Below are 72,089 nucleotides of genomic sequence, written 5' to 3' on the forward strand. Positions count from 1 at the left end.
ATTGACAAGCACTTTCCAAGTGATGCTAAAATCGCTTGTAAAGCGCTTGTCAACCCGCATGTGGAAATGCATGTGAAGAACGCTTCACTTCTGCATGTCCCTGGCAGGAAAAACGCATGTACAATCCGCATGTACAATCCGCATGTACAATCCGCATATACAATCCGCATATACAATCCGCATGTACAATCTGCATGTACAATCCGCATGTACAATCCGCATATACAATCCGCATGTACAATCCGCATGTACAATCCGCGTGTACAATCCGCATATACAATCCGCATGCGTTTTTTCTGCCAGGGAGATGCAGAAACGCTCAGGAAAAATCCGGAGCTTTTGTGCATCGTGGGCACATAGCCTATGTCTCTGCATTTGTCTGCTTACACATCAGTACATTTCTGAACACATTCAGGAAAAATTGCAGTACATTTGTTAAAATTGGGCATATAGCATACTACAGGTGCTTCTCACAAAATTAGAATATCATCAAAAAGTTAATTTATTTCAGTTCTTCAATACAAAAAGTAAAACTCATATTATATAGAGTCATTACAGACAGAGTGATCTATTTTAAGTGTTTATTTCTGTTAATGCTATTATCTCAGTAAATTAGAATACTTTATAACACCAGCTTGAAAAATGTTTTTAAAATCTGAAATGTTGTCCTACTGAAATGTATGTTCAGTAAATGCCCTCAATACTTGGCCAGGCTCCTTTTGCATCAATTACTGCATCAATGCGGCAATGTGGCATGGAGGCGATCAGCCTGTGACACTGCTGAGGTGTTATGGGAGCCCAGGTGGCTTTGATAGAAGCCTTCAGCTCGTCTGCATTGTTGGGTCTGGTGTCTCTCATCTTTCTCTTGACAATACCCCATAGATTCTCTATAATAGATTCTCTATGGGGTTAAGGTCAGGTGAGTTTACTGCCAATCAAGCACAGTGATACTGTTGTGTGTAAACCAGGTATTGGTACTTTTGGCCGTGTGGACAGGTGCCAAGTCCTGCTGGAAAATGACATTTCCATCTCCATAAAGCTTGTCGGCAGAGGGAAGCATGAAGTGCTCTACAATGTCCTGGTAGACGGGTGCGCTGACTTTGGTCTTGATAAAACACAGTGGACCTACACCAGCAGATGACATGGCTCCCCAAACCATCACCGATTGTGGAAACTTCACACGAGACCTCAAGCAGCTTGGATTGTGGCCTCTCCACTCTTCCTCCAGACTCTGGGACCTTGATTTCCAAATTAAATGCAAAATTTACTTTCATCGGAAAACAACACCTTGGACCACTGAGTAACAGTCCAGGTGTTTTTCTCCTTGGCCCAGGTAAGATGCTTCTGGCGTTGTCTATTGGTGATGAGTGGCTCGACACAAGGAATGTGACACTTGTAGCCCATGTCCTGGATACGTCTGTGTGTGGTGGCTCTTGAAGCAATGACTCCAGCAGCAGTCCACTCCTTGTGAATCTTCCCCAAATGTTTGAATGTCCTTTCCTTAACAATCTTTTCAAGGCTGCGGTTATCCCGGTTGCTTGTGCACCTCTTCCTACCACACTTTTTCTTTCCACTCAACTTTCCATAAATATGCTTGGATACAGCACTCTGTTAACAGCCAGCTTCTTTAGCAATGACCTTTTGTGGTTTACACTCCTTGTGGAGTGTGTCAATGACTGCCTTCTGGACATCTGTCAAGTCAGCAGTCTTCCCCATGATTGTGGAGCCTACTGAAACAGACAAAGGGACCTTTTTAAATGCGTAAGAAGCCTTTGCAGGTGATTTTTGTTAATTATTCTAATTTACTGAGATAATGACTTTGTGTTTTCATTGGCTGTAAGCCATCATTATCAACATTAACAGAAATAAACACTTGAAATAGATCACTCTGTAATGACTCTGTATAATATATGAGTTTCACTTTTTGGATTGAAGAACTGAAATAAATTAACTTTTTGATGATATTCTAATTTTGTGAGAAGCACCTGTATGTTTGATGCATCTCATTAGCTAAGCTCAACCTCTTCCTTGCTTCACCTCAATTTGAGCCATAAATTGTGATATTTCATTTTGGTGCATTTTATGACTCCTTTTTGTCACACTTTTCTCATAACTATTTTTTGTATAACTGAGGGAAAATAACAAAATCTTATTTGTTGTACTCAAGTTTTCACAGAAACATCTGATAAAGTGTTGACTTATTTTTCTGAGTTAAACTCTTCCTTTTGGCCCTCTATATATTTGAGTTTGACAGCCCTGATGTAGATGGATGATGATGTGGCAAGAAGGGGCAGAGGGGCAGAGCCTCCTGGCTCTCAGCTTCGCTCTCCACTGCTCACAGGAGACAGCAGTTACTTCACAAATGTAACTGATAGAAAAGATGTCACGTAAGAGGGGGTCAGGGGAGCGATGTGCTGCAGGAGGGGGAAGATTAGCCAGGGGAGTGGTGTGCTGCAGGGAGAGGAGGATTATGCAGGGGAGTGATGTAATGCAGGATAGGGAGAATCATGCAGGGAGCGATGTGCTGCAGGAAGAGGAGGATTAGGCAGGGAGCGCTGTGCTGCAGGAAGAGGAGGATTAGGCAGGGGAGTGATGTAATGCAGGAGGGGGAGGCTTAGGCAGGGAAGCGATGTGCTGCAGGAAGAGGTGGCTTATGCAGGGGAGTGATGTAATGCAATAGGAGAGGATTAGGCAGGGAGCGATATGCTGCAGGAAGTGCAGGATTTGGCAGTGGGCGATGTGGTGCAAGAGGGGATTTGGCAGTGGGTGATGTGGTGCAGGAAGGGGGAGATTTAGAAAGGGCACAATGTGCTGCAAGGAGGGGAGGATTAGACGGGAGCAATGTGCCGCAAGAGGGGGAGGTTTAGACAGGGGAGTGATGTGCTGCAGGAGTGGGAGAATTAAGCGGTGAGAAACATGCTGCAGGACGGGGAGGGTTAGGCAGGGGAGCAATGTGCTGCAGGTGGAAGGAGAATCTGTGACTACAGCCCAGTGTTTAAGGTTTATTGGAGCCTGTCTTTTATATATTTTATTGTTTTTTTTCTGACAAAACTGCATAACATCTGACATGAAGTCCGCTTAGCAGTCACTGTCCCTGTAGATTGTTACTGTCCAGGTTCACCGCGGTCTCTTTTTGTTTTTAGTGCCAATCTGACAGCAGTGAAGGTTCCGCTGATAATGGCAGTCGGGTTCCGAATAGAATGTTCATGTCTGTTCTCATTGTAGTAACATCACGGAATATGCTAATTTCTTCTGACCACACCCGATGACTGAATAAAGGCGCCTCACCCACTTGTCTATGTCATCACTTTGTGGTGTCACAATGATCTAAGGGGATAAAAAAACGCTCCTGGCAGCTTTACAGTCATTCGTCCCTTCGTGTTAAAGGAGCAGGATGATAGAGCCGCACCATGCCAGCCAGAAGAAAAGAAAGTGGAGCCCTTCAAGATGATGAAGCAAGAAAGCAGACTGTGGAAGGCCATCCAGGACCAAGAGCATCATGAGGGCCTGGTAACGTATACTACACAACTGTTCTGTATATGCTCATGCCATGTAAACCTATGGTGGCCGATTCATCAAGGCTGGTGGATTTCTATACCAGCATTCATGAAGCGCCTATTGGAGGAACGTGCACCAAATTCATTAAAAAGACTAAACCTCTTAATGAACTTGACTCATCCTTAAAGGGGTTGTTCCCTTTCAATAAATGAATGTCCCTAGCTGCAGGTCATTTAATTAAAAAAAAGAGGTTCCACCATCTCAGAGCTGCAGCAGCTCAGTGCGCTCAGCTGGGCAGTCCGTCTGATTACATTTGTTGGCTGCGGCAGTATTGAGGTGATGGCAGTGCCATACACAATCCCAGGAATGGGTCAGGACAGCACAGTTTGATTCTTTATACCTGCAGCCAGGGTCATTCATTTATTGAAATATCCCCTTAAAGCTGACGTACTACACCTCAAGAAATGTACTCCAGTCAAAAGATGGAGTCAATTTCAGTCCTATTTTACACCACTTTTCCAGCCTAATTTGTAATAAGTTTTCAGGTAAAGCTAAGCCACAAGCGGTCCAGATAAGCTCTGTTCACTATTTAAGAAGTTAAAAGAGTGGGTGTAAAAAGGTCAGAGTATTCAAATGTAAGTTGCGCAGGAATTTACTGAGATTCAAACAGTTGTGCAACACATTTCCGGTGAAAACTGCTTGATGAAAAATGTTCCTTGAATAATATAACATTTCAGGTTAGTGGTAATAGATTTTATTATGGGACGTTGATCCAGGGAACTAGTCTGATTGCCATATGTGGAGTCGGGAAGGAATTTTTCCCCTAAAATGGGGCAATTAGCATCTGCCTCATGGGGTTTTTGCCTTCCTCTGGATCAACACATTAGCTTTTAGGTTGAACTTGATGAACTTGTGTCTTTCAACCTTAAAACTATGAAACTGTCCCTGTATTGAGGTTCAAGGGTGAAGCCCAGGGTTCATTTGGAACCATCAGAAATGGTGTGTTTTGCGCCCAGTCTGTCCAAGGAAGCCTGTTTGAGCCAACGGCCTCAGAAATATCCTAACATTTCAGAAAGTAGCAATAGTTAGGGTGGCTGAACCATTCTAGCCTTAAGTTTGCCCCTCCAGTCAGCATCTACTATGTAGATGCAATCAAGGCCATGTAATAAGTCTTTATCGCTGTACAGGGCTGTAAGAGTGAAGGCCAGAGTTCCTTTGGAACCTGTAGGATAGACTGGCTTTTGCCAAGTCTTTCCAAAGAAGCTTTTTTGAGCCAGAGGCCTCAGACAGGTCCTAACAAGAAAGTGGCATTAGATAGGTTTTTCTTTAGTTAGGATTGATTCAACTACTCAAGCCTCAAGCGCACTCCTCCGGCCAGCAGCTACTCTGTAGATGCAACCCTGGGCCTATGGTAAGTATCTATCCCTGTACAGGGGTGTAATGGTAAAAACCTGGGTTCCCTTGGGATCTGCAGAATGGAGTAGCTTGCGCCAAGTCTGTCCGAGGAAGTCTGTTTGAGCCAACAGCCTTAAACAGATCCCAGTATTTAGGAAAAAAAAAAGCTTCAGTTAGAGTTGAATCAACCACTATAGCCTCAAGCTCGCTCCTCCGGCCAGCAGCTACTCTGTAGATGCAGCCCTGGGCCTATGGTAAGTATCTATCCATGTACAGGCGTGTAATGGTAAAGGCCAGGGTTCCCTTGGGATCTGCAGAATGGAGTAGCTTGCGCCAAGTCTGTCCGAGAAAGCCTTTTTGAGCTGATGGATTTAAACAAATTTCAACATTTAGGAAAAAAGCATTAATCTATTTCAGTTAGAGTTAATTCAATTACTCTAGCATAAAGATCCTAATTCACTTTGTCTAAAGGAAGTTAGTTGGCAAATTTTTATTGTGTGAGCAATGAGGTTATGGAACTCTCTACCACATGAACTTGAAATACTTAATTTTCTAAAAAAATTCAAGGAGGGCATATATGTGCCTTTCTTGAATAATATAAAATTGCAGGTTATCCGTACTAGATTTTGTTATGGGACGTTGATCCAGGGAACTAGTCTGATTGCCATATGTGGAGTCGGGAAGGAATTTTTCCCCTAATATGGGCCAATTAGCATCTGCCTCATGGGGTTTTTGCCTTCCTCTGGATCAACACATTAGCTTTTAGGTTGAACTTGATGGACTTGTGTCTTTCAACCTTAAAACTATGAAACTGTCCATGTATTGAGGTTCAAGGGTGAAGCCCAGGGTTCATTTGGAACCATCAGAAATGGTGTGTTTTGCACCCAGTCTGTCCAAGGAAGCCTGTTTGAGCCAACGGCCTCAGAAATATCCTAACATTTAAGAAAGTAGCAATAGTTAGGGTTGGCTGAAGCATTCTAGCCTTAAGTTTGCCCCTCCAGTCAGTATCTACTATGTAGATGCAATCAAGGCCCTGCAATAAGTCTTTATCGCTGTACAGAGCTGAAAGAGTGAAGGCCAGAGTTCCTTTGGAACCTGTAGGACAGACTGGCTTTTGCCAAGTCTTTCCAAAGAAGCTTTTTTGAGCCATAGGCCTCAGACAGGTCCTAACAAGAAAGTGGCATTAGATAGGTTTTTCTTTAGTTAGGATTGATTCAACTACTCAAGCCTCAAGTGCACTCCTCCGGCCAGCAGCTACTCTGTAGATGCAACCCTGGGCCTATGGTAAGTATCTATCCCTGTACAGGGGTGTAATGGTAAAAACCAGGGTTCCCTTGGGATCTGCAGAATGGAGTAGCTTGCGCCAAGTCTGTCCGAGGAAGTCTGTTTGAGCCAACAGCCTTAAACAGATCCCAGTATTTAGGAAAAAAAAGCTTTAGAGTTGAATCAACCACTATAGCCTCAAACTCGCTCCTCCGGCCAGCAGCTACTCTGTAGATGCAGCCCTGGGCCTATGGTAAGTATCTATCCCTGTACAGGGGTGTAATGGTAAAGGCCAGGGTTCCCTTGGGATCTGCAGAATGGAGTAGCTTGCGCCAAGTCTGTCCGAGAAAGCCTTTTTGAGCTGATGGATTTAAACAAATTTCAACATTTAGGAAAAAAGCATTAATCTATTTCAGTTAGAGTTAATTCAATTACTCTAGCATAAAGATCCTAATTCACTTTGTCTAAAGGAAGTTAGTTGGCAAATTTTTATTGTGTGAGTAATGAGGTTATGAAACTCTCTACCACATGAAATTGAAATACTTAATTTTCTAAAAAAAATTCAAGGAGGGCATGTGTGTGCCTTTCTTGAATAATATAAAATTGCAGGTTATCCGTACTAGATTTTGTTATGGGACGTTGATCCAGGGAACTAGTCTGATTGCCATATGTGGAGTCGGGAAGGAATTTTTCCCCTAATATGGGGCAATTAGCATCTGCCTCATGGGGTTTTTGCCTTCCTCTGGATCAACACATTAGCTTTTAGGTTGAACTTGATGGACTTGTGTCTTTCAACCTTAAAACTATGAAACGGTCCCTGTATAGAGGTTCAAGGGTGAAGCCCAGGGTTCATTTGGAAACATCAGAAATGGTGTGTTTTGCGCCCAGTCTGTCCAAGGAAGCCTGTTTGAGCCAACGGCCTCAGAAATATCTTAATATTTAAGAAAGTAGCAATAGTTAGGGTTGGCTGAACCATTCTAGCCTTAAGTTTGCCCCTCCAGTCAGCATCTACTATGTAGATGCAATCAAGGCCCTGTAATAAGTCTTTATCGCTGTACAGGGCTGTAAGAGTGAAGGCCAGAGTTCCTTTGGAACCTGTAGGATAGACTGGCTTTTGCCAAGTCTTTCCAAAGAAGCTTTTTTGAGCCATAGGCCTCAGACAGGTCCTAACAAGAAAGTGGCATTAGATAGGTTTTTCTTTAGTTAGGATTGATTCAACTACTCAAGCCTCAAGCGCACTCCTCCGGCCAGCAGCTACTCTGTAGATGCAACTCTGGGCCTATGGTAAGTATCTATCCCTGTACAGGGGTGTAATGGTAAAAACCAGGGTTCCCTTGGGATCTGCAGAATGGAGTAGCTTGCGCCAAGTCTGTCCGAGGAAGTCTGTTTGAGCCAACAGCCTTAAACAGATCCCAGTATTTAGGAAAAAAAAGCTTTAGTTAGTGTTGAGTCAACCACTATAGCCTCAAGCTCGCTCCTCCGGCCAGCAGCTACTCTGTAGATGCAGCCCTGGGCCTATGGTAAGTATCTATCCCTGTACAGGGGTGTAATGGTAAAGGCCAGGGTTCCCTTGGGATCTGCAGAATGGAGTAGCTTGCGCCAAGTCTGTCCGAGAAAGCCTTTTTGAGCTGATGGATTTAAACAAATTTCAACATTTAGGAAAAAAGCATTAATCTATTTCAGTTAGAGTTAATTCAATTACTCTAGCATAAAGATCCTAATTCACTTTGTCTAAAGGAAGTTAGTTGGCAAATTTTTATTGTGTGAGCAATGAGGTTATGAAACTCTCTACCACATGAAATTGAAATACTTAATTTTCTAAAAAAAATTCAAGGAGGGAATGTGTGTGCCTTTCTTAAATAATATAAAATTGCAGGTTATCCGTACTAGATTTTGTTATGGGACGTTGATCCAGGGAACTAGTCTGATTGCCATATGTGGAGTCGGGAAGGAATTTTTCCCCTAATATGGGGCAATTAGCATCTGCCTCATGGGGTTTTTGCCTTCCTCTGGATCAACACATTAGCTTTTAGGTTGAACTTGATGGACTTGTGTCTTTCAACCTTAAAACTATGAAACGGTCCCTGTATAGAGGTTCAAGGGTGAAGCCCAGGGTTCATTTGGAAACATCAGAAATGGTGTGTTTTGCGCCCAGTCTGTCCAAGGAAGCCTGTTTGAGCCAACGGCCTCAGAAATATCTTAACATTTAAGAAGTAGCAATAGTTAGGGTTGGCTGAACCATTCTAGCCTTAAGTTTGCCCCTCCAGTCAGCATCTACTATGTAGATGCAATCAAGGCCCTGTAATAAGTCTTTATCGCTGTACAGGGCTGTAAGAGTGAAGGCCAGAGTTCCTTTGGAACCTGTAGGATAGACTGGCTTTTGCCAAGTCTTTCCAAAGAAGCTTTTTTGAGCCATAGGCCTCAGACAGGTCCTAACAAGAAAGTGGCATTAGATAGGTTTTTCTTTAGTTAGGATTGATTCAACTACTCAAGCCTCAAGCGCACTCCTCCGGCCAGCAGCTACTCTGTAGATGCAACTCTGGGCCTATGGTAAGTATCTATCCCTGTACAGGGGTGTAATGGTAAAAACCAGGGTTCCCTTGGGATCTGCAGAATGGAGTAGCTTGCGCCAAGTCTGTCCGAGGAAGTCTGTTTGAGCCAACAGCCTTAAACAGATCCCAGTATTTAGGAAAAAAAAGCTTTAGTTAGTGTTGAGTCAACCACTATAGCCTCAAGCTCGCTCCTCCGGCCAGCAGCTACTCTGTAGATGCAGCCCTGGGCCTATGGTAAGTATCTATCCCTGTACAGGGGTGTAATGGTAAAGGCCAGGGTTCCCTTGGGATCTGCAGAATGGAGTAGCTTGCGCCAAGTCTGTCCGAGAAAGCCTTTTTGAGCTGATGGATTTAAACAAATTTCAACATTTAGGAAAAAAGCATTAATCTATTTCAGTTAGAGTTAATTCAATTACTCTAGCATAAAGATCCTAATTCACTTTGTCTAAAGGAAGTTAGTTGGCAAATTTTTATTGTGTGAGCAATGAGGTTATGAAACTCTCTACCACATGAAATTGAAATACTTAATTTTCTAAAAAAAATTCAAGGAGGGAATGTGTGTGCCTTTCTTAAATAATATAAAATTGCAGGTTATCCGTACTAGATTTTGTTATGGGACGTTGATCCAGGGAACTAGTCTGATTGCCATATGTGGAGTCGGGAAGGAATTTTTCCCCTAATATGGGGCAATTAGCATCTGCCTCATGGGGTTTTTGCCTTCCTCTGGATCAACACATTAGCTTTTAGGTTGAACTTGACAGACTTGTGTCTTTCAACCTTAAAACTATGAAACGGTCCCTGTATAGAGGTTCAAGGGTGAAGCCCAGGGTTCATTTGGAAACATCAGAAATGGTGTGTTTTGCGCCCAGTCTGTCCAAGGAAGCCTGTTTGAGCCAACGGCCTCAGAAATATCTTAACATTTAAGAAAGTAGCAATAGTTAGGGTTGGCTGAACCATTCTAGCCTTAAGTTTGCCCCTCCAGTCAGCATCTACTATGTAGATGCAATCAAGGCCCTGTAATAAGTCTTTATCGCTGTACAGGGCTGTAAGAGTGAAGGCCAGAGTTCCTTTGGAACCTGTAGGATAGACTGGCTTTTGCCAAGTCTTTCCAAAGAAGCTTTTTTGAGCCATAGGCCTCAGACAGGTCCTAACAAGAAAGTGGCATTAGATAGGTTTTTCTTTAGTTAGGATTGATTCAACTACTCAAGCCTCAAGCGCACTCCTCCGGCCAGCAGCTACTCTGTAGATGCAACCCTAGGCCTATGGTAAGTATCTATCCCTGTACAGGGGTGTAATGGTAAAAAACAGGGTTCCCTTGGGATCTGCAGAATGGAGTAGCTTGTGCCAAGTCTGTCTGAGGAAGTCTGTTTGAGCCAACAGCCTTAAACAGATCCCAGTATTTAGGAAAAAAAAGCTTTAGTTAGAGTTGAATCAACCACTATAGCCTCAAGCTCGCTCCTCCGGCCAGCAGCTACTCTGTAGATGCAACCCTGGGCCTATGGTATGTATCTATCTCTGTACAGGGGTGTAATGGTAAAGGCCAGGGTTCCCTTGGGATCTGCAGAATGGAGTAGCTTGCGCCAAGTCTGTCCGAGGAAGCCTTTTTGAGCCAATGGCCTTAGACAGAACCCATCATTTAGTAATAAAAAAGCTTTAGTTAAAGTTATAGCCTCAAGCTCGCTCCTCTGGCCAGCAGCTACTCTGTAGATGCAACCCTGAGCATGTGGTAAGTCTCCATTCCTGTAAAGGGGTGTAATGGTAAAGATCAGGGTTCCTTTTGACCTGCTTATGCCAAGTCTGTCAAAGGAAGCCTTTTTGAGCTGATGGCTCTACACAGATCCTAATGTTTAGGAAAAAAGCTTATGTGTATTTCAGTTAGATTAAAAGTAAAGCCAACAAAAGAGAATTTAACTTTCCTCAAAAAATCAATTATTAATATAGCATTTACCTGCCCAGATCTCAGAACTAATGCACTATTAGGATGTAGCAATCCCATATAATTTTGTGTGCAGTTTTAATACTATGTAATCACCCCCCTCCATTAATTGGTAATATGTGAGTGGTTGTCGCATCAGTATTTTGCACCTGTATTGCTGTCATCGTTATTATATGGTATGATTAGTACTGAGACCTAGGCAGGTAAACACTGTTGCCCTTTTTTCCTGTGTTAATTCTTGAATTTTGGTGGGAATTTAAATTTGTCTTTGCTTTTAATGTTAGTGTAGGGACTCGCAAGTATGAGGACCCTTGACGCGGGTTGCGAGCTTGTGTATTTTGGCCAAAATATTTACTAATACCTCATATATATCATATATATTTTTTGCACGTTATTTTTATTCAGGGTGCAGCCAGACCCATCAATGTTGGCCTTGTAAACTAGGGTGTCTGTCTTCATGGGGTGTACTTAAAAAGTGCTGGGCAGCCCGCCTAATCTAATAGTTTGGGCTTCACTAATAGGCTGTAAGCCAGACATTGTGCACTACCTGTGTGTGACCAGTGCCCTATACAAGGCTTATTTGTGTGCAGTTTTAATACTAAGCAATCACCCCCTCCATGAATTGGTAGGTTGTGAGTGGTTGTCTCATCAATATTTTGCACCTGTGTTGCTGACTTCTTCATTATATGGGTTTGCTGCATCCTTGTAATTATTGTTGCTGTATTTGCGGTGTTAATTCTTGAATTTTGGTGGGAACTTTAATTCCTTGTTTTTGTGACTTTGCTTTTAATGTTAGTGTAGGGACTCGCAAGTATGAGGACCCTTGAGCAGGTTGCGAGCTTGTATATTTTGGCCAAAATATCGACCAATACCTCATATATATCATATATATTTTTTACATGCTATTTTTATTCAGGGTGCAGCCAAGCCCATCTACAGGTGCATCTCACAAAATTAGAATATCACCAGAAAAGTTAATTTAATTCAGTTCTTCAATACAAAAAGTGAAACTCATATATTATATAGAGCCATTACACACAGAGTGATCTATTTCAAGTGTTTATTTCTGTTAATGTTGATGATTATGGCTTACAGCCAATGAAAACTCAAAAGTCATTATTTCAATTAATTAGAATACCTTATAACAACAGCTTGAAAAATGTTTTCAAAATCAAAAATGTTATCCTACTGAAAAGTATGTTCAATAAATGCCCTCAATACTTGGTCGGGGATCCTTTTACATCAATTACTGCATCAATGCGGCAATGTGGCATGGAGGGATCAGCCTGTGGCACTGCTGAGGGGTTATGGAAGCCCAGGTGGCTTTGATAGAAGCCTTCAGCTCGTCTGCATTGTTGGGTCTGGGGTCTCTCATCTTCCTCTTGACAATACCCCATAGATTCTTTATGGGGTTAAGGTCAGGCGAGTTTGCTGCAAATCAAGCACAGTGATACTGTTGTGTGTAAACCAGGTATTAGTACTTTTGTCAGTGTGGACAGGGGCCAAGTCCTGCTGGAGAATGAAATTTCCATCTCCAAAAAGCTTGGCGTAGCTAAGGTTTTGGTTCAGGGGGCCGAAACTTCTGAGTGGGCCTCTAACCAGGTAACCCTGATTACAACTATAGTGGCGCACCCAGATAGTTGATGTAGGAAAACCTCAGCAGATGACCGCGCTGTTACTAAAAATAATCTCTATACAAAGACCAGCACTGATATTACCGCCATATGGTGACATATATTGATAGATGCCAGTCCTGCAGAACATATAAGAGATCACAGCTCAGTTATATATAGTACCTTACAGCTGACGTTCTTTCTGATTAAATTGTTCACTTTTCCCGTCTTTTCCATCTGGCCCAGACCGACACGACAACTTCTCCAGCCAGGGCTCAGAGTCTCAGGTATGCAGAGATCACAACAAAGACACATTTGACTCCTTACATTTCAGGCACTGACCACATCTATCCCCAACCTGCACAAACTTCTCATCCTGCTGATACCCCAATACTGAGCCTCTGCTGCAAAATGTGTCCCTATTACTGCACCTACTGTGTGCCCTCTAGATGGTAAAACAAACCTCTAAAATAAAGTAATGCCGTGTGCAAGTGTCCTAGAAAACAGTGCCCACATTGTGCCCCCTAGAAAGTAATAGTGCCCCTTCGACAGTCACGATAACCTGAGTTCCCCTATAACAATAAGTGCCCACCTAAGATTTAATAATGTCCTGAGTCTCCCCCCATGTAGAGCTCCGCTCTAACCAGTATGATGTTCTCCTATTCACTATATATTCCCCCTCACTGAATAGTCCCCCCACACAGTATACTGACCCCTTAGTAGCCCCCAAGCTGATGGCTCCAACACTGTATGATGGCCTCCACACCATACAAAGATCCCACATTATCTCCCACACTGTATGATGGCCCCCACACTGTTCAAAGAACCCACATTATCTCCCACACTGTATAAATAGCCTACATATAGTATAATGCACCAGATAGTCCTCAATATAGTATAATGCACTCCCCATAGTCCTTCATATAGTATAATGCACCCCCATAGGCAGAGTCTGTAGTATAATGCCCCCCCCATAGTATAATGCACCAGATAGTCCTCAATATAGTATAATGCACTCCCCATAGTCCTTCGTATAGTATAATGCGCCCCTATAGGCAGAGTCTGTAGTAAAATGCTCCCCCCATTGACAGAGTCTGTAGTATAAAGCTCCCCCCCATAGGCAGAGTCTGTAGTATAATGCTCCCCCCCATCATAGGCAGAGTCTGTGGTATAATGCCCCCCCATAGGCAGAGTCTGCAATATAATGCCCCCCCCATAGGCAGAGTCTGTAGTATAATGCTCCCCCCTCCTCATAGGCAGAGTCTGTAGTATAATGCCCCCCCTTCCTCATAGGCAGAATCTGTAGTATAATGCCCCCCCCATCTCATAGGCAGAGTCTGTGGTATAATGCCCCCCCATCTCATAGGCAGCATCTGTAGTATAATGCCCCACCTATAGGCAGAGTCTGTAGTAAAATGCACCCCCCATAGGCAGAGTCTGTAGTATAATGCTCCCCCTCTTATAGGCAGAGTCTGTAGTACAATGTCCCCCCCATAGGCAGAGTCTGTAGTATAATGCCCTCCCCTGCTCATAAACAGAGTCTGTAGTATAATGCCCCCCATAGGCAGAGTCTGTAGTATAATGCACCTCCCCCTTCCCATAGGCAGAGTCTGTAATATAATGCCGCCCCCCACCCGGCAAAAAATAAATAAACGGTACTCACCTCTCCTCCTGGTTCCCTCGCTGCTCAGAGCACCCAGCCCGCACACATCTTCAGCACAGCGGGCCGGGCGCCAAGTGATGATGCCAGGGACGTCAGTCACAGAAGGGACTAATGGGAGAGAGATCCGCGCTCCCTCTCTCATCAGTAAACTTGCGGCGGTGACGGGCGGTGGGGCCCGATGCTGGCACCAGGGGCATGCCAGATACAGTTACACTGGCGTAGCCCTGGATGGGCCCCCTAAGAGCGAGGGGCCCGGGGCCACCGCCCCTTTGCCCCCCTGGTAGCTATGATACTGTGGCGGAGGGAAGCATGAAATGCTCTAAAATTTCCTGGTAGACGGCTGCGCTGACTTTGGTGTTGAAAAAACACAGTGGACCTACACCAGCACATGACATGGCTCCCCAAACCATCACTGATTGTGGAAACTTCACACTAGACCTCAAGCAGCTTGGATCGTGGCCTCTCCACTCTTCTTCCAGACTCTGGGACCTTGATTTCAAATGAAAATTGGAACTCTGGGACCTTGTGGAGTGTGTCAATGACTGCCTTCTGGACATCTGTCAAGTCAGCAGTCTTCACCATGATTGTGGAGCCTACTGAAACAGACTAAGGGACCTTTTTAAATGCTTAGGAAGTCTTTGCAGGTGTTTTTTGTTAATTATTTTAATTTACTGAGTTAATGACTTTTGTGTTTTCATTGGCTGTAAGCCATAATCATCGACATTAACAGAAATAAACACTTGAAATAGATCACTGTGTTTGCAATGACTCTATATAATATATGAGGTTCACTTTTTGCATTGAAGAACTGAAATAAATTAACTTTTTGATGATATTCTAATTTTGTGAGATGCACCTATATATTATGGCCTTGTAAATTAGAGTGTCTATCTTCATGGGTTGCACTTAAATAGTGCTGGGCAGCCCATGTTCTGGCCTCAGCAGCGAATTTAGCTATCCAGGGAATCTAGTCACTTAATGTGTATATCAGTTCTGACATTATGTTGCTTGCATTTGAATCCTGTCTATTTTTTATTGTTTGATAACTGCACTGTCTGCTAGTGATTTAATGTATTTGCTCTCGGGCACTCGGAGCCGGGCAATAGGGAGAAGATGGGGGTAGTGGTGGCAACCCGGTCCGTGGCTCAGGGTGGTCAGGCCAGTGGCAGTCCTTTATAAGTTTTAAGTAATGTCCGACTACGCCACCCGTGGATTGCGGTCAGTGCTAACCGCCGCTGCAGTGCAGACCTCTGGGGCAGATGTAAATGTGCAGCTCTGAATAGTACAACTCCCCACGGGAAGAGTAGGGCCCCAGGGTAGTGTATGATGGATGATGGAGGAGATGATTCCAACCGCATTAGCCAGGAAACGGAGGCCTCTTAAACAGTTCAGGGTCTTTATTAGAACAGGTAAAACGACCCAGAAACAGGCCCGGCTAGGAGGGGGCCTGGATGTCTGAGAGTAAGTGGGAAGCTGGCCCTGGTCAGAGTGAGGATGTCGGCCTACCGTGCTCTCTGTGCTCCTTCTGGCTATTTCCCTTCTGGTAATGTAACAGCCCACATTCCTGAGCTCACCGTGTCCTCTCGCCCTTATGGCTTGCAACTTGGGTCCCTTGCTACTCCCGGCCTGGTACGGCTCTGCTGGTCCCTTCTGCTGTGGCGGAGCCTCCGGGCTTCTTAGGCCAAGGAACATACAGTCCCCTGCGGACTGGTTATCTGCTGTAGGATGTGGAATCCTCACAGCCTCAGACACCAAAGTCTGGAAGATTAGTTTCTTTATCTGCCAGGACAGACTCACTTCGCCTTTTGTCGCTGGCTCATGGCTCTCCTACTGCCACACGTCCTCTTAGGCTGCAACACAACTGTCTGTCCCTGCTCTGGGACACCTCTCAATCCAGAGACAGGTTGTCCAGTTCTCTCTAACCCTGCCCCCAGTTCCAGCTTTTATAGGGGCAGCCTGCTCCCCCTACTGGCCTGTGACAGGAGGTATTGCATGCTAATGGCCCTTGACTAGAGGACCTCCCCCTTGCTCTCAGACACAGCTTTATTATACATTTGTGTTATCCAGGCCAGGGTGACACATTCCCCCCTAGTAAAATTTAGTACTCCGGGACTAAACAATAAACAAAGATCATATGCATGACCATAAAACATTATCAGGCAAGTGACGCACAGATTGAGTTCTTAAGGTCACAGTGTGGTCTGTGACCGGGTGTCCATTTTCACCAACACAACGGGGAGCCTTAACCAGGTGGGGGTCTGTCCTAGCCCCAAGTCCTTTACAGTCTTAGTTCATTCCTTGGTCAGGCTCCGAACGCAGTCCATACAAAGTCCCGGTTATTAAAAGTCCATAACCTTTGAGTCCGTACGGTAACTGTAAGAAACTGAAATACACAATTACTAATCATGCATGTAAATTTGCAAACATTTCAACACTTGGCAACAGGGTTATTTACAGTTTTAGTGCACCCTATATTCTCCAGCAAGCGGGTATCTGCCCCTTTGTGCTTCTGGTTGACCTGCGTAACCCACTGTCTGGTGGTGGACCAACCTGGTTTTCTTCACTAGCGTTAGGGGTAGAGCTACCAGCTTGGTGTACAGGTAGGGCAGGCAGCTGTCTACGGGTCCTTTGGCTCATCGCAGGCATGGCAGGCTCACTGTCAGCAGAGGGTTGATTCTCCTGGGCTGCTGGTACAGGCTCTTCTGCCTCTGGAACTGCTTGCTCTTCTTCACCTTCCGGCTCTGGTGTAGGTTGTTGCTGAGCCGGTTGCAGGAAATGCAGGACGGGTACCACTATGGCATCGTTTATTCGAGTCCAGGACTGAGGGAACTCTCAGAGAACGGTGCTGATCATTTCTTCCTTGTCCTCTGCGGGTTCAAGGTCACTTTGATCCTCTTCTGCACTACGGAGTTGTTCGGGGCACCTTTTTAGGTGGTCTCTGGAGACGGTACTAGTGGTTTCTCCTCCATCCTTGGTGATCACGCACACCTTCGAGTTGTCATGATCAGACTGCAGTATGGTGTAGGGTTCCCTTTCCCACTGGTCGTCCATCTTATGTGGCCTTCTCTTTCGCTTCAGGACCTGCTCACCAGGTTCTAGGGGACCAGCAGGGGCGTGTTGGTTGAAGAGTCTTTCTTGCCTTTCTCTCACCTGGGCCAGGCTCTTCTCCTCACTCTCCTGTACATTCTTGTACTGCAGTCGCCTCTCCGTATCCCAGTCCGCATCCAGGGAGGTGTCCTCAGATGTTAGGACTCCCATCTCCAGATCTAGGGGCAGCTTACCTGGTCTGGCTCGCATCAGGTAAGCCGGGGTGCAGTTTGTAGCGTTCACCGGGATATGGTTGTATAAGTCTATCAGGTCCGGCAGTTTTTCTGGCCACAGGCTGCATTCCTCCAGGGGCAACGTCTTCAGGAGATCAATGACTATATTGTTCATTTAATCACACATCCCGTTGGTTTGTGGGCGGTAAGGCGTTGTCCGAATCTTCTTACAGCCATAGAGGTTGCAGAACTCTTGCAAGATTTCAGCTCCGAACGCTGGACCCTGGTCCGTCAGGACCTGTTCCGGATACCCGTGTGGACGGCAGAAGTATTGCTGGAAGGCTCTGGCCGCCGTTTGGGCTGTCAAGTCTTTTACCGGGACCACCACTAGAAAACGGGAATAGTGGTCCACGATTGTCAGGGCGTAGATGTATCCTGACCGGCTTGGAGCCAATTTGACGTGGTTCAGAGCTACCAGCTCAAGAGGCTGCTGGGTGACGATGGGCTTCAAGGGTGTCTTCTGGCTGGTGCGGTCTTTTCTCCTTAAGTTACAAGGGCCACAGTCCCTGCACCACTTCTCTACAGCCCCTCTCATGCCGACCCAAAAGAGCCGTCCTCTTAGCAGGAACTCCAGTTTCTTCCAACCGAAGTGCCCCGCTCTGTCATGGTAAGCCCCCAGGACCATAGCTGCATCCCGCCTTGGGACCACGACTTGCCAGGTCAGCTCTTGTGTCCGGTGGTTGACAAGTCTTCTGTACAGCTTGCCTTCATAGAGGAACAGCTTGCTCTTCTCTTTCCATAGCTGCTTGGCTTCCTCTGGAGCATCCGGATCTAAGCGGGCATCTTCCTGGGTCAGCAGATCTTTCACCAGGCGGATTGCAGGGTCACTATCTTGGGTCTCGGCCCAGCTGTGGTGAGGTAGGGGATTGATCATAACGGTTGTTAAATCTTCCTCCTTCACGCGGTGGGAGTATTGAGCGGCCCCATACCGGTGAAACGCGGGGAGTTCTACCTCCTCCAGCTCTTCTGGGTCTTCGTCACCTTCAGGTAAGTGAGGCATTCTCGATAGGGCATCAGCGTTGGCATTGGTTTTGCCTGCCTGGTACTTGATCACGAAGTCATAATTGGAGAGACGGGCCATCCACCGCTGTTCCAGGGCACCAAGTCTTGCACTGTCTAGGTGTGTTAACGGGTTGTTGTCCGTGTACACAGTGAACTTTGCGGAGGTCAGGTAATGCTTGAAGCGTTCCGTTAGGGCCCACACCACCGCCAAGAATTCTAGCTTGAAGGAGCTGTAATTCTCCGGGTTCCTCTCGGTGGGCCTCAGCTTCCGACTGGCGTACGCGATCACTCTTTCTCTGCCCTGTTGGTTTTGTGACAGTACGGCTCCCAGTCCCACATTACTGGCGTCTGTGTGGAGAATAAAAGGCTGGCCATAATCAGGGTAGGCCAGGATCTCATCCCCTGTGAGGGCCATCTTCAACTGACGGAAGGACTCCTCTTCCGGTTTATCCCACTTGAAGGGTGGCTTTTGGCTTCTGGACTTAGACTGTCCTATCAGGAGGTCCTGCATAGGAGCTGCCATCTTAGTGAACCCGGGGATGAACCTTCGGTAGTAGCCTACCAACCAGAGGAATTGCCTCACTTCCTTGATGTTCGAAGGGCTTGGCCAGCTCTTGATTGCTGTGACCTTGTCAGGGTCGGGGGCTACTCCTTCCGCACTTACCACGTGCCCTAGGTACTGGACCTTCGGTTTCAACAGGTGACACTTTGATGGTTTCACCTTCAGGCCATAGCCTGCCAGGGCTTCGAACACCTCGGCCAGGTGCTTTAGATGGTGCTCGTAAGTCTTCGAATAGACGATCACGTCGTCCAGGTAAAGGAGGACAGTCTCGAAGTTTCGGTGCCCTAGACAGCATTCCATCAGCCTCTGGAAGGTCCCTGGTGCGTTCCAGAGCCCGAAGGGCATACAGTTGAACTCGCTCAGTCCCATCGGGGTGGTGAAGGCGGTCTTCTCCTTGTCAGCCTCTGCCACAGGAACCTGCCAGTACCCGCTAGTAAGGTCCAAAGTAGAAAAGAAGTTAGCTGATTTTAGTGCGGCTAAAGACTCTTCTATTCTAGGCAGCGGATATGCGTCTTTGTGGGTGATACGGTTGATTTGTCTATAGTCCACGCACATTCTCATGGTGCCGTCTTTCTTTTTTACCAGAACCAGGGGGGCTGCCCAGGGGCTACAGCTATCTCTAATGTCCCCAGCTTCTTTCATTTCCCGCAGCATACCTTTGGCGTTCTGATAATGTGCAGGGGGTACAGGCCTGTGTCTCTCTTTTATTGGTGGGTGGCTCCCTGTGGGGATGTGGTGTTCTATCCCTTTTACTCTGCCGAAGTCTAGCGGGTGCTTACTAAAGACTCTCTCGTACTCCTGTACCACCCGGTAGACTCCTTGTTTTTGGTGCAGGGGAGTGGAGTCAGCACCCACATGGAGTTTCTGGCACCAGTCCTCCTTTTGTTTCTGGGAGCCATTACTCTCCGCCTGTGGAGAGGGAGGCAAAGGTTCCACGGCCCTGATAGCTTTGTGCTCAACAGCAAACAGTTTGGCAAGTGTAGCGTACCTGGGTAAGTGTACCTCCCTCTCCCCAATGTTGAGAATGTGAACGGGCACCCTCCCATGACGGACATCAACCACCCCCCAGGCTGTCAAAATGGTGGGCCTGCTGTCTGAGTACACGGGTTCTACCATGGCTTGGTAGTCTCTACCTCTCAACCCGATTGCAGTCCGACACCAGATCATCATTTCACTTTTGGGAGGCATGGAAATGGGGAATGGGTCACTCAGTCTTACGCTACCGATCTCACCACCAGACAGTTCTACCTGCTGCCGTCTCATCAGGGCTTTTATCTCCTTGTTGAGGACTCTCTGTTGGCTGGAACTAGCATTCACTGCCACCTGTTGTAGAATTACAATTACCTCTGAAAGACAATTTTCAATCACGTTAGTACCCACAGTTATTTTAGGGTGACTTTCACGACGGTCAATGTCCACAATAATCACTCCCTGTGCCGGTAGTTCAACTTTACCAATTTTAATGGTCATTTCCTTGAACCCCATCTGCGGCACGGGCAAGCCATTACTGGCGATGATGCTCAAGTCACTGTCTGGGTACCGTGTTATATCAGCATCAGTCCAATACTGCTTAAAAAGTACATAAGTGATAGTAGTTACTTGCGACCCGGTATCCAGCAAGGCGCTCATGGGGATACCGTTCAGCACCACGGGTAAAACCGGGCGCCCCCCCCCAACGTACTTATCACGCCAATTATAAGGGCCTGGTGATCTTATGCCTGGGGGTTGGCTCTCTGCCCCAGGTTGGACCCGTTTAAATTACAGTACCTGGAAATGTGTCCGGGCTGGTTGCATCGACGGCAAATGGGCTGTCCATCCTCTGCGTAGCGATCTGTGGGCCTTCCTCGGAACGACGGGGTCCTCCTCTGTCGACGCCACGGGACATCCTCCGGACTTGAAGCCAACTCGATGGGTCTTGACGGGTCCACTTGTAACGCCTGGACGGTCCTGGTCAATGCCGCAACGCTCCTGGTCAGCTCCTGGACTTGGTGATGCAGATCTTTCGACGGGGCTTGGTTCAGGGCCTGTGCATCGTCCCCCACAGAGTCCACAGAGGAGGGCGCCGCCTTCTGGTGGTAGGTGAGAGCAGGGCGCCGGGGGTTTATAGCGCCACTTGTTGCGGGTTCACGGAGCACCCTTATGGCCCTGTCCTTGAATTGGGCAAAGGTCAGATCAGGGTTCTGAAAGAACATGAGGCGCAGCTGGGTCCTGTGGGCGCTAGACAGCAGACCTTCTATGAACTGTTCTGTTAGTAGCTTATCCGTATCCTGCACGCTGCCAGGGTCAGCTTGTTTGATGGCTCTCAAGGCTTCCTGCAAATTTAGGGCATAGTCTCTGATGCTGTCCTGTGCCCGCTGCTTACATCCGTAGAACCGCATTTTAATTTCAGCGGAGGTACGTGTATCAAAGGTACCCCACAGCCGGGCCAGAATGTCCTTTACGGTCCTTTTCTCCTCAGCGGGCCATTACTTTACCTCCCGCTGGGCTGTGCCAGTTAACTGCCCTGTCAGTATGCTAATCTTCTGTTCCTCTGTCAGGGGGTAAACTTGGAACAAACTGTACAGCCTTTCCTTAAAGTCAGTTAGGGCATGGGGCTCCCCTGAATACTTAGGCAACCAGGCCGCTCCATTGACGTAGGGCAGGGAAAATGGCATCACCGCTGCTGCAGCTGTGCTGGTGGTAGTGGGCGCCTCAGTGTCCGACATCTTCCTCCCCCCTAGTTAAGCGTGGCCTACCTTCTGACGATCCTCTTCTGTAGGCCGCGACTCCACTGGTGCTGCTCCGGACGAGGACCTGCGTCGCGTCCTGATGACGTCAGCGTCGCTCTCTCTCCCTTCCAGGACCTTGCGCAGCGTCGGTGCGTGGGGCGGAGATTCGGGTCTCGCGCGGTTTGGACGTCCACGCCCCTCCTCTTCCCGCGCAGCGTCCTGAAAATGGCATCCGTTGGCGGGAAAACGGCTGAAGATGGCGGGAACCGACGGAAGATGGCGGGAGACGGTTGAAAATGGCGGGAAACGGCTCCGGGTGGTGGAAAAACTCTTCTTCAGGTACGTGTACAGTCTTTTTCAGGCACGCAATACCCGTTTGTGGCGGGTTGGTTACAATCCTGCCGACTACGCCAAAGCTGACTCGCCCCCTGGGCCGTGGGGCACTCGGAGCCGGGCAATAGGGAGACGATGGGGGTAGTGGTGGCAACCCGGTCCGTGGCTTAGGGTGGTCAGGCCAGTGGCAGTCCTTTATAAGTTTTAAGTAATGTCCGACTACACCACCCGTGGATTGCGGTCAGTGCTAACCGCCGCTGCAGTGCAGACCTCTGGGGCAGATGTAAATGTGCAGCTCCGAATAGTACAACTCCCCACGGGAAGAGTAGGGCCCCAGGGCAGTGTATGATGGATGATGGAGGGGATGATTCCAACCGCGTTAGCCAGGAAACGGAGGCCTCTTAAACAGTTCAGGGTCTTTATTAGAACAGGTAAAACGACCCAGAAACAGGCCCGGCTAGGAGGGGGCCTGGATGTCTGAGAGCAAGTGGGAAGCTGGCCCTGGTCAAGATGAGGGTGTCGGCCTACCGTGCTCTCTGTGCTCCTTCTGGCTATTTCCCTTTTGGTAATGTAACAGCCCACGTTCCTGAGCTCACCGTGTCCTCTCGCCCGTATGGCTTGCAACTTGGGTCCCTTGCTACTCCCGGCCTGGTACGGCTCTGTTGGTCCCTTCTGCTGTGGCGGAGCCTCCGGGCTTCTTAGGCCAAGGAACATACAGTCCCCTGCGGACTGGTTATCTGCTGTAGGATGTGGAATCCTCACAGCCTCAGACACCAAAGTCTGGAAGATTAGTTTCTTTATCTGCCAGGACAGACTCACTTCGCCTTTTGTCCCTGGCTCGTGGCTCTCCTACTGCCACACGTCCTCTTAGGCTGCAACACAACTGTCTGTCCCGGCTCTGGGACACCTCTCAATCCAGAGACAGGTTGTCCAGTTCTCTCTAACCCTGCCCCCAGTTCCAGCTTTTATAGGGGCAGCCTGCTCCCCCTACTGGCCTGTGACAGGAGGTATTGCATGCTAATGGCCCTTGACTAGAGGACCTCCCCTTTGCTCTCAGACACAGCTTTATTATACATTTGTGGCATCCAGGCCAGGGTGACACACATTGTGGTCCTGTTCTTGTCACAGTTTGGGCAGCGACCATTATTTCCTCTTCTCTTCTGATCGAGAAGTTCCCTTATCACTCATCTTGTAAAGTGGCACAGAGCGGTAGTCGTGACTGAACGTCTGTCTGATTTCGCTCTGGCACTTTACAGACAATGGGTGTCCCAGTCCCAGTGTGCTCTAGGGTGTGGGGTGCAGCACATTCTCTTGTAGGCCGCAGGCCTCCACTGCCTTCAGGCTTCTTTCCTCAGAAGCCGCCGCACACAATTTAGGGGACACAAAGTTCTTTGTAACAGTCAAACATATACTTGACAGTTCTAGTTCATCAGGTGGGTACAGACAGGATAAGGCACAGCAATTCACATTATCCTCCTTCTTAGCATAACTCCTCTTCAGCCCTGTTGCTAGCTCATCCTGTATTTCTCGTCCACCTCTGCAGTGCACCCGGGACTGGCCTTCAACTTCCATCCATGCAGGTCCCTGTCCATCTTCCTTTGTACTTCAGAGTACACAAAGTGTCCGGCAGCTCCTATGCCAGACCTTAGGCTCTGGACGTGACTGGAGCGACTGCTCTGGATCCCAGTAATGCCTCCCACTGCCTGGAACAAGTGACACATGCTGCCCCTAGCAGCCCACCGCACCTGAACTTCACCTTCACTATGCACTTCACTAACTCTCACTGAACTCACACTATTCTGACTCCATGACTAAGCTGCAAGCATAGGGCGCTGTGAGACACCGTTTCTAGGCTGTCTCTTTACCGTACTCACACATAGTGATGTCTTCAGATAGTTTAACTCGACTGCAAGAAGCACATTGTTGAAGATTCAGAAGAAGATTTATTTTCTAGCAGAATACTCGATGATGTGCAAATGTACAGCAGGTAAAAAGACTTTTTTAGAAACGGGCTGGAAGCACATAAGCTTCTAACATGGCTGAAGATGGTGAATGAGGAAGAAGAATGGAGAAGAAGGGAGGGGTTACTGACATCACAGCTACATCTGAGAGAGACAGGGAGAGACAAAGGACAAACTTATAAGAAAGGAAAACCTAACTGCATAGCAACAAAACAGCAACTTAATGATAGTGCAATATGGTCTGTAAGATTCCCAAATCATGGGACATGGCGCACACTATCAGGAAGTGCCCCTCTTTTTATTAACACTAGTGCCCATCCACTGCACTAGTTCTATCAATAACTATTTCCTATCTCATATACTAAACCTATTATCCTTATCCTATGTGTTATGCAATTCAAAAATTCTATAAACAAATTAGGAAATCCCAGAATTATAATAGAAACCCTAAAATACAAATGTTATTAAATCTCATTAAAAGCGGGACATATATCACCCTAAGTGAAAACAAATTAGTCACACCCCTAACGATAGACCCTTATTCAGACTGCCGGAAGAGGCACTTCTCAATCAGAGGCAGACCACACCCATTGAGTACTATATACAGTGGGTACGGAAAGCATTCAGACCCCTTTACATTTTTCACTCCTTGTTTCATTGCAGCCATTTGGTAAATTCTAAAAAGTTCATTTTTTTTCTCATTAAAGTACACTGTGCACCCCATCTTGACTGAAAAAAAAAAGAAATGTAGAAATTTTTGCAAATTTATTAAAAAAGGAAAACTGAAATATCACATGGTCATAAGTATTCAGACCCTTTGCTCATATTTAAGTCACATGCTGTCCATTTCCTTGTGATCCTCCTTGAGATGGTTCTACTCTTTCATTGGAGTCCAGCTGTGTGTAATTAAACTGATAGGACTTGATTTGGAAAGGCACACACCTGTCTATATAAGACCTCACAGCTCACAGTGCATGTCAGACCAAATGAGAATCATGAGCTCAAAGGAACTGCCTGTTACGATGTTAGTAGATACCCTGAAGTCCAATGGCGTGGGCCAAAAGCAGAGACTGAGACAAGAGTAGTGTGAAAGTCTATTTTAAACTCAAGTGCAAAAGATCACAGCAAACAGTTTATGAAGGTAAGTTCATTCCAAACAATACTTCTTAGAACCTAATCTGTAAGGCACGGCCTTCATTACTATTAGGGTATGTAAACGTTAACGATAGTCCAAGTTTACTTAGGTACAGTAATATGCAAACAGAAATAAGGATAGTAAGCAGACGTAGGTATTCCTCAGTTGATTGTGGACTCACGTAGTGCAGAAGAGAAGACAAACTGGAATATGGATCTGGATATTGAAGAATGCAGAAGGTGCAGCGGAGGAAACAGCGATGTCTTAAACCAGAATGAGGGAAATTATGCCAGAGAGGGGCCCATGATGGGGGAAAATGTTATAGCATGAGGTCTGACCCAATTCCCAACTCCATTTGCTGAAATGCAGCCCCAAACTTACAGGACCCTTCACCGTGGTTATGCATCACTATTGACCACAGACACTCATTATTGTTCTGCTCTCCAGCCCTTCAGTGAACAAACTCCCTACAGTAACAACCACATTTTTCATATTTTGGCTCAACCGCGTACATCTTGCCAATCCCCCCCCTCCTTCCCCGTTTTCTCTGTTTTAATGCAGTGACTCAGCGTCACTTGGCCTTGTTTTGATGTGGAAGATATGGCTTTTTCACCATAATTCTGCTATGAAGACCACTTCTGGCCAGTCTTCTCTGAACAGTAGATGAGTGAAGCTGAGTCCCACTGGTTGCTGCCAGTTCTGAGCTGATGGCACTGCTGGACATCTTCTGCTTTTGTAGGAAAGTAACCATAATGTGTCATACATCTGCTGCACTAAGTTTCCTTGGCCGACCACTGCATCTATTGACCTCAACCTTGCACATTTTCTTGTGCTTCTTCACTAGTGCTTGAATGACACATCTTGAACCCTCAATCTGCTTTGAAATTTGTGCCTTAGAGACCTTGCTGATGTAGTATAACTTCCTTGTGTATTCTTGCTCAGTCTTGCCATGGTGTATGACCAGACACCTGACTGCATTATTACAAAATCCCTGACTTTGCGCAGGTGTACCTAGAAGAATTGACGCTGTTTTAAAGTGAAAAGTTGGTCACACCAAATATTGATTGGATCTAGATTTTTCGTTTGTTCATTCACTTGTATTTTGTTAATTGATTAAATAGATCATTAACATTTCTATTTTTGAAGCATTCTTACTTTACAGCATTTTTTCTACACATTTCTAAAAATTATTTTTATGCGTCTTTTATTTGCTCATTAATAATCTGATATACCTTTTGGTATTTTGTGTATAGTTGTTTTTTTGCTGTTGGGGTAAATTGTAGGATATTGATTTCAGAGGGGTTTCCTGATCCTTTGATTGTAGGAATGAGTGGTATATATGTGCTAATAAATTAGGACAAACGTAGGAAATTTAGGAAAAAAATTGGACATATCGGCAGTAATAACATGCTGATTGTGATGTCATGAAGATGACTTGAATTTCCACCATTAAGAGAACAGCATTGCTGGTCATTTATATTAAGTAAATTGGATATTCATTCTTCTCGATTGTGATGTCATGAAGATGACTTGAATTTCAACCAATCAGAGATCAGCATGTTTCAGGTCACCCAGATAGAACAGTCCATGAAACATGAGTCACGGCCACTGTGAGGTCATAATGCTGATTAGAATTTCCACCAATCAGAAAACAGAATTGCCCAGAAGAACCACCCAGGAGGTATGAGTCATCGCCACTGTGAGGTCATAATGCTGACCAATCACAGAGCAGCCATGCCCAGATTTTCCACCAATCACAGAGCAGGCACCCCCAGATTTTCCACCAATCAGAGATCAGCAGTGGGTATAAATAGCTGCTGCCGCCTGCCCGGCTTAGCCTTGCACTGGTTGGGTCTCTCTCTTTTTCTCTCTCTTGGTATCTCCCGGTATCTATCCCTCCCCTCTCTCTTCTCTCTCTCTCTCTTTGACCCAACGGCCCTCTTAAGGGCTACCCCAAATGTGTAAAAGATAGAACCAATATTTGTGTTGTTTGTCCGTTTTATGAGCCTTTGATTAACCCCTTCCTACTCTTTGCTATATATATATATATATATATATATATATATATATATTTATTTATTATGTGCAGGTGGGCCTTAAAGGGATTTTCCAGGACAAACATTTTGATGGCTTATCCCCTGGTTAGCTCATTAATATCAGATTTGTGGTGGTCCGGCACACGGCACCTCCACTAATCAGCTGTTTGCAGCTTCGGCCGAGGTCAGATGTAAACAGTGTTGAGGAGCTGAAAAATCACTGATCTGTTCACTCTGTAGTGGCCGCTCCCTGGTGCTGCAGATCAGCTCCTATTACATGAATATTAGCTGATCTGCAGGACCCACAGTACAGTGAATGGAGCTGTGATGTTCAATCTTCACACTATTTACACTTGAGCGCTGCAATCAGCTGATGGGTAGAGCCGGTGCCGCGTGTCGGAGCCCCACCGATCTGATATTGATAACCCATCCCCAGGATAAATCATCATTATTATACTACTCATACATGAAGAAAGCGAGGTGGCACACCGATTTAATAAAATCTTCTTTTATTCCATTTCCATTAAAAATACAGGGAAGCGGCGCCTTATGCAGACGACGGCCGTTTCGCGTGTCTATCACGCTTCTACGGGTCGAGGCATATGATCATGGGGGTGTGCAGGGGTTAAAATACTCCCGACCCCACCCCCTGCACCAAACAGCCATACAAAATGTTACAACAAAAAATACATTAAAAACAACCACCCAGGAGGTATGAGTCATCGCCACTGTGAGGTCATAATGCTGACCAATCACAGAGCAGCCACACCCAGTTTTTCCACCAATCAGAGCAGCCATACCCAGATTTTCCACCAATCAGAGATCAGCAGTGGGTATAAATAGCCGCTGCCGCCTGCCCGGCTTAGCCTTGCACTGGTTGGGTCTCTCTTTTTTCCCTCTCTTGGTATCTCCCGGTATCTCTCCCTTCCCTCTCTCTTCTCTCCCTCCCCTCTCTCTTCTCTCTCTCTCTTTGACCCAATGGCCCTCTTAAGGGCTACCCCAAATGTGTAAAAGATAGAACCAATATTTGTGTTGTTTGTCCGTTTTATGGATGGAGCGAGACATGATGTCCCAGATGTGTCCCGGATTCAGGTCTGGGGAACGGGCGGGCCAGTCCATAGCTTCAATGCCTTCATCTTGCAGGAACTGCTGACACACTCCAGCCACATGAGGTCTGGCATTGTCCGGCATTAGGAGGAACCCAGGGCCAACCGCACCAGCATATGGTCTCACAAGGGGTCTGAGGATCTCATCTCGGTACCTAATGGCAGTCAGGCTACCTCTGCCGAGCACAAGGAGGGCTGTGCGGCCATCCAAAGAAATGCCACAGAACACCAGGATTGGCAAAGTCGCCACTGGCGCCCTGTGCTCTTCACAGATGAAAGCAGGTTCACACTGAGCACATGTAACAGACGTGACAGAGTCTGGAGACGCCATGGAGAGCGATCTGCTGCCTGCAACATCCCTCAGCATGACCGGTTTGGTAGTGGGTCAGTAATGGTGTGGGGTGGCATTTGTTTGGAGGGCCGCACAGTTCCCTTTATTTTTTGAGCAGTGCATATACATATATAAAATGTTCCTCCCCCACCATGTGACATACTGCATACCTCATAGGGACAGCAGTCAGGAAGCACCAGTAGTACCAGCAGCTCCCACAGTACAATGCAAATGTAGCATTCTCAGCGTGTACTGACCAATGCTGTCCACCAGGTGGCATCAGCAGGAAATTACAGGGATGAGACAAGCACTGCATGACAGCCCCGCCCCAATCTGCCCTATACCAGACACGCCCCCTACCAACGCCCCACCCCCGCTGCCATGACAACCGAATTGTTTAATGGCAGAATGAGACCTTATATGAGCAAAGAAGTAGCGGCCGGAGAGCGGGGTCCGCACAGGTGAGCGCCCCCATAACACAGTGTATGTACTGCACGTCAGCTCTATGGCAGACTGTCACCTGTGCTGGATCCAGTACGTGTTACACTTATATCTGTACAGAGACACAGAGGACGCAGCGGGGCCCTGTCGCCAGATATATATATTTCTATATATTTGTGTGTGTGTATATATACAGTATATATATATGTGTGTGTATATACAGTATATATATATATATATATATATATGTGTGTGTCTATATACAATATATATATGTGTGTGTCTATATACAGTATATACTGTATGTGTGTGTGTATATACAGTATATATATATGTGTGTGTCTATATACAGTATATATGTGTGTGTGTCTATATACAGTATATATATATATGTGTGTGTGTGTATATATACACAATATATATATGTGTTGTGTATATATATATATATATATATATATATATATATATGTGTGTGTGTGTATATATATATATATATATATATATATATATATATATGTGTGTATATATATATACAGTATATATATGTGTGTGTATATACAGTACAGAAAAAAGTTTGGACACACCTTCTCATTTAAAGATTTTTCTGGATTTTCATGACTTTGAAAATTGTACATTCACACTGAAGGCATCAAAACTATGAATTAACACATGTGGAATTATATACTTAACAAAAAAGTGTGAAACAACTGAAAATATGTCTTATATTCTAGGTTCTTCAGAGTAGCCACCTTTTGGTTTGATGACTGCTTTGCACACTCTTGGCATTCTCTTGATGAGCTTCAAGAGGTAGTCACCGGAAATGGTCTTCCAACAATCTTGAAGGAGTTCCCAGAGATGCTTAGCACTTGTTGGCCCTTTTGCCTTCACTCTGTGGTCCAGCTCACGCCAAACCATCTCGATTGAGTTCAGGTCTGGTGACTGTGGAGGCCAGGTCAACTGGTGTAGCACCCCATCACTCTCTTTCTTGGTCAAATAGCCCTTACAAAGCCTGGAGGTGTGTTTGGGGTCATTGTCCTGTTAAAAAATAAATGATGGTCCAACTAAACGCAAACCAGATGGAATAGCATGCCACTGCAAGATGCTGTGGTAGCCATGCTGGTTCAGTATGCCTTCCATTTTGAATAAATCCACAACAGTGTCAGCAGCAAAGCACCCCCACACCATCACACCTCCTCCTCCATGCTTCACGGTGGGAACCAGGCATGTAGAGTCCATCCGTTCACCTTATCTGCGTCGCACAAAGACACGGTGGTTGGAACCAAAGATCTAAAATTTGGACTCATCAGACCAAAGCACAGATTTCCACTGGTCTAGTGTCCATTCCTTGTGTTCTTTAGCCCAAACAAGTCTCTTCTTCTTGTTGCCTGTCCTTAGCAGTGGTTTCCTAGCAGCTATTTTACCATGAAGGCCTGCTGCACAAAGTCTCCTCTTAACTGTTGTTGTAGAGATGTGTCTGCTGCTAGAACTCTGTGTGGCATTGACCTGGTCTCTAATCTGAGCTGCTGTTAACCTGCGATTTCTGAGGCTGGTGACTCGGATAAACTTATCCTCAGAAGCAGAGGTGACTCTTGGTCTTCCTTTACTGGGGCGGTCCTCATGTGACCCAGTTACTTTGTAGCGCTTCATGGTTTTTGCAACTGTACTTGGGGACACTTTCAAAGTTTTCCCAATTTTTCGGACTGACTGACCTTCATTTCTTAAAGTAATGATGGCCACTCGTTTTTCTTTACTTAGCTGCTTTTTTCTTGCCATAATACAAATCCTAACAGTCTATTCAGTAGGACTATCAGCTGTGTATTCACCTGACTTCTGCACAACACAACTGATGGTCCCAACCCCATTTATAAGGCAAGAAATCCCACTTATTAAACCTGACAGGGCACACCTGTGAAGTGAAAACCATTTCCGGTGACTACCTCTTGAAGCTCATCAAGAGAATGCCAAGAGTGTGCAAAGCAGTCATCAAAGCAAAAGGTGGCTACTTTGAAGAACCTAGACTATAAGACATATTTTCAGTCGTTTCACACTTTTTTGTTAAGTATATAATTCCACATGTGTTAATTCATAGTTTTGATGCTTTAAGTGTGAATGTACAATTTTCATAGTCATGAAAATACAGAAAAATCTTTAAATGAGAATGTGTGTCCAAACTTTTGGTCTGTACTATATAATCAAAAGATGTCAGCAGAACATCGGATGGAGTCAGTTTATTATCTGCAATGGAGCAGCTTAACATTGTATGTACCTTTGACATTGCTATGTAGTCCAAACCATCAGAGCAGTTAAAGACCACACACTGCACGGCCAGCGCCTTGGCCAAATCTTTGGTGGTCTCAGTTTTTCCTGTGCCGGCCGGACCTTCTGGAGCTCCACCAAGATTTAGATAAAAAGCACCGATCTACCAATGAAACATGAAAGAACTGGTATGAAATATCAATAATAATTGCTAATAAGTTTCATGCATCATACAAAAGTCAAAAACATTTCTGAGCATAACCCATCACATCATAGCAGAGTCCGCTAGCATCGGTCAGTGAGCGGAGTGATGACCAGGCGTGGGGAGCTGCCCAGGTACTCATAGGCGGACTTCACATTGCAGTTGATGATTCGCACTCTCGCATTCTCATTCTCCCAGTAATAGCGGAGTTGGGCAAGCCACCGGAAGTCTATTCATGAGAAACTCCTGAGGAATGTAGGAAAAGATAGTCAACCTCTAAGACACTGCAGAATCACAAGGGAGAGTTTCTAAAGGGAAGGCAAATGCACATACATTATAGGACAAAACTCCTAGTCACCAAATTCTGCTTTTTTCATTTAGTCCCATTGCCCACGGTGTATAATATCCGGACTCTCAGCCCCCAGTTTATAAAATCCGGCCTCTCGCCTCCCCCGGTGTATAACATCCACCCCTCGCCCCTAGTTTAGTATAACATCTCTCCCCTCGCCCCCCCCGCCAGTGTATAAAATCCATCCCCTCAACCCCACTGTATAACATCCAACCCCAAGCGCTCCATTGCATAACATCTGGCCCCCAGGGTATAACATCCGGCCCCCAGCCCCGGTGTATAACATCTGTCCCCTCGCTCCCTCCCCCTGGTGTATAACATCCGGCCTCTCGCCCCCCCGGTGTATAATATCCGTCCCCTCGCCCCCCCCCGCCAGTGTATAAAATCCATCCCCTCAACCCCACTGTATAACATCCAACCCCAAGCCCTTCTTTGCATAATATCCGGCCCCCAGCCCCGGTGTATAACATCTGTCCCCTCGCTCCCTCCCCCTTGTGTATAACATCTGGCCTCTCGCCCCCCCGGTGTATAATATCCGTCCCCTCGCCCCGGTGTATAATATCCGTCCCCCCGCCCCTGGTGTATAATATCCGTCCCCTCGCCCCTGGTGTATAATATCCGTCCCCTCGCCCCTGGTGAATAATATCCGTCCCCTCGCACCTGGTGTATAATATCCGTCCCCTCGCCCCTGGTGTATAATATCCGTCCCCTCGCCCCTGGTGTATAATATCCGTCCCCTCGCACCTGGTGTATAATATCCGTCCCCTCGCACCTGGTGTATAATATCCGTCCCCTCACCCCTGGTGAATAATATCCGTCCCCTCGCCCCTGGTGTATAATATCCGTCCCCTCGCCCCTGGTGTATAATATCCGTCCCCTCGCCCCTGGTGTATAATATCCGTCCCCTCGCACCTGGTGTATAATATCCGTCCCCTCGCACCTGGTGTATAATATCCGTCCCCACGCCCCCCGGTGTATAATATCCGTCCCCTCGCCCCTGGTGTATAATATCCGTCCCCTCACCCCTGGTGTATAATATCCGTCCCCTCGCACCTGGTGTATAATATCCGTTCCCTCGCCCCTGGTGTATAATATCCGTCCCCACGCCCCCCGGTGTATAATATCCGTCCCCTCACCCCGGTATATAATATCCGTCCCCTTGCTCCTCAGTGTATAACATCCAGCCCTCGGACAGTATAACATCTAGCCCCTCGTACCCCTAGGGTATAACATCTGGCCCCTCGGCCTTGTATAACATTAAGACTCTCGCCCCCCACCAGTGTATAACATCAATCCCCACGCCCCCGGTGTATAACATCCGCCCTCCCATGCTGTGTGCTGTTACTAACATATGACAGAACGGCTGGTGGTGCAGAGCTCTCTGATACCAGCGCGGTCCTGTAATAGGAGCCACCGGGGTAACAAGTCTGGATATTACATTTCTTCCCTCCTAAATCTTCCCCCATCACATGTGAGTGATATTATTAAGGAGTGGAAGGAACTGCAGCAACTCAGGAGACCCCAGAACATTACAGAGCGGGGTCACTGAGTGCTGAGGAGCAGAGGGCAGAACGCTCTCCTGACTCCATAACTGCAGAGTCCAGATCTACTTTGGTAACAACATCACCACAAACACTGCGCCCCCACCTGGAGCTTTATGGCCGAGCAGCTGCATGCAGCCTTACATCACCAAGCACGATGCCGAGCGTCGGATGGAGTGGTGTGAAGCCGCCACCACAGGACTCTGGAGGAGACCTGTTCTGTGCAGTGACGGATCACACTTCTCTATCTGGCATCTGATGGACGAGTCTGGATTTGGTGAATGCCAGGAGAACGTTACCCTATTAACTGCATTGTGCCCGCTGGGCAGTTTGGTGGTGGAGGTATGGCCTTGTTTTTAGGGGGTGGTCTAGGCCCCTTAGTTCCAGTGAAAAGATATCTTAATGCTTCAGCACAAGACATTTTAAACAATTGTAGCTTCCAACCCTAAGGGAATAGAAGAGCAGAACTGTTTCCCACACGTTCTCAACCTCAACCCCACTAAACACCTTTAGGATGATTAATTAGAACAAATACTGGAGAATGGCAGCATAAATATGTCACCGCCACATAGGGAAGAGCAATGTCAGGCACACATCAATTACATTGCCATATGTCTGCTCAGGCTTAGAATGGCTGACCACTCGGAGAATGACATAATACCTACAAAGAAACCGAACAAAAGGTCATTAAAGGAATTGACATAAAACCCCTTTATTAGTCCATCCATGGTTATAGAACGACACTGCACAGAGGAGAGCACACACACCATTGATAGAAAATATTACAAACCGCACCTAGGCCATCCAAACCACTGACTATAAAGAAGATCAATTGTGGCAATGAGTCATATACAGGGGATGCCGACACCTACAGATGCCAAAACATTCCTATATAGGGACCACCATCTCAATATGCAGAAATGACTACTGCCCCATAGACGTCATTGTAAGTACACCCCAAGATTGCTTTACTGTGACAAGATCAATTGTGTCCTATGAAAACTCAAAGAAAAGAGGGGGGAACATAACATAGATATGGAAAGAACATAGGAATATGGTGAAATGTATGAAGGTGCTCTGCATACTGAGCTGTGATATCTGTAGAGGGACGGACTCCATATTAACATCCTGGATATGGATTAGAATAGGAGGCCATAAAAGCCCCTGTAGGTGTAATGTGGAGGGGGCACAATACCTTTCTCCATGTAGTGTATAATAAATAGAACATGGTATTGGAAAGTTTGCTGCCAGCCATGATGTTTGCACAAACCTGTTTCGATCATTTCCCTGACCACGTCACGAGCGTGCCCCTCTATGGTGACGAGAGCCCCCAATGTGCTGCGAGTCTGCTGGGACAATTTGCCTCCTCGCAAATTGCTCCAAATACCCAGATGTACCTCTATAAAACCCTGCTACAAACAGCATGGAAAACTCAATGCAGATGGATTAATTTTATGCTGGTATTATGGGAAATCCCATACAATGTCTTCCCTTATTGGTAGATATGACGAGAGTAGAGATGAGCGAATGGATTTGCAGGACTCTGGTCCAACAGTCCGGTCAGTATTCCACGGCCGCAGGACCGGAGCCCCGTGAACCGGCATCTCCGGCTCCTCTTTTGATGTCGATGTCATAGTTGTGGTGTGAGGCACAAATGACATCACGCCTGGCCGGCTAATCAAAAGAGGAGCCAGGGATGCCGGCATGTAAGAGGCGGTTAGCAAGGCTCCCATCCAACAGCCACAGACTACTAACCTGCTCTCTTAGACCAAGGTCCTGCAAATTTAGTTGCGCATCTCTAGACAAGATGCATGAATCAATGCAAAATCCCAACAATACTATGGAGCCTTTTGGGTACCTTCAAGATATTGAGCCGCTGTACAACTGCAACCCCCAGGAGAAGACCCCTGGGCAAGAACACTACATGGGCTCTTTGCAGTCTAATAACGTACTGTGAAATAAGCTGCTTGCATCTTTGGATGTGAATGTGGGTCCCCTTACCTCTGTTGCACCAATGGTATATCCCCCCCTGGAAACTCCTATAAGCTGCGTCTCTGGGTATGACAGTCTATTAGCAGGAGAACTCATGAAGTCTGTCTATGAATGTATATATATGTATTTCTCCCAGAAAATTATTACAATTACACGTTTTGTTGTTCACATGTTTATTTCATTTGTGTATATTGGAACAACACAAAAAGAAGATATTAGTCAACAATTTTGGTTCTCAAGTCCTCAGACAGTTCTCTTCTCCTCTTTCTGTTCTCCCTGCTTAGTGTGGCACGTAACAACGCAAAGACTGAGTCAACTTTTCCCCTTTGTATCAGGTTTCAGGTGTGATTTTCATATTGCCCGCACCTTTTACTTGCCACAGGTGAGTTTGAACGAGCATCACATGCTTGAAACAAAATTGTTTACCCACAATTTTGGAAAGATGCCAACAATTTTGTCCGACCCATTTATGGGGTTTTGTGTGAAATTATATCCAATTTGCCTTTTTTTGTGTTGTTCCAATACATACAAAGGAAATAAACATGTGTATAACAGAAAATACACATGCAATTTTTTATGGAAAAATACTTCATTTTCTGGAACAACTTCAAGGGTGCCAACACTTCCGGCCATGACTGTTTATAGTGAAGCAACCTTGATCAGTAAAGGAGCTTATGCCGTACCTCCGGGCCACTGCCGATAGCTTCATGCACTTCACTTGTCCAGAACATGAGACACACAGAGCACGACCTGTCCCGGCCATTCCCTCACCCAGTCTTTTCTTGCAGTCGCAGGGTATGCCTTTTAAAAAAGAAAGTTAAATTACGTTGACAGAAGCATTTAAGAGAGGGACAACCTTACTAGTATTATCTAGCAAATTCATTTCTACCGATTGCAGGTAGAAGATCTGCTACCTGGCTCTATAGCAAGAGATACATCATCCACAAATCATTCACTGCCGCCAAATAATCTTATACAAATATAAAAGAACTAGATGGTGGCCCGATTCTAATGCATCGGGTATTCTAGAATAGGTATGCGGCCGACCGGGTGCAATCAGCAGAGCTGTGTTTAAATTTGGCGCCAAAATCGCTGATTGGTCGCGTTCGGCAACCGCGACCAATCAGCAAAGCGGTGTTTAAATTTGGCGGCAATATCGATGATTGGTCGCGGGCGGCGGCCGCGACCAATCAGCGAACCGTGTTAGTGAGGACTGGAGAGCGTGTTTAAATTTGGCACCAAAATCGCTGATTAGTCGCGACCAATCAGCCGAGCGGTGTTTAAATTTGGCGCCAATACTGCTGACTGGTCATGGCCGCCGACCGCGACCAATCAGCAGAGCGATGCAGAGTGGGGTTTAAATTCGGCGCCAAAATCACAGATTGGTCGCCGGCCGTGACCAAACAGCAGAGCATTCTTTAAATTTGGCGCCAAAATCGCTGATTGGTCGAGGCCGGCGACAGCGAACAATCAGCAGAGCGTTGTTTAAATTTGGCGCCAATCTTGCTGATTGGTCGCGGATGGCGGCCGCGACCAATCAGCAGAGCGGCGTTTAAATTTGGCGCCAATCTCGCTGATTGGTCGCGGCTGGCGGCCGCGACCAATCAGCAGTGCGGTGTTTAAATTTGGCACCAAAATCGCTGATTAGTCGCGGCTGGCGGCTGCGACCAATCAGTAGAGCAGGGTTTAAATTTGGCACCAATAATGCTGATGGGTCTTTGCCGGCGACCGCGACCAATCAGCACAGCGGGGTTTACATTTGGCCCCAATGCTGCTGATTGGTCTCGGCCGGCGACCGTGACCAATCAGCAGAGCGTTGTTTAAATTTGGCACCAAAAACGCAGATTGGTCGCGGCCGGTGGTTGCGACCAATCAGCAGAGTGAGGTTTAAATTTGGCGCCAATACTGCTGACTGGTCACGGCCGACAACCGCGACCAATCAGCAGAGCGTTGTTTAAATTTTGCGCCAATACTGCTGATTGATCTCGGCCAGCGACCGCGATCAATCAGCAGAGCGTTGCTTAAATTTGGCGCCAATCTCGTTGATTGGACGCGTCCGGCGTCCGCGTCCAATCAGCACAGCAGTGTTTAAATGTGGCGGCAAGATCGGTGAATGGTCGCGGCCGCTATTTAAATGTGGCGCCCAAATCGGTGATTGGTTGCGGGCAGCGGACGCGAACAATCAGCAGAGCGGTGTTTAACTTTAGCGCCAAGATCACTGATTGGTCGGGTGTGGAGAGCGCGACCAATCAGCGAATCGTATTGGTGAGGAGCGGGGAGCGGAATCGTATTAGAGAGGACAGGGGAGCGCCCCTGCCTGTGCGGCTACTTCCGCTGCGAGAACCCGGGACATGAGCGGGCGCTCGGAGCAGAAGTATCCGGACCCGCAGCGCCGCTCCCCGGTCCCCCCTTCACACCCTAGCCGCTGATGTCCCCACAGTATCCGCAGGGTGTTACAAAGGTCCGGACATTTGTGTTCAAAATCGCTGATTGGTCGCTGGCGCTGCCCGCGACCAATCACCGATTTGGGCGCCAATTTTAAATATCGGCCGCGACCAATCACCGATCTTGGCTCCACATTTAAACACCGCTGTGCTGATTGGTCGCCGACGCTGGGCGCGACCAATCACCGATTTTGGCGCCACATTTAAATTTAAATAGCGGCCGCGACCAATTGGATGTCAGCGCCGCTCTCCGGTCCTCCCTTCACACCCTAGCCGCATGGATGTCAGCGCCGCTGCCTGTGCGGATAGTTCCGCTGCAAGAACCCGGGACATGAGTGGGCGCTCGCAGCAGAAGTATCCGGACTCGCAGCGCCGCTCCCCGGTCCTCCCTTCACACCCTAGCCACTGATGTCCCCACAGTATCCGCATGGTGTTACAAAGGTCAGGACATCTGTGTTAAAAATCGCTGATTGGTCGCTGGCGCTGGCCGCGACCAATCACCGATCTTGGCGGCAAATTCAAACACCGCTGTGCTGATTGGTCGCCGACGCTGTGCGCGACCAATCACCAATTTTGGCGGCACATTTAAATAGCGTCCGCGACCAATCAGTACAGCGGTGTTTAAATGTTGAGCCAAGATCGGTGATTGGTCGCGGCCGATATTTAAATTTGGCGCCTAAATCGGTGATTGGTCGGCGGCAGCGTCAGCGACCAATCAGCGATTTTTAACACAAATGTCCGGACCTTTGTAACACCATGCGGATACTGTGGGGACATCAGCGGCTAGGGTGTGAAGGGAGGACCGGGGAGCGGCGCTGCGGGTCGGGATACTTCTGCTGAGAGCGCCCGCACCGATCTTGGCTCCACATTTAAACACCGCTGTGCTGATTGGTCGCCGACGCTGGGCGCGACCAATCACCGATTTTGGTGCCACATTTAAATAGCGTCCGCGACCAATCCGCACAGCGGTGTTTAAATGTGGAGCCAAGATCGGTGATTGGTCGCGGCCGATATTTGAATGTGGCGCCAAAATCGGTGATTGGTCGCTGTCAGCGTCCGCGACCAATCAGCACCGTAGTGTTTAACTTTTGCGGCAAGATCCGTGATTGGTTGTGGGCCAAGACCGCGACCAATCACCGATTTGTGCGGCACTTTTAAATAGCGTCCGCGACCAATTGGATGTCAGCGCCGCTCCCCGTTCCTCCCTTCACACCCTAGCCGCATGGATGTCAGCGGCGCTGCCTGTGCGGATACTTCCGCTCCGAGAACCCGGGACATGAGCGGGCGTTCGGAGCAGAAGTATCACGACCCGCAGCGCCGCTCCCTGGTCCTCCCTTCACACCCTAGCCGCTGATGTCCCCACAGTATCCGCATGGTGTTACAAAGGTCCGGACATTTGTGTTAAAAATCGCTGATTGGTCGCTGGCGCTGCCCGCGACCAATCACCGATTTGGGCGCCAAATTTAAATATCGGCCGCGACCAATCACCGATCTTGGCTCCACATTTAAACACCGCTGTGCTGATTGGTCGCGGCTGATATTTAAATTTGGCGCCCAAATCGGTGATTGGTCGCGGGCAGCGCCAGCGACCAATCAGCGATTTTTAACACAAATGTCCGGACCTTTGTAAGACCATGCGGATACAGTGGGGACATCAGCGGCTAGGGTGTTAAGGGAGGACCGGGGAGCGGCGCTGCGAGTCCAGATACTTCTGCTGCGAGCGCCCGCTCATGTCCCGGGTTCTCGGAGCGGAAGTATCCGCACAGGCAGCGCCGCTGACATCCATGCGGCTAGGGTGTGAAGGGAGGACCGGGGAGCGGCGCTGACATCCATGCGGCTAGGGTGTGAAGGGAGGACCGGGGAGCGGCGCTGACATCCATGCGGCTAGGGTGTGAAGGGAGGACCGGGGAGCGGCGCTGACATCCAATTGGTCACGGACGCTATTTAAAAGTGCCGCACAAATCGGTGATTGGTCGCTGTCTTGGCCCGCGACCAATGACTGATCTTGGCGCCAAAGTTAAACACTATTGTGCTGATTGGTCGCGGACGCTGACCGCGACCAATCACCGATTTGGGCGCCAAATTGAAATATCGGCCGCGACCAATCACCGATTTTGGCGCCAAATTTAAATATCGGCCGCGACCAATCACCACAGCGGTGTTTAAATGTGGAGCCAAGATCGGTGATTGGTCGCGGGCAGCGTCGGCGACCAATCAGCACAGCGGTGTTTAAGTTTTGCGCTAAGATCAGTGATTGGTCGGGTCCGAAGACCGCGATCAATCATCGAATCGTCTTGGTGAGGACCGGGGAGCGGCGCTGCCTGTGCGGCTACTTCCGCTGCGAGAACCCGGGACATAGCGGGCGCTCACAGCAGAAGTATCCCGACCCGCAGCGCCGCTCCCCGGTCCTCCCTTCCGCATGGAGGTCAGCGACGCCGGCGGTCCTTCCGCTGCTACCGGCCGGGAGATGAGCGCCTCGCGGCGCTCATCTTCCGGCTGCATCTCCATCCCGCAGATGGGTCCGTCGGTCGGGTTCCTTCTGCTGTTGCCGGCCGGGAGATGAGCGCCTTGCGCCGGTCATCTCCCGGCTGCATCGCCGCTCAGCTCCGTCCCGCAGATGAGCCGCTAACGGCCGCCATCTTTTTTTAGAAATCCCCCGGCGCTGATTGGCCGCTGCCGGACCAATGAGCGACGCGGGATTTCCTGGACAGACAGACACACAGACAGACAGACGGGATAAGACGATTATATATATAGACTAGATTAGTTTCAATTAATGCTTTTGGTCTGTATGTAGATCCGTACCATTCGTGACCGAGCAATAACATCATGCACGCTCCTTAACATGACATCTTCCCCTTGGATGAGCCACTTCTCCACGGCCCCCCGAGCCTCGGAGGTGGAGATGGTCTGGATGAGCTCTACGCGTTCCCCCTCGGTGCTGTACATGGCTTTGATGTCCAGGTTAGGAAGGAGCTCCAGCTTTGCTATGCCTTCAAAGCCCTTCTTTAGATGTGGTTGGACCCGCAGAGGATCTTTAGTCTCAGAGAGAATTTCTAGCATTTCATTGTTGTACAGGAAGAAAAAGCTAAAGCGAAAATGCACAATATGATAAAGATGTCATTAAAGTATTGGGTCAGGCGCCATTTGTATTAGTGTCTATGTGAGAAAATAGAAAAGCAAAGCTTTAAAGTAAAGATTCAGTCCCCATACACATTGGATTAAAATAGTTTAAACCTGACGATTGCAGCAGGACCGGCCTACCCACTGATGTGTATGGGGGTCTCCTGACTCTCCCCCGATAGAGGATGTCAGGGCCAGAAGGATCGGGCAGATGGGATTTCAATACCCGGTCTTTTGGTTCTCAGGGGAGATAACCCGCTGCCGGAGGTGTCCAGTACCGACTTTCTCCTCTCTCCCCATTAAAACCACATGACTGTTCAGCAGAATAGGTGGGAGTCAGGAGAAATAGCCAAATAACCATTCAGACCACGGGTATCTCATATGTCATGCGTATGGTTAGCTTAAAGGGGCTATCCAGCTTTGGGAACTTTTTTTTATTTAACTGAAATGTGTATTCCCATCTCCAGGATTCTACCCCAATATGTAGTATGCGTAATAATAATAATATTAGCAAATACCTCCAATTAGAAGTTTAGTATAGTTCTTCTGATTTGTTTTGTTGCTTACCCCATGTGCAGGGCATTGCAGTAGCTTAGGTTACGACCACTAGCAAATAACTGTCACTATATGAGTGGTCGTAACCATGGATACCGAAGCTACTGCAATGCCTTGCACATGGGGAAAGCGACATAGTGAATCAGAAGAACTATACTACACTTCTAATTGGAGGTATTTGCTAATATTATTATTATTACTACGCCTACTACATATTGGGATAGGATCTTGGAGATGGGAATACCCATTTAATTGCGAGTATTTGCGACAATTCAGTTTCATTAAAAATGTTGCACCGTTAGGCTTTTTGTTTCCTGCACATTCAGCTTTGATGTGATCTGTGGTCATAAATCGGCTAAGAGGAGCTGAAAAAAGACAGATTAAAAATAAGTCCAATAGCCAGCGCAACACAGAGCCAATAGAAGGCAAACAGTGCAAAATTATTAATGAAATCCAATTACAAAAATGATTTCAATGCGTTTAAATAAGAAAAAAAAATATTTAAGGAATATATACAATCATTGCAACAAGTGAAAGGACTATACCGTGGGAAAAAAGCCTCTTCTTCTCCAGATAGGCATTCAGCCCTTTCATGATTTTATCCAGAAGCACATTGCTGTCCTGAAGTTTCTCCAGAAGTCCGGTCAGAGAAGTGGCGCTTAAAACCTAAAACAAAGTAGATAGCCCATAAGTAAGATTCCATTATATAGTTATAGAGACTGAAAAAAGGTCACATTCATTGACTATTGTGCCAATAGTTTATATTAAAAGAAAAATTAGAACCTATTTGGATAGAAAATAGAAGATGCGGGAGGCTGGAGTCCAGGCAGTGCGGAGCCCCATAACCCGGGATCCTTGTGATGGAAGCATCAGGACACGGACTCTTGGAAAACATCAATCCTGGATGCAAGATGACCGTGCTTTCTTGTATCAGTCCACCATGAAGCATCCATTTACCTTCGGGTCTTTAACGCAATGTTTCATGATCTCTCTCCAGTTTCTGTCCACAGTCTGGAATAAGCGTCCTTCTTCAGGCATTTGCTGCATGATGTCCTCAGAAGAGAAGATTAAAGCCACTGGGTCGGCACCTTCAGCCATTCATCAATGGTTTCCTGGATCCTTATCAGTCGTTCCTCCCATTGCTTAAAGGAGGAGAGCAAAAAGTTAATTACACATAAAATGAAAAGGATAGAAAAAAAATGCTATCATTTTAGAAGATAAATTATCAATGGATATGAATTCTGAATTGTTGGACATTTGTAGGGAAAGTTTGGCGAGACTCCTTGATACCATCCCCTTTACATGTAAGCTGGAGCCGCATGTAACTTTAGCCTCGGAGATCCTAATGAAACCTTAGCTTCTGCTAATAAGCAAGTGAAGATTTTAAGCTGAGTGACAACATTTACTGTGGGTGGGAACTCCTTAATCCCTTCAGGACCGGATAATTTTTTGTTTTGCATTTTTTCCTTCCCTTCTTCAAAAAGCCATACATTTTTTAATTTTTCCATTGATATAGCTGCAAGAGGCTATGTAATGTGCTGTAGCTTAACCCCTTCCCAACATATGACATACTGTTAAGCCATATGCCATGTTCCTGCAGATGTGCAAAATTTGGACCTGGGCCCCCACCAGCATGTTGGTCAGATGTATGGGCCCTTGTAGCATTCTAGATCCGATAATGATGCGCGTGTTCGTCCCTGCCTTGGATGTTTCCCATTGTAGCCCCATCCTATAATAATGTCTCTCATTCTAGGCCCCTTCCTGGTATAATGTTCCCCATCCTGCGCCCCTTCCTGTTATAATATCCCCGATCCTGGGCCTCTTCCTGTTATAATATCCACCTTCTGTGTATAATACCCCCCATCCTGAGCCCCTTTCAGCAATAACGTCCCAATCCTGGGCTCCTTCCTGGTATAATGTCCTTGGTCCTGGGCCTCTTACTGTAATAATGTCCCCCATCCTGGCCCCTTCCTGTAACAATGTCCCCAATCCTGGTACAATGTCCCCCATCCTATAACAATGTCCTCCATCCTGGTATCCTGTCCCCCATCCTAGGCCCCATTCTGGTATAATGACCTCCATCCTTGTGCCCTTCCTGGTGTAATGTCCTTCATCCTGGCCCATGTCATGGTATAATGACCCCCATTCTGGTATAATGCTCCCTATCCTGGGCCCTTTCCTTGTATAATGTTCCCCATCCTGGGCCCCTTCTTTATATAATGCTCCCCATCCTGGGCCCCTTCCTTGTCTAATTCTCCCCACCCTGAGCCCCTTCCTTGTCTAATGCTCCCCATCCTTGGCCCTTTCCTGGTATAATGTTCTGTCGTTCTTTTCTAATACATTAAATAAACAAAAATAAATGATTCTTCTTACCTTCCTGAGCTCCCACGACATGCGGCGTCTTCTTCTGTAGCTGATTTCAGTGTGCCGGTAGAGGCAGCGCATGACGTCACTTCCATGCGTCGCTCGTGACTGGCACGCCGACATCAGCTACTGGCCTTTGATTGGCTGGCGGCATGCATTGCAGCTCAGGGACCCGGCATGTCCCTGCGCAGCAATATACTTCAGCCGAATGTGCGTCCTCAGACTGTGGAAGTGCCATAAATATATGAGATGGGAATACCACTCTGCCACTGTGCGTTCCTTTATGCACTTTACCCTCCTTTTTGGCACTCTTTGTGGTAAGAGACTACCTTAAAAAATGTTTTATATGACATGTATCTGATTATTTGTGGGCAGGAGCATTATTTAGATGGATACCTGATGCATATGGCAAGTGTAAATCCAATGACTATGGAATACTTATGGATTACTTTTTGATATATTATTACACTCCTTGGATTGTCTTGATATACTAACCTTATGCTATATTATCTATATTGCTCATGTCCCACTGTGACCATATGCGTGACCATATATGTATACTTTGTAACATATCTTGCTACATTGGTAATCTAATTAGTGTCTTTATACTATCCGTATTATGTCATTTCTCTTTTTACTATGTACGTTTTTTAACTTGATGGAATAAAAATTTATATTTTTTACGCCAATTAACTCTTTCTTCTCCTATGTACCCATGTGTTTCATGAGTTGGCTCAGTTTGGCAAATCTGGGATATATTTCCCCCCGGATATGCCAACTTTACCCCTATAGGGTCTATTTAGTTGTATCACTCTGAGTCTATGTCTGATCCAGAGATACAATAATGAACATGAATCCTTATATATCACGGATCTTGCAGCCGCCTTTACCTGCTTGGACATAAGTGTTACATAGTTACATAGTTTAAAAGGCCGAAAAAAGACAAGCGTCCATCCAGTTCAGCCTATTTCTTGTGCACTGCAGCTATTCCGCAGCGTTGATCCAGGGGAAGGCAAAAAAAAACCATGCGGTATAGGCCAATTTACATCATTGAGGAAAAATTCACTTCCCGACTCCAATCTGGCAGTCAGATTAAATCCCTGGATTAATTAACTATCACTAAGCATAAGATGTAATTTTATTGTTCTCAAGAAAGGCGTCCAGTCCTCTCTTGAACTCATTAAGTGAGTTGGACATCACCACTTCCTCTCCCAGAGAATTCCAGAGTCTCACAGCTCTGACCGTAAAGAATCCCCTTCTATGCTGGTGCAGGAACCTCCTTTCCTCCAGACGCATAGTGTGCCCCCTCGTCTTTGTCACCATCCTTGGTATAAACAGGTCATGGGAGAGATCTCTGTACAGCCCCCTGATGTATTTATACATGTTTATGAGGTCTCCACTAAGCCTTCTCTTTTCCAACGTAAATAGGCCTAATTTGGACAACCTCTCTGGGTATTTTAGTCCCTCCATTCCCTTTATTACCTTAGTCGCCCTCCTTTGTACCCTCTCTAGCTCCAATATGTCTTTCCTGAGTACCGGAGCCCAGAACTGTGCACAATATTCTAAGTGCGGCCTTACCAGCGCTTTACACAGAGGAAGAACAATGTTCTCATCATATGCCCCTATTCCTCTTCTGATGCATGCCATGACTCTATTTGCCTTCGCAGCTGCTGCCTGACACTGGGCACTCCAATTTAATTTGCTGTTAACCAAGACGCCCAGGTCCTTCTCCATGTCAGATTTCCCCAACGGTTTCCCATTTAATATGTATGGGTGACTGCTGTTTTTCTTTCCCATGTGCATGACCTTACATTTATCGGCATTGAACCCCATTTGCCATTTTTTGGCCCAACTCCCCAATTTATCTAAATCTTCCTGTAGCTGTGCCCTATCCTCATCTGTATTAACTACGTTACAAAGTTTAGTATCATCTGCAAATATTGCTATTTTACTATGCAACCCTTCCACTAGATCATTAATAAATATATTAAATAATATAGGGCCCAAGACAGACCCTTGAGGCACCCCGCTAGTCGAGACGCAGTTATAAAAGGAATCCAATTTGTCCGCATTAATCAACTGCAGGGCATCTTGATTGGCAAATAGATTGATCACTTTGGGGTACCAAGTGTTCAGCAACTTTTCTTCTGTCTTGGCACAAGCCAAGGATCCGCTGTTCCTCAGGGATTCACATTCTACAGGACCCCTGGACCCGACAAAGAATAAAGCACTTTATCATATTAAACCTGACAGGGCACACCTGTGAAGTGAAGACCATTTCCGGTGACTACCTCTAGAAGCTCATCAAGAGAATGCCAAGAGTGTGCAAAGCAGTCATCAAAGCAAAAGGTGGCTACTCTGAAGAACCTAGAATATAAGACATATTTTCAGTTGTTTCACACTTTTTTGTTAAGTATATAATTCCACATGTGTTAATTCATAGTTTTGATGCCTTCAGTGTGAATGTACAATTTTCATAGTCATGAAAATACAGAAAAATCTTTAAATGAGAAGGTGTGTCCAAACTTTTGGTCTGTACTGTATATATCCACCCATATACAGTATACATATACACACATATACAGTATACATATATACACACCCATATACAGTATACATATATATACACACATATACAGTATACATATACACACCCATATACAGTATACATATACACACATATACAGTATACATATATACACACATATACAGTATACATATATACACACCCATATACAGTATACATATATACACACATATACCAGTATACATATATACACACCCATATACAGTATACATATATACACATATACAGTATACATATATATACACACATATACAGTATGCATATATACACACATATACAGTATGCATATATACACCCATATACAGTATACATATATACACACATATACCAGTATACATATATATACACCCATATACAGTATACATATATATACACACTTATACAGTATACATATATACACACCCAGTATACAGTATATATATATATACACACCCATATACTGTATATATATATATATATATACACACCCATATACAGTATACATATATACACACATATACAGTATACATATATACACACATATACAGTATACATATATACACACCCATATACAGTATACATATATACACACATATACCAGTATACATATATACACACCCATATACAGTATACATATATATACACACATATACAGTATACATATATACACACATATACAGTATGCATATATACACCCATATACAGTATACATATATACACACATATACCAGTATACATATATATACACCCATATACAGTATACATATATATACACACTTATACAGTATACATATATACACACCCAGTATACAGTATATATATATATACACACCCATATACTGTATATATATATATATATATACACACCCATATACAGTATACATATATACACACATATACAGTATACATATATACACACATATACAGTATACATATATACACACATATACACACACATACCAGTATACATATATATATACACACGCCCATATACAGTATACAGTGGTGGCCAAAAGTATTGGCACCCCTGCAATTCTGTCAGATAATGCTCAATTTCTTCCTGAAAATGATTGCAATCATAAATTCTTTGGTATTATTCTCTTCATTTAATTTGTCTTCAATGAAAAAAACACAAATAGAATTGTCCTAAAGCCAAATTGGATATAATTCCACACCAAACCTAAAAAAGGGGGTGGACAAAAGTATTGGCACTGTTTGAAAAATCATGTGATGCTTCTCTAATTCGTGTAATTAACAGCACATGTAACTTACCTGTGGCACCTAACAGGTGTTGGCAATAGCTAAATCACACTTGCAGCCAGTTAACATGGATTAAAGTTGACTCAACCTCTGTCCTGTGTCCTTGTGTGTACCACATTGAGCATGGAGAAAAGAAAGAAGACCAAAGAACTGTCTGAGGACTTGAGAAACCAAATTGTGAGGAAGCATGAGCAATCTCAAGGCTACAAGTCCATCTCCAAAGACCTGAATGTTCCTGTGTCTTCCGTGCGCAGTGTCATCAAGAAGTGTAAAGCCCATGGCACTGTGGCTAACCTCCCTAGATGTGGACGGAAAAAAAAATTGACGAGAGATTTCAGCGCAAGATTGTGCGGATGGTGGATAAAGAACCTCGACTAACATCCAAACAAGTTCAAGCTGCCCTGCAGTCCGAGGGTACAGCAGTGTCAACCCATACTATCCGTTGGCGTCTGAATGAAAAGGGACTGTATGGTAGGATACCCAGGAAGACCCCACTTCTTACCCCAAGACATAAAAAAGCCAGGCTGGAGTTTGCCAAAACTTACCTGAGAAAGCCTAAAACGTTTTGGAAGAATGTTCTCTGACCAGATGAGACAAAAGTAGAGCTTTTTGGGAAAAAGCATCAACATAGAGTGTACAGGAAAAAAAAAGAGACATTCAAAGAAAAGAACACGGTCCCTACAGTCAAACATGGCGGAGGTTCCCTGATGTTTTGGGGTTGCTTTGCTGCCTCTGGCACTGGACTGCTTGACCGTGTGCATGGCATTATGAAGTCTGAAGACTACCAACAAATTTTGCAGCATAATGTAGGGCCCAGTGTGAGAAAGCTGGGTTTCCCTCAGAGGTCATGGGTCTTCCAGCAGGACAATGACCCAAAACACACTTCCAAAAGCACTATAAAATGGTTTTAGAGAAAGCACTGGAGACTTCTAAGGTGGCCAGCAATGAGTCCAGACCTGAATCCCATAGAACACCTGTGGAGAGATCGCAAAATGGCAGTTTGGAGAAGGCTCCCTTCAAATATCAGGGACCTGGAGCAGTTTGAAGTGACCGCGGGCAAGGCCGCGCATTGGTATCTATGATCTGGCCCAGCAAGATCCCCACACACAGACTCTATCTTGACAACCGTATCTTTACTCGCATACATTTTTAACACAGCAAAGAAAAAAAAACAATAAATGACAACCGTAAATATGCACAGTAATAACGTGTACTGATAAGCTGACCCTCACTGTCCCTACTCACACGTTACCAGTCCTTTACTCCAGAAGGATGTGTCCCCCGTCGCAGGCCTGTCTGTCTTTGCAGGAAGGCGTCCCAGCCGGAAAAAAAACAGGAACAGCAGAATTCGCGGAAACAAAGGAAGGGATACTTCGGCCTCTCGCCAGAGGTCCCGCTTACAGTCTCTCTGATCCGGATAGAAGCTCTGGTGGGTCCCCTTATGTAGTCCACACTCCAGTAGCAGGGAGTGTAACAGCTGAATCCTTCAGCAGTGCAGGAGCTGGGGAAGGCTCCGAGGATATGGTGTCAGATAGAAGAAATCACGTTGAGAGTCTCTCCTGCGCCACACACGAGGGCCTGCACACCGTCCTGGCTCTTTTCACAGACCACAGCAGACTCTGCGCGCGCTTTTTCCTGCTTCCCACTTTGGTCACGTGACTCTCTAGGGCGGGACACAGGAGGCTCAGTCTTTTTCTCTGTCATCACACCCTGCGCAGGTGCAACCTCTGGCCACAAGGTGGCAACATCATCCTGTGTAATCACTTCTGTAACAGGCTCTATATCAATTATCACAGAACAGCCAGAGACGGCCAGCTCACTACAAGTTTGCCAAAGAAGAATGGTCTACAATTCCAGCAGAGCATTGTAAGAAACTCATTGATGGTTACCGGAAGCGGTTGTTCGCAGTTATTTTGGCTAAAGGTTGTGCAACCAAGTATTAGGCTGAGGGTGCCAATACTTTTGTCCGGCCCATTTTTGGAGTTTTGTGTGAAATGATCAATGATTTTATTTTTGCTTCATTCTCTTTTGTATTTTTTCCTTGCAAGCAAATTAAATGAAGATAATAATACCAAAGAATTTGTGATTGCAATCATTTTCAGGAAGAAACTGAGTATTATCTGACAGAATTGCAGGGGTGCCAATACTTTTGGCCAGCACTGTACATATATATATACACACACATACAGCATACATATATACACCCATATACAGTATACATATACACACATCTACAGTATACATATATATACACCTATATACAGTATACATATATACACCCATATACAGTATACATATACACACATCTACAGTATACATATATATACACCTATATACAGTATACATATATACACACCCATATACAGTATACATATATACACAGTATAGATATACACACACATATACAGTATACATATATATACACACACATACAGTATACATATATACACACCCATATACAGTATACATATACACACCCATATACAGTATACATATATACACACCCATATACAGTATACATATATATATACATACAGTATGCATATACACATATACAGTATACATATATATATATACATACATATAGAGTATCTATAATATAACGCTACAAGCGTCCCTCTGTCTGAAGCCTTTATAGTCTGCGCTAGTGCGACACGCCTGCACAGTCTGGCTCCAGACTGAAGAACGCATGGAGCCGTTACAGGTAAGAGGAGTGTATGGTGCAGGAGATCACGGTATGCTTATACACTGAACACATACCGCGATCTCTGGCGCCATACTTACATACTTACCTGACCGGGATGAGCGCTACCGCGGCGCTTCTGTTCGGTCCGGAGTCCGGGGGAAGAGGGAGGCATTGAAATCGGCACATGCGCATAGCGCTATCCGGCGCCATTTTACTGAAGACACATTTGCAATGTGTCTTCAGCAAAATGGAGCCGGACAGCGTGGTATGAGCACACGCGTACTTCGGCGCCGCACTCCTCCCCCGGCCTCCAGCAGAACGGGAAACAGCGCTGGAGCACAGGGAAGAAAGGTGAGTATAAGTGTTTATTTTCTTGTATTTGTGTGTAGCATGATAGGGATGAGGGGTGCCATACATACCAGGATTGGGGGGTGAGGGGTGCCATACATACCAGGATTGGGGGGTGAGAGGACCATACATACCAGGATTGGCGGGTGAGGGGACTATCCATACCAGGATTGGGGGGTGAGGGGTGCCATGCATACCAGGATTGGGGAGTAAGGGGACCATGCATAACAGGATTGGGGGTGAGGGGACCATGCATAACAGGATTGGGGGTGAGGGGTGCCATGCATAACAGGATTGGGGGTGAGGGGTGCCATGCATATCAGGATAGGGATGAGGGGTACCATGCATACCAGGATTGGGGATGTGAGGGGGTACCATAGATACCAGAATAGGGATGAGGGGGTACCATGCATACCAGGATTGGGGGTGAGGGGTACCATGTATACCAGAATTGGGGGGTGAGGGGACCATGCATACCAGGATTGGGGCTGAGGGGTGCCATGTATACCAGAATTGGGGGGGACCATGCATACCAGGATTGGGGATGAGGGGTGCCATGCATACCAGGATTGGGGAATGAGGGGTGCCATGCATACCAGGATTGGGGAATGAGGGGTGCCATGCATACCAGGATTGGGGGTGAGGGGTGCCATGCATACCAGGATTGGGGAATGAGGGGTGCCAAGTATACCAGGATTGGGGGTGAGGGGTGCCATGCATACCAGGATTGGGGGGTGAGGGGTGCCATGTATACCAGGATTGGGAGGTGAGGTGACCATGCATACCAGGATTGGGGAATGAGGGATACCATGTATACCAGAATTGGGGGGTGAGGGGACCAAACATACCAGGATTGAGGGGTGAGGGGACCATGCATACCAGAATTAGGGGGTGAGGGGTGCCATGTATACCAGGATTGGGGAATGAGGGATGCCATGTATACCAGAATTGAGGGGTGAGGGGACCATGTATACCAGGATTGGGGGATGAGGGGTGCCATGTATACCAGGATTGGGGGTGAGGGGTGCCATGCATACCAGGATTGGAGAATGAGGGGTGCCATGTATACCAGGATTGGGGGGTGAGGGGACCATGCATACCAGGATTGGGGGGTGAGGGGACCATGCATACCAGGATTGGGGGGTGAGGGGACCATGCATACCAGGATTGGGGGGTGAGGGGACCATGCATACCAGGATTGGGGGGTGATGGCTGCCATGTATACCAGGATTGGGGAATGAGGGGTGCCATGCATACCAGGATTGGGGAATGAGGGGTGCCATGCATACCAGGATTGGGGAATGAGGGGTGCCATGTATACCAGGATTGGGGGTGAGGGGTGCCATGCATACCAGGATTGGGGGGTGAGGGGTGCCATGTATACCAGGATTGGGAAGTGAGGGGACCATGCATACCAGGATTGGGGAATGAGGTGTGCCATGCATACTAGGATTGGGGGGTGAGGGGTGCCATACATACCAGGATTGGGGGGTGAGAGGACCATACATACCAGGATTGGCGGGTGAGGGGACTATCCATACCAGGATTGGGGGGTGAGGGGTGCCATGCATACCAGGATTGGGGGGTAAGGGGACCATGCATAACAGGATTGGGGGTGAGGGGACCATGCATAACAGGATTGGGGGTGAGGGGTGCCATGCATAACAGGATTGGGGGTGAGGGGTGCCATGCATATCAGGATAGGGATGAGGGGTACCATGCATACCAGGATTGGGGATGTGAGGGGGTACCATAGATACCAGAATAGGGATGAGGGGGTACCATGCATACCAGGATTGGGGGTGAGGGGTACCATGTATACCAGAATTGGGGGGTGAGGGGACCATGCATACCAGGATTGGGGCTGAGGGGTGCCATGTATACCAGAATTGGGGGGGGACCATGCATACCAGGATTGGGGATGAGGGGTGCCATGCATACCAGGATTGGGGAATGAGGGGTGCCATGCATACCAGGATTGGGGAATGAGGGGTGCCATGCATACCAGGATTGGGGGTGAGGGGTGCCATGCATACCAGGATTGGGGAATGAGGGGTGCCAAGTATACCAGGATTGGGGGTGAGGGGTGCCATGCATACCAGGATTGGGGGGTGAGGGGTGCCATGTATACCAGGATTGGGAGGTGAGGTGACCATGCATACCAGGATTGGGGAATGAGGGATGCCATGTATACCAGAATTGGGGGGTGAGGGGACCAAACATACCAGGATTGGGGGGTGAGGGGACCATGCATACCAGAATTAGGGGGTGAGGGGTGCCATGTATACCAGGATTGGGGAATGAGGGATGCCATGTATACCAGAATTGAGGGGTGAGGGGACCATGTATACCAGGATTGGGGGATGAGGGGTGCCATGTATACCAGGATTGGGGGTGAGGGGTGCCATGCATACCAGGATTGGAGAATGAGGGGTGCCATGTATACCAGGATTGGGGGGTGAGGGGACCATGCATACCAGGATTGGGGGGTGAGGGGACCATGCATACCAGGATTGGGGGGTGAGGGGAAAATGCATACCAGGATTGGGGGGTGAGGGGACCATGCATACCAGGATTGGGGGGTGATGGGTGCCATGTATACCAGGATTGGGGAATGAGGGGTGCCATGCATACCAGGATTGGGGAATGAGGGGTGCCATGCATACCAGGATTGGGGAATGAGGGGTGCCATGTATACCAGGATTGGGGGTGAGGGGTGCCATGCATACCAGGATTGGGGGGTGAGGGGTGCCATGTATACCAGGATTGGGGGGTGAGGGGTGCCATGTATACCAGGATTGGGAGGTGAGGGGACCATGCATACCAGGATTGGGGAATGAGGTGTGCCATGCATACTAGGATTGGGGGGTGAGGGGACCATACATACCATGATTGGGGGGTGAGGTGTGCCATGCATACCAGGGTTGGGGGGTGAGGGGACCATACATACCATGATTGGGGAATGAGGTGTGCCATGTATACCAGGATTGGGGGGTGGAGGGACCATGCATACCACAATAGGATGGGGGCAGCACAAATACCAGGATGGGAGACCATATACCAATAAAAATGCTCGCCACCCGGGCGTAGAACGGGTTCAATAGCTAGTACATATATACACGCATATATACAGTAATACAGCATATACATACACATATATATACTGTATATCCCCCCCCACACACACATATATACAGTAATACAGCATATACATACACATATATACTGTATATACACACACACATATATATATATATCTGGCGACAGGGCCCCGCTGCGTCCTCTGTGTCTCTGTACAGATATAAATAACACGTACTGGATCCAGCACAGGTGACAGTCTGCCATAGAGCTGACGTGCAGTACATACACTGTGTTATGGGGGCGCTCACCTGTGCGGACCCCGCGCTCCGGCCGCTACTTCTCTGCTCATATAAGGTCTCTCTTTCTGCCATTAAATAATTCGGTTGTCATGGCAGTGGAGGCGGGGCGTTGGTAGGGGGCGTGTCTGGTATAGGGCAGATTGGGGCGGGGATGTCATGCAGTGCTTGTCTCATCGCTGTAATTTCCTGCTGATGCCACCTGGTGGACAGCATTGGTCAGTACGCGCTGAGAATGCTCACATGGTGGGGGAGGGGCAGCTTATATATGTATATACACAGTCACAATGCAGTTAGGGTTATGTTCACACAGTGTTTTTTTAAACGTTTTTTTCCACATTATAAAACTCAGTGTTGTCAGGAAAAGCATTGCATGTATTTTTGATGTATGCCTCATACAAAATACATTTTTGAAGATTTTTTTTAATCTTCCATCCTATACTCGGGCACTGGCTGTATATTGTTGAGGCCCCGGGACTTGCTTAGATCCGCTTGGTGGCATTGCCAGCTGCATTGCAGTAAATGGGTGACCTGAAATCCCACATTTATCCTGTGACCAGTTAGGGACTGTTTTTTCTTAAAGAAGGGGCTCGAGTTATTAATCCCAGACAATCCATTAATGGAGTTTCCAGTAGTATAATAATGATGATTTATCCTGGGGATGGGTTATCAATATCAGATCGGTGGGGCTCCGACACGCGGCACCGGCTCTACCCATCAGTTGTTTGCAGCGCTCAGATGTAAATAGTTTGAAGATCTGAACATCACTGCTCCATTCACTGTACTGTGGGTCCTGCAGATCAGCTAATATTCATGTAATAGGAGCTGATCTGCAGCACCAGGGAGCGGCCACTACACAGTGACCAGAGCTGTGATGTTCAGCTCCTCAACAATGTTTACATCTGACCTCGACCGAAGCTGCAAACAGCTGATTAGTGGAGGAGCCACGTGCCGGACCCCCACAAATCTGATATTAATGAGATAACCAGGGGATAGGCCATCAATATGTTTGTCCTGGAAATTCCCTTTAAGGCCCACCTGCACATACTATGTATATATATATATATATATATATATATATGGCAAAGAGTGAGAAGGGGTTAATCAAAGGCTCATAAAACGGACAAACAACACAAATATTGGTTTCTATCTTTTACACATTTGGGGTAGCCCTTAAGAGGGCCGGAGAGAGAGAGAGAGAGAAAGAGAGAGAGAAAGAGAGAGAGAGAGAGAGAGAAGAGAGAGAGAAGAGAGAGAGAGAGAGAAAAGAGAGAGAGAGAAGAGAGAGAGAGAGAGAGAGAGAGAAGAGAGAGAGAAGAGAGAGAGAGAAGAGAGAGAGAAGAGAGAGAGAAGAGAGAAGAGAGAGAGAAAGAGAGAGAAGAGAGAGAGAAGAGAGAGAGAGAAGAGAGAGAGAAGAGAGAGAGAGAGAGAAGAGAGAGAGAGAGAGAGAGAAGAGAGAGAGAGAGACCAAGAGAGAGGAAAAAAAAGAGAGACCCAACCAGTGCAAGGCTAAGCCGGGCAGGCGGCAGCGGCTATTTATACCCACTGCTGATCTCTGATTGGTGGAAGATCTGGGTGTGGCTGCTCTCTGATTGGTGGAAAATCTGGGTGTGGCTGCTCTGTGATTGGTTAGCATTATGACCTCACAGTGGCGATGACTCATACCTCCTGGGTGGTTCTTCTGGGCGGTTCTGTTTTCTGACTGGTGGAAATTCTAATCAGCATTATGACCTCACAGTGGCCGTGACTCATGTTTCATGGACTGTTCTATCTGGGTGACCTGATACATGCTGATCTCTGATTGGTGGAAATTCAAGTCATCTTCATGACATCACAATCAGCATGTTATTACTGCTGAGATGTTCAGTTTTTTCCTAAATTTCCTACGTTTTGTCCTAATTTATTAGCACATATATACCACTCATTCCTACAATCAAAGGATCAGGAAACCACTCTGAAATCAATATCCTACAATTTACCCCAACAGCAAAAAAACAACTATACACAAAATACCAAACGATATATCAGATTATTAATGAGCAAATAAAAGACACTATCACATAAAAAGAATCTTTAGAAAGGTGTAGAAAAAATGCTGTAAAGTAAGAACGCTTCAAAAATAGAAATGTTAATGATTTATTTAATCAATTAACAAAATACAAAGTGAATGAACAAACGAAAAATCTAGATCCAATCAATATTTAGTGTGACCAACTTTTCACTTTAAAACAGCGTCAATTCTTCTAGGTACACCTGCGCAAAGTCAGGGATTTTGTAATAATACAGTCAGGTGTCTGGTCATACACCATGGCAAGACTGAGCAAGAATACACAAGGAAGTTATACTACATCAGCAAGGTCTCTAAGGCACAAATTTCAAAGCAGATTGAGGGTTCAAGATGTGTCATTCAAGCACTTGTGAAGATGCACAAGAAAATGTGCAACATCGAGGTCAGTAGATGCAGTGGTCGGCCAAGGAAACTTAGTGCAGCAGATGTATGACACATTATGGTTACTTTCCTTCAAAAGCAGAAGATGTCCAGCAGTGCCATCAGCTCAGAACTGGCAGCAACCAGTGGGACTCAGCTTCACTCATCTACTGTTCAGAGAAGACTGGCCAGAAGTGGTCTTCATAGCAAAATTGTGGTGAAAAAGCCATATCTTCCACATCAAAACAAGGCCAAGTGACTCAACTATGCATTAAAACAGAGGAACCAGGGTGTGGAAAATTGGCAGGATGTGCTCTGGACGGTTGAGTCAAAATATGAAAAATGTTATTACAGAAGAGATTTTGTTCACTGAAGGGCTGGAGAGCAGTACAATAATGAGCGTCTGTGGGCAATAGTGATGCATAAGCACGGTGGAGGGTCCAGTAAGTTTGGGGCTGCATTTCAGCAAATGGAGGTGGAAATTGGGTCAGAATTATTGGTTCCCTCAATGCTGAGATATAGAGGCAGATACTTATCCATCCTGCAATATCATCAGGGAGGTGTCCGATTGGATCCAAATGTTTTCTTCAGCAGAACAACAACCCCAAACATACAGCCAATGTCATTAAGAATTATCTTCAATGTAAAGAACAAGGAGTCCTGGAAATGATCTGGTCCCACCTAGTGGAGTAACTAGAGTCTGATAGGCCCCCACCGGCATGTTGGTCAGATGTATGGGCCCTTGTAGCGTTCTGGATCCTATAAAGAAATATGTGTTCTCTCCCTATGTAGTAATGTCCCCCATCCTGGCTCCTTCTTGTAATAATCTCCCACATGCTGGGCCTTATGCTATGACATTTTCCCCCACCTGTGCCCCTGTCTGGTAATGTCCCCATTCTGGCATCATTTACTTCATTCTGGTTTAATGTCCCCATCCTGGTATAGTGTCCCCATTCTGATATAATGTCCCCATTTTGGTATAATGTCTCTAACCTGGTATAATATCCCCCATGCTGGTGTAATGCTCCCAATTCTGCTATAATGTCCCCAAAGCTGGTATAATGCCCCACATCCTGGTATGGTATCTCCAGTTCTGGCATAATGTCCCCCATGCTGCTATAATATCCCCCATACTGGTATAATATCATCATTGTGATGTAATGTCCCCATTCTGATATAGTGTCACCCATCCAGGTATGGTGTACCCCATTCTGGTATAGTGTCCCTTATTCTGGTATAATGTCCCCAATTCTGGTATAATGTCCCCAATTCTGATATAATGTCCTCATTCTGATATAATGTCCCCATCCTGGTATAATGACCCCCCATCCTGGTATAATGACCCCCCATCCTGGTTTAATGACCATCATACTGGTTTAATGCCCCCCATCCTGGTACAATGCACTCCATTCTGTTACAGTGTCTCACATTCTGGCATAATGACCTAATTCTGGTATAATGTACCCATTCTGGCATAATGTCCCCCATCCTGGTATGGTATCTACTGAGATGCCATCCTGGGGATGGGTTATCAATATCAGATAGGTGGGCTCCCACACGTGGCACTGGCTCTACCCATCAGTTGTTTGCAACGCTCAGATGTAAATAGTTTGAAGATCTGAACATCACTGCTCCATTCACTGTACTGTGGGTCCTGCAAGTCTGCTAATATTCATGTAATAGGAGCTGATCTGCAGCACCAGGTAGCAGCCACTACACAGTGACCAGAGCTGTGATGTTCAGCTCCTCAACAATGTTTACATCTGACCTCTGCCGGAGTTTCAAACAACTGAGTAGTGGAGGTGCCACGTGCCGGACCCCCACAAATCTGATATTAACTCCTTACTGATGTCAGGCGTAATAATATGTACCTGCGACCTGGGCCTATTGGACCAGGTGCGTATTATTATGCCTTGGCGATCGCACCCATACAGAGGCTGTGCTGGCGCGATCGCTGCCGGGTGTCAGCTGATTCTCACAGCCAACACCCGATGCTTTGTGCCAGGAGTGGGGCCGCACCGCTCCCTCGAAATGTTGCGAACTAAGTCGATCGCAGCATTCCGGGAGCAGGGGGGAGGTAAGCGCGACTCTCTTACCTTGAATCAAAAACTGCACTGTGAGCACGGGGTCCCGATCGTTGCTATGATGACCCGATGTCGTCATGACAACATCCGGGTCACCAGAAAGTTACTTTGATCATGCGCAGTGCACAATCAAAATAACTTGTGTGTGTGCAGCGCTGACAGGCTGCATGCATAGAGATGCTGCTGCTGCATCTCTATGCTGTACAAGCGATCGGCCTGCAAAAAATGAAAGTCCCATAGTGGGACAAAGTGTAAAAGTAAAAAAAAGTGTAAGAAAGTGAAATATATATATATATATATATATATATATACACATAATCAAAATATTTGGGTATATATATATATTGTATATGTGTGTGTATATATATGTATACTGTATATGTGTGTATATATACAGTACAGACCAAAAGTTTGGAAACACCTTCTCATTTAAAGATTTTTCTGTATTTTCATTACTTTGAAAATTGTACATTCACACTGAAGGCATCAAAACTATGAATCAGCTGTGACGCCTCTTACTCGAAAAAGCCCTTTTCTTTACCCTGGGAGATGGGGGACTCGGAGTCAGGTCCTGTGATGGAGAGATGGGGTGTAGCCGTGGCCCGGACCCGACCCGTGCTCAGGGCCGTCACAGTAAAAAAAGAGATGGTGTATGCTTGTCCGGGTTGAGTGGCTGATTAACGACTACGCCACCGGTGGTACCTGGTGAAGGGCCACCAGCGCCGCTTCAGTCCGCTGAGGCATGGTGTTATGGCGGTCAAAGTTATTACTACTCCCCACAGGCGGAGCGTGGCCTCAGGGCAGAGGGACAGGATGGAGGGGGTAGTAGTGAAGGAATGCGGGCTCCGCGTCTCGTGGTGTGGCGCAGAATGAACAGTCCGGAGGCCGTAGGGGTGAACTTCCAAGGCTTTACTCACATAGATGGCATGAGGAAGGTGACTCCCTGCTCCCCGCGGAGTCCTTCGGTCACCAGAGACGGGGGTCCGACAACCTCCGAGTAAGTCCAGCATTCAGTCGGGACACTACACCAGAGTGTTCCTGAACTACGGGCCTAATCCTTTCCTGTCAGTGTGTGTGCAAATAGGCCGGGTCTCCCTCTGAGCTCCTCTCAGAACAAGGGCTCGGGTGGCAGCTCCGCTCCGTCCGGTACCCGGTGGGATCCTCAGGGCCTACCGGGCTTCCCCGACCAGGACATGGAGTAGCAAGGTCGGGTGTCGGGGGTAGGTACCCCTCTTGCAGCCGGACTCCCTCTGAATATATCAGGTTGGCGAGGACAGGTGGCGTACACCGCTCCGTCTGCATCCTGCCTGGGATCCATTTGCTGTGGAGTCACACTCTTAAGCTCCAGGCCTTCTTGGTCATGGTCATTGGCCGGGTTGAGACATTCCCCGTCTGCAACTTGCCTCTCGTCCCAAGACCAGGGTACGAGGGCCGTGTCTCCGACCTCTGCAGGCCCACACAGGGTCCACTATCAGAGTGGGAGAGCACAGTAACACACAGTATTTAACAGCACAAAGACCAAAACCAAAGATGGCTTTTTATTAAATATGAAATTTAAAGTGTAACTAACTTGTAGGTCCTCCACCCACACCCACTAACTGGTTCCCCTCACTCTTGGTTCCCCAGTCTCCCTGTAACATACTAGCCCCCTCTGGTGGAGAAGTGTGGTGTTGGATGCAAAGATTGGGTCACGACTATCACACTGTTCTTACCTCAGAGGAGGAACACTACACTCCATTAAAGAAGTGCAGCATCCCTGTGGCGGTCGAACCCTCAGGGGCGCCACACAACACATGTGGAATTATATACTTAACAAAAAAGTGTGAAACAACTGAAAATATGTCTTATATTCTAGGTTCTTCAAAGTAACCACCTTTTGCTTTGATGACTGCTTTGCACACTCTTGGCATTCTCTTGATGAGCTTCAAGAGGTAGTCACCGGAAATGGTTTTCACTTCACAGGTGTGCCCTGTCAGGTTTAATAAGTGGGATTTCTTGCCTTATAAATGGGGTTGGGACCATCAGTTGTGTTGTGCAGAAGTCAGGTGGCTACACAGCTGATAATCCTACTGAATAGACTGTTAGCTGCTTTTTTCTTGCCATAATACAAATTCTAAGCAAAGAAAAACGAGTGACCATCATTACTTTAAGAAACGAAGGTCAGTCAGTCTGAAAAATTGGGCAAACTTTGAAAGTGTCCCCAAGTGCAGTTGCAAAAACCATCAAGCGCTACAAAGAAACTGGCTCACATGAGGACCCCCCAGGAAAGGAAGACCAAGAGTCACTACTGCTTCTGAGGATAAGTTTATCCGAGTCACCAGCCTCAGAAATCACAGGTTAACTGCAGCTCAGATTAGAGACCAGGTCAATGCCACACAGAGTTCTAGCAGCAGACACATCTCTTCAACAACTGTTAAGAGGAGACTTTGTGCAGCAGGCCTTCATGGTAAAATAGCTGCTAGGAAACCACTGCTAAGGACAGGCAACAAGCAGAAGAGACTTGTTTGGGCTAAAGAACACAAGGAATGGACATTAGACTAGTGGAAATCTGTGCTTTGGTCTGAGGAGTCCAAATTTGAGATCTTTGGTTCAAACCATCGTGTCTTTGTGCAACGCAGAAAAGGTGAACGGATGGACTCTACATGCCTGGTTCCCACCGTGAAGCATGGAGGAGGAGGTGTGATGGTGTGGGGGTGCTTTGCTGGTGACACTGTTGGGGATTTATTCAAAATTGAAGGCATACTGAACCAGCATGGCTACCACAGCATCTTGCAGCGGCATGGTATTCCATCCGGTTTGCGTTTAGTTGGTATCACGGTCTCCACACTTTCCTTGTCTGCTAGGTTACTATTGTGTGGAGGCTGTCAGTCTGTTTTGGGTTTGCTGGGTTGTTTCTGCAATCATCTGTGTTCACTTCCCTTGATTAGTCTTCTACTTAAGCATGCTAGCTCCTTCACCCAGTGTCAATTGTACATTTGGTATTACCTGTGTAGGACTGATCTCTCTGTGCTCTGTGCCTGACCCCGCCTGACTATTTTCCCTTACCTGGATTTTGACCATTTGCTTGTTATCTGACTACTCTTTTGTCTGCTCCCTTTGTACTGCGCCATCTTCCTGGACTTGACTTTGGATTGTTTGACCTCCCTATTTTTATCTAGTAAGTAGCTCTAATATTATATTTCTTTCAGTAATATTAGTCTTTTCTCTCCTCTTCTGAGACTGTTATTTCTGTAGTGACTCGCGTCACAGTTGGACCATCATTTATTTTTCAACAACACAATGACCCCAAACACACCTCCAGGCTGTGTAAGGGCTATTTGACCAAGAAGGAGAGTGATGGGGTGCTACGCCAGATGACCTGGCCTCCACAGTCACCAGAACTGAACCCAATCGAGATGGTTTGGGGTGAGCTGGACCACAGAGTGAAGGCAAAAGGGCCAACAAGTGCTAAGCATCTCTGGGAACTCCTTCAAGATTGTTGGAAGACTATTTCCAGTGACTACCTCTTGAAGCTTATCAAGAGAATGCCAAGAGTGTGCAAAGCAGTCATTAAAGCAAAAGGTGGCTACTTTGAAGAACCTAGAATATAAGACATATTTTCAGTTGTTTCACACTTTTTTGTTAAGTATATAATTCCACATGTGTTAATTCATAGTTTTGATGCCTTCAGTGTGAATGTACAATTTTCATAGTCATGAAAATACAGAAAAATCTTTAAATGAGAAGGTGTGTCCAAACTTTTGGTCTGTTCTGTATATGTATACTGTATGTGTGTGTGTGTGTATATATATATATATATATAATATATGCTCTGTCCTCAGTGGCTAGCGGTACACTGCAGGGCGCGGACCTGCGCACCGCAGTGTGCTGCCAGGACCTGCGGTGAAGTCAGCGTTCACCTGATGGTCACGTGACCATCAGGTGATCAGTGCCGTCAGCGATCACCTGATGGTTACGCGACCATCAGGTGATCAGTGAAGTCAGCGGTCAGCTGATGGTCGCGTGATCATCAGCTGATCAGTGCTGGCAACAATCAGCTGATGACCACGTGACCATTAGCTGATTGCTGACGCCGGTAATCAGCTGATCAGTCTCATGTCCGATCAGCTGATGTTCAACCTGAGAACATTTGCAAGAATGTTCCCATGGTGGTAAACTCACAGGGGCTCATCAGCTGATCTTCAGCTGATGAACCACAGTGACCCCCTGAAGCACTGTATTCTGACTAGGGGTGATTTTACACCCCTGTCAGTATACATTAAAATACTTTATTCTGGCCGTGTTTTTATTGAAAAAGCGCCGTTCACTTTACTACACGGTTAGTATTGGGGATCTTATGCGCCATTTCTGGGACTGCTGAGGGGTGATATTAATAGCCGCGAAGGGGGCTAGTATTCATGACCCCTTCCCTGGCTATTAATATCAGCCCACAGCTGTCTAGTTTAGCCTTTGCTGGTTAGGTTTTATAGGGGGACCCCATGTCAATTTTTTTCTGGGCTGCTCCTGTAATCTAGTCAGTTAAGGCTAAACAAACAGCTGTGGTTTGATATTAATAGCCAGGGAACATTGTTGGCTAATGGAGCCTTCTGCGGCTACTAATATCAGCCCCCACAGGTGGAGGTCCTGGGGAGAGGTCTTACATTTTCTCCAACTAATGCTTTCAACTTCTTCACAGGGATAAAAGATCTACACCTATTTTCTCGCAAATTGGTATTGAAGAAGTTGCATCACAAGAGCCCGGAGGTTATGGATGCAGCAGTGACTGAGAGAGAAGCATTGAGATGTTTGGAAGAACTGGCAGAGGAACACTGCAATCCTTCACGAGGTGGGTTCCCTCAATCTATTATGCCGAAATCTACAAGGTTCCCCCCTTATCTCTATGCCCTGCAGTAGAGATTTTCACCAAACTTGTCACTGAAGATTTCCTTAGATTACCAACAAAACGGAAATTTGATAATCTCACATATAACCATCGCCGAGCTTTACAACAGCTTCAGGAACTCAGTGACGTGGTTATCAAGGGTGTAGATAAGGGGGGCAACATTGTTATTTGGCCTATCAACAAGTATGAGCGGGAGGCTTTCCGCCAATTGAGAGACCCCAATACCTATGTTAGATTGCCCTCTTGTCTTTTGACCCACTTCACTGCTAGGCTGCAGGACATCCTAACCCAGGCTCTGGAGTGCTCAATAATCTCCAAAAAGGTTTATGAGGGCTTGACAGTGGCCTTCCCCAGGATCCCGACCTTTTACCTTCTACCCAAAATCCACAAAGATCCCGTCGACCCTCCAGGGTGTCCGATTGTGTCTGGTATTGGGGGACTATGTGAACCCATATGTAGATTTATTGATCACTATTTAAAACCCTTAGTGACCAATTTACCATCATACATCAAAGACACAACGGACGCCCTTACTAGGGTCGACGGTATCACGGTGGATGAGGGGACTCTCTTGGTCACTGCCGACGTTGAAAGCCTGTATACCAGCATTAACCACACTGATGGTTTGAACGTGGTGCGTCTCTTTCTCGGAGCCTCCGACCTGGATAGTCCCTTGTGTGAACTCATCCTTGAGCTGATGGAATTTGCCCTGACTCATAACTTTTTTGTTTTCAAAGATCAATTTTATCTCCAGAAGCGTGGCACAGCCATGGGGGCGGCCTGTGCCCCCTCATATGCCAACCTCTTCCTAGGGCTGTGGTAAAGGGAAATCTTTGATGGGGATACAATCCCTGCTGCCCACCATGTGCTGTGCTGGCTGAGATATATTGATGACATTTTATTTTTGTGGCGGGGCTCTATACAGCAGCTCGGAGAGTTCATGGACTGTCTTAACATGAATCAATATAACATCAAGCTGACCTATATACATGACACTAAGAGGGTGGACTTTCTGGACATATCCCTGTGTGTCGACATCCATGGGGGCCTGCAGACGGACGTGTTCAGAAAGCCCACCTCGGTCAATGCTTTGATTCATGCGGGATCTGCCCACAGTCCAGCCACAATTGGAGCTGTCCCGGTCGGACAGTTCCTGAGGATGAGGCGCATCTGCTCTACTGAACAGAGCTTTCAGCGTCAGGCACAGGACCTTAAACAGCGCTTCCTGCAACGTGGTTATAGTCGGAGATGTATTAGGAGGGGGTATGATAGAGTATGTAAGACTCCTCGTACTGTCCTCCTGCATCCGAAAATACGATCTTCGGATAGGGAAGAAACCATACGTTTCATCTCCACCTATAACCACGAATGGGATAGCATGAGAGCCATCCTTCAAAAACATTGGAGTATCTTGATGGTGGAGCCCTCCCTGAGGGGACACCCGGGGTCTCTTCCATCAATGACACCAATGAGATGTCGGAATCTTGGCAACATATTGACCAAGAGTCACTACGTTGCACCGGTAACGCGACCCTTTGGCTCTGGGGGCCCTATTAAAGGCAATTATAAATGTGGACACTGTGTGGCCTGTCCAAATGTTTTGCGGTACACCAGCTTTTGTTCAGCTGATGGCCACAGAACATTCGATATCAGACACCATATTTCCTGCGGTACATCCAACATCATTACTATGCCACGTGTAGCTGCCCCATGATCTATGTTGGTTTAACCACAAGGGAACTACGGGTTCGCACACGTGAGCATATTTGTGACATTGCAGCAGCTACCTCGGCGAGCGATCTAGCTCAGCTAAAAACAATACCACGGCACTTTAAATTGAAACATAACTGTAATCCCTGCTCTTTCATGGTGCGTGGTATTGATGCAATACACATGGGGATACGGGGTGGTAATGCCAAAAAGCTATTGGCTCAGAAAGAGTCACAATGGATTGTACGATTAAACACTGTGACACCTTATGGCTTGAACGAATCTCTGAGCTTCTCTCCATTCTTATAGCCACAATCTATGCATTTCTTATTTGGAGCTATATAATCTCCTTACACATGCATATATTGGGTGGTTGTTCATTATTTATATTTTATTTTTTTCATTTTATTTTTCATTCTGGTTTTTATCTGTGGCCTTTCTATTTGTGTTTTCTTTTTGGTTTCAGGAGTGTATAGATTTGGCTGCTTCCCTAACCCAATTTGATTTGGCGAATTCTGTGATCACATCCATTATGGGATATATGTCCTGATGAGAGCATTACAAATTAGAATACACACCTATGCCGGGATGATGCTGCTGAATATGGCTAATCTCTATTACTCTGTAGTGGCATTTGTATTATTACTGTTTCATCCCTGTATTGTTATACTGTTATACTCTCTCGTGGCTGCTCCTAGTCGTTGTCCCCATTCTTCTCCTTTCTTATATCTACAATTGGCAGTGCCATTCACTGACGTGATGTGCGCGTGCGTGTATGATGGGGGAGATTGCGTCGCGCGCTTGCCTGGCTGTCTCCATGCCTCTCTGCGCCTGCGCGAACCTTTTTGGTTCGCGCTTGCGCAGTAGCGGCTTGACGGCCGGGTCGTGCGCGGTGCGCCCCTCTCGCCCGCGCGCATGCGCCGTTACAGCTTTACTTCATGTCATGTGATTTGCGGGACACGCCCCCGGTTTAGCTGGCTACTTCCGGGTGCGCGCCCCGCATCACAGCTGCATGTATTTTCGCTAGTATCAAAGGGATATGGACATATATATATATGCCTTGGGGGCGCCATACATCTATCACCCGCCCTTGAGAAAGCGGTTTTACCGCGAAACGCGCGTCAGGCTCCATGCTACCACCACACTCTCTTCTCTCCCCCTCCTCCCCTCTCTGACTGTGAGAGCTTTCTACAAGTAACATACTTCTCATTATATATTTTGCCCTGGTATTAGGTAGATGTTGGTGCGCCCCCTTGACATATGGCAATGCTTTTCTCTGTTACATTAAGAATACTCCTTTACCCGACACAAGTGACAAGTGGAATGCTTTTATTATATATAGCACATTCATTGCTTCCACTATTTATGATTCATGTTTTGCCTTGGGCTAGTGTGCAATCCTATCTATATCAAAGGGCTAAAACCATTGTCTTATTAGTGCATATATTTGAGTATTAGTATGTTCCTACTCAGTCATCTTTTACCTACAATTTGTCTGGTCTAAATACCTATTTTTCTATATATGTTTAAATAAAGATACTTTTTTGCAATGATATGCTGAGCTTTCCTCCTTTTTTTGATATGATGTTTTCAGCGTGCTTTTGGACGGATGCTCGCCATTTGGCTGGCTATCCGCCCACCTTTTTGTAGCTATTGTGTGGCTTTTTTCTGTATTATTAATATCAGCCCCCAGCGGTCGGCTTTCCCTCTGCTGGTTATAAAAATGATGCGGGAGCCCACACCATTTTTTTTTTCTTAGGCTCTGTGCCCATAATTCAGACATAGCAGCGCTTTGGAAGCAAAGTTTTCCTGCGTCCAAAATGCTGCATTCTATTGAACACAGGTAAATCCACATGTGTTCACTGAACCATGCTGATTTACCGCATTCAATACATTCTGGTGGTCAATTTTCTGTTGCGGAGACTAGCGACTCCGCAAGAGAACTTGACATGCTGCGGTCCTGAAAGACGCACCGCATGTCAGTGTCCACGGGTGATTCGCAGCCTCTGATGCACGCATAGTGGACGTGGGATTTCTAGAGATCCCATCCACTATGCTGTAACATCTGGACGCTGCGGGTTTGACGCTGTATAAACACGCCGCATCAAACCTGCAGCGGCTCCTGATCGTGGCCACGAACCCAAACTCACACGCTAGTCTCTGCTGCAGATTTTGACTGACCTGAAGTGTCATTATATGTGGTGGATTCACATGTACTGACAACAAAAGTGCGGCGTTAGAACATCACGTTTTGGATGCAACATAAATACGTTGTGTCCAAAGCGCTGCTGAGTGCTGATCGGGGGATGTAGCGGCTAACAAACCAGCTGTGAGATGTTATTTAATGGCCAGGGACCATGTTTGCCTAATGGCACCTTCCCAGGCTAAAATTAGCATCTCACACAAGTCGCATAAATTACATGAATAGAAATGCTAATGAAGATTGATTGAATGGGACTAGCTGACACCCAGCTCTTTTGTTTAGTGATGTCAAGGTGTCAATTAGACCTTTTCATGACCAAACTTTAATTTAAAAAAGCATAGACACAGTGTAAACACTTTATCTGAAATACAACAGACCCATTCTTTAATCATTTAAATGAACCAGTATAAACACCCAAGTTCTTATGGTAATCCAAGAGCTTAAGCAATGTCCCACCACCTTTATTTAGCTCCAAAAAGCATTCATTGATGTACAAAAACACTTAAAAAAGCGCATGTAAATCCGCATGCCTTTTACTCTGTCGCCTCTTTGGGGGACACAGGACCTTGGGTGTTATGCTGCTGTCCACTAAGGGAACACTATGCATAATCTGAAAAAGATTAACCGTGGCTCCTCCTCTGCAGTATACACCCCTGGACGGCATCAGCCTTCTCCAGTTTTTGCTTAGTGTCGCATAGGAGGCACACCTAAAACTTTTACTCCGTTTTCTCCGACGGGATTACAGATGAAGAAAAGTGGGTCTACTGCGAGACTCCTGGCATGGCTCCTTCCTCGGCCTCTTATTACGAGGTGCACGGTTGAAGTCGAGATGGCTATTCCCCATGTCGCTCCTTCCCCAGCCCCTCGGGTGCTGGTTCGAAGTCGAGACCCCCCTCCTTCCCCAATTCCTTTTGGTTTCTGGGTTGAGGTCGAGGCGAGGATATAGCCACCTGACGGTGACAGCAGCACCTCCCTAATCCCCACCCTGGGGGTATTAGGTTGAAACGCCTCAGGTAGGGCCTGTACAGGCAGCAGCTCCCAGCAGCCAGCACACTACGGCTCAATCCAGGGACCCCAGTCCTGCTGCGGGCTCCTGTTGGGGCCAGGGGGTGTGCAGGCAGGCATGACACAACAGAGGCACAGGCCTCCCTGCGCCCTGTTTCTGCGGCAGCACCAGCTCTATGGTGCCTCAGGGGGACTCTTCACAGGGCCCCCCCTTCCGCTCATACCCCACCGCTATCCTGCCTTTAAATCCGGAGGGGTCCGGTTCAGATCCGTCCCCCTCCTGGACTTCCGCGCCAGTCTGGAGTCCCTTTGGGCATCAGGCATCTAATTTAGGCCGCGGCTTCGGCCTAGCCGAAGCCACCACCTCCTCTCCCCGGCCCGCCCCCCCGGATGACAAATTTGACACTCTACAGTGTCATAGAGGGGGCAGATCGAGACTGAAAGGGCGCGATTTCACACAGTTCTGCCGCCCTTTTCAGCTCTCAACCCCACTTCTTTCTTAACTTTACTCCGGCGGCCATTATCTGCTGCAGGATAAGGGAAGACCAGCCAGTCTCCGGGGGGCACAGGACTGTGGATCTTCGGCGCTGGAACTACGGACACACTGGTGGGATAAGATCACAGCTTGAGTTCTTCCTCGGCTGTGAATCCATTATTCCTTATAGGCTCCTCTGCATAGCCAACCCTGTAGGGCCCTCTGCATAGCCACCCCAGTGCACTATGCCTGGCTCAAGGTCCAAGAGAACCAGGCAGGACTGCTATTATGCACTCTGTACAGCCTGCAGCAATACTCTCCCCAGTGGCAGCACGTACCCGTGCTGCCAGGACTGCATCCAGACTACTGTGCCAGAGCCCCAAGAAGCCCCTGTCAATGCTTCGGTGTCTAATTCCATGCCGGAATGGGTCACTCAGATGTCGCAATCTATGACGCAGTCTATAGATAACCTAACCTCCACATTGCTTCAGGCTCTGCAGAGTCATGCCTCGGCTATGAACGCTACCCAGCAAAGGGAAGGCTCGACTCAGGGACATGACGACCCGGGCACATCCACGTCTAGGTCACGACGCAAGCGGACCCACAGGTCACGTTCATCTGCGTCATCCTATAGCACACGGTCATCCCCTTCTAGAGAGAGACACCGTAGTTCCAGGTCATCTAGACCGTCCCCTACCAGGGACAGACAATGCAGTTTTCCACAGCGATCCCCGACCAGACCTCCACCCCGGTTCACCCAGCAGGAGATGCCTTAGCGATACACAGGATTCGGAAGGCATCTGTAATTCCGACTCAGACAAGGAAACTGAAGGGTCCCTGATCCCAATTCCCCCTAGCAATACAGCGCTAGTTGAGGACGTAACCTCGTCCATCCATCGGGTGCTGGACATTTCTGATCCGCCCCCGGAGGCACCACAACACAAGATTTCCTTTTGAAGGAGTTCTGAAGCCGCCTAAGGTCTTCTTTGACCACCCAGAGTTTAAGTCGATCCTTAAAAAGCAGTTCTCACAGCCTGAGTAGAAGTTTACTAATCGCAAATATCTGGAGGCGCGGTACCCCTTCTCACAGGAGGCCACCAAGGAATGGACAGATCCACCCGAAGTGGATCCCCCAGTCTCTAGGCTAGCAGCACAGTCACTCCTTTACAAGCTGGCCTCCAAGTATCTGCTCCTGAGCTGTTGGACCAAGCGGTTCAAATAGCAGTTGTAGCAGATTGCACGCTTCATGCAGCTCTGGATTCTGCAAGGGGTGCAGCGGGGATAGCATCAAACGCCATCAATATTCGGTGTATCCTCTGGCTGCGGGAATGGAAAGCAGATGCAGCCTCTAAGAGGTCCCTCACGCACCTCCCGTACCTCAGTGGTCGACTTTTTGGTGAATAGTTGGACACGATGATATCCAACGCCACCGGGGGTAAGAGTACCTCTCTCCCCCAACTGCAACCCAAACGCACTTACAAGAAGAGTAACCAAACTCGATTCCGATCCTTTCGGAACTCTTCGTGCTGGTCCGTCTCGAGGCCAGCACAAAATAGCAACCACTCCCCACACAGGGACAACTCACGGTCGACTCAAAAGTCGGACAAGACCTGGCAGTCAAAAGCAGGCTAGTCAAAGTCCAAAGGAGGAAAATCTCAGACTTCCTCCTCATCATGACTCATGGACTCCGGAAGACACCCCACCTATAGGTGACCGACTTTTGCTTTTTCATCAAGTCTGGCTGCCTATTACAGAAGACAGGTGGGTCAGGGAACTAGTGTCTTCGGGATGCAAAATAGAGTTCACTTCCAACCCACCAAACAGACTCTTTCTTTCTGTTCCCCCAAAACCGCCAGCCAAGGCTCGTGCCTTCCGCCAAGCGGTCTTCTCGCTTCTTCAAGCATGAGTCATATTACCGGTCCCCGCGGCCGAGGGTTCTACTCCAATTTATTCGTAGTCCCCAAGAAAGGAGGAGGCATACGGCCCATACTGGACCTAAAACAGCTCAACAAATATGTACGGGTACGTCACTAACGCATGGAGTCCCTTCGGTCAATCATTGCGTCCATGGAAAAGGGAGAATTTCTCGCCTCCATAGACATACAAGACGCATACCTGCATATACCAATTGCACCTCCCCATCAGAGATTTCTCAGGTTCGCAATCGACCAGGACCACTACCAGTTCGTGGCTCTCCCGTTCGGACTCGCCACGGCTCCCAGAGTGTTTACCAAAGTCATGGCAGCCACCATGGACGTCCTGCACTCCAGAGGCATAGTAGTCGTTCCATACCTGGACGATCTCCTTATCAAGGCTCCCACCTTCAAGGACTGCGAGCTCAGCGTCTCAATCACAATCGACACTCTGAGTCGCCTGGGCTGGTTAGTCAACCTACAAAAGTCATCACCAACCCCGAGTCAGTCTCTGACCTTCCTGGGAATGCTACTCAACACCTTCAGGGGTCTAGTGCTCCTTCCCAAGGACAAGGCACTGCCTCTCCGTCTAGAAGTTCGCACTCTCCTCAGCAAACCCCCTCGATCTCTCCGGTTTGCCATGAGAGTCCTTGGCAGGATGGTGGCGGCAATAGAAGCGGTCCCATTTCCCCAGCCTCTCCAACTAGCCATCCTCAAGTCATGGGACAGGAACCCTTTTTCTCTCGACAGGGAGTTCCAGCTGACGTCGTCAACCAGGAGGTCCCTGCACTGGTGGCTCAAGCCAACCTCACTAACAAAGGGGAAATCCTTTCTCACGGGTCAATGGAAGGTTCTGACCACCGACGCGAGCCTGACGGGTTGGGGTGCGGTGCACCTACACCACAGAGCACAGGGCAAGTGGTCCCCAGCGGAAGCGACCATGCCCATCAACATCTTGGAAATTCGTGCCATCCTTCTGGCGTTGAGAGCCTTCCATTTCTTACTGGCAGCCTCTCACATTAGAGTACAGTCGGACAATGCCACGGCTGTGGCATATGTGAATCACCAAAGGGGGACCCGCAGTGCCCAGTCGATGCGAGAAGTGACACACATTCTCCACTGGGCGGAAGACACAGGTTCGATTCTCTCTGCGGTCCACATTCCGGGGGTGAACAACTGGGAAGCAGACTTCCTCAGCCGGCAAGGAATGGACTCGGGAGAGTGGTCTCTCCATCCCGAAGTTTTTAGACAGATCTGCCATCGCTGGGGGACTCCGGACGTGGACCTAATGGCATCCCACTTCAATGCCAAGGTCTCCAACTTCATGGCCAGAACACACGACCCGTGGGCGCTAGGAGCGGATGCCCTGGTTCAGGACTGGACCCAGTTCCAGCTCCTGTACATTTTTCCACCTCTCCCCCTGATATCCAGAGTCGTGAGGAAGATCAAGCAAGAGGGAGTTCCAACCATC

General features: G+C 47.0%; 1 protein-coding gene across 2 annotated transcripts; it reads right to left on the minus strand.

Moving 5' to 3' along the window:
* Positions 1–30,971: 30,971 nt before the first annotated feature.
* On the minus strand, positions 30,972–54,048 carry LOC141213718 (dynein axonemal heavy chain 12-like). Of its 2 annotated transcripts, XM_073665299.1 has the most exons (7): positions 53,931–54,029; positions 45,942–46,048; positions 42,275–42,459; positions 41,863–41,983; positions 40,445–40,727; positions 35,879–35,996; positions 30,972–31,559 (listed from the first exon to the last, which is right to left on the minus strand). In XM_073665299.1, the coding sequence occupies exons 3-5, from the start codon at positions 42,413–42,415 to the stop codon at positions 40,696–40,698; spliced, it is 294 nt and encodes a 97-aa protein (XP_073521400.1). In that variant the 5' UTR covers positions 42,416–42,459; positions 45,942–46,048; positions 53,931–54,029; the 3' UTR covers positions 30,972–31,559; positions 35,879–35,996; positions 40,445–40,695. The 2 variants fall into 2 exon arrangements, with proteins under 2 accessions (XP_073521400.1, XP_073521401.1); XM_073665300.1 differs by lacking the exon at positions 45,942–46,048 and having other exon boundaries at positions 53,931–54,048.
* Between the last annotated feature and the right edge of the window lie 18,041 nt (positions 54,049–72,089).

This window comes from Phyllobates terribilis, unplaced genomic scaffold (genome assembly GCF_046119375.1).
Source record: "Phyllobates terribilis strain yellow unplaced genomic scaffold, ASM4611937v1 Scaffold_209__1_contigs__length_3470805, whole genome shotgun sequence".
In the NCBI taxonomy this organism is placed as follows: domain Eukaryota; kingdom Metazoa; phylum Chordata; class Amphibia; order Anura; family Dendrobatidae; genus Phyllobates; species Phyllobates terribilis.

What these genes read in the sequence shown, in the direction of transcription:
- LOC141213718 (XM_073665300.1), bottom strand. Translation starts at nt 42,415, where the DNA reads ATGGCTGAAGGTGCCGACCCAGTGGCTTTAATCTTCTCTTCTGAGGAC. An exon ending in ATTGCGTTAAAGACCCGAAG is followed by an intron (nt 41,984 to 42,274) that starts GTAAATGGATGC and finishes ACTTTGTTTTAG; the next exon opens with GTTTTAAGCGCCACTTCTCT. An exon ending in GAAGAGGCTTTTTTCCCACG is followed by an intron (nt 40,728 to 41,862) that starts GTATAGTCCTTT and finishes TTTTCGCTTTAG; the next exon opens with CTTTTTCTTCCTGTACAACA.